The 72,089-nt window shown below is 33.5% G+C and overlaps 1 protein-coding gene and 2 long non-coding RNA genes across 3 annotated transcripts; 2 read left to right on the top strand and 1 right to left on the bottom strand.

Moving 5' to 3' along the window:
- The first annotated feature begins 20,019 nt into the window (after positions 1-20,019).
- Positions 20,020-21,407, top strand: LOC126888138 (uncharacterized). Its single transcript, XR_007699417.1, has 3 exons — positions 20,020-20,225; positions 20,325-20,578; positions 20,923-21,407. It is a non-coding gene; the product is annotated as an uncharacterized LOC126888138 (long non-coding RNA).
- Positions 21,408-23,528: 2,121 nt separating this feature from the next.
- Positions 23,529-24,829, top strand: LOC126888135 (uncharacterized). Its single transcript, XR_007699414.1, has 3 exons — positions 23,529-24,011; positions 24,287-24,478; positions 24,541-24,829. It is a non-coding gene; the product is annotated as an uncharacterized LOC126888135 (long non-coding RNA).
- Positions 24,830-65,757: 40,928 nt separating this feature from the next.
- On the bottom strand, positions 65,758-66,855 carry LOC126888600 (uncharacterized). The gene has a single exon (XM_050656955.1). It carries the CDS (start codon positions 66,853-66,855, stop codon positions 65,758-65,760), a length of 1,098 nt encoding a protein of 365 aa, XP_050512912.1.
- Between the last annotated feature and the right edge of the window lie 5,234 nt (positions 66,856-72,089).

The following is a 72,089-nucleotide window of genomic DNA, read 5'->3' on the forward strand; positions in this document are numbered from 1 at the left end:
ATTTTTGAGCCAATTTCGATGATGTTGTCGACTTTTTAATAAGTTTTTCAATCAAAACGGTTCATTCCTCTCGTCCCACTTTTAATTCGCTCATTAATGAGAAATCTCTGTTTTTAGACATTGACTTTTTTCGGTTAGGAGACTCCTTGTCAGAATAAAATTTCAGAAATTTCTTGGAAATTTCTCTTATGTGGAAGTTATTGACCATTATTTATATTTTATATTACCATTACATTGACAAAAATGGTTTCGAAGAAGAAGGACCTAGCAAGTGTATATTTCTGGCTCTTCAAGCCAGGAGTAATAAATCGTCTAATACAGTGGTTCCCAACCTTTTATGTCTGGCGACTCACCTTCTAATGCTTTTCATATTCGCGACCCATCCCACACCCATGATGATATATATGTGTACGTTATTCAGCTACTGTAAGAGCCACGCCGCGACCCACCTGAAATCCGCCAGCGACCCACCGGTTGGGAAACGTTGGTCTAATACAATAGTAATAGAAATTGTATGTTCGGTTCCGGTGAAGCATATGGTGCATTTTTTAAGGCACTACTGAAAGGTTTATAATTCCTTTTGGTAAAGGCAACCTGCTTTTTTCTTTGAATACCCAAAGTATCGACCTGAAAACAGGTCAATAGTCAATTTACAGAGAACTATGTACATATTATTTAAAAATACGAAAACAATTAAAATTGCAAAGTGCACGTTATCTAAAGATATTATAGAACAACGTTATAAAATGACAAATAGTGAAACTAGTTCTTTAAAACGACAACTGATCAAAAGTCACAAGAAATTTTATGAAGAAGAATTTCCTGAAATAACAACTTGGTTCATAAAAATAGACAAATTTTGTTGTTCCTTCATAAATTTTTGTTGAAGTAGATTAAATTACATTTGGAATTATAAACAAAAACCATCCACCGGATTTTTTGTTGTAAGCAACACTCAAATAAACATGATAATCGTTGACATCACCGATAAAGCGAAACTTACTAGAAAGCTATTTTAAATTAATCGCAAATTAATCATTTTCTTGAATTTACGACTCTTTTAACCTGAATCACTTCTTGTATCAAGTTATTTTTTGTATTCGACTCATTGTGTTTTTAATTTTGTTATCTTAATTTACATCTTAACTACATTTCTATATCGAACAAAAAGTATATCTACTAAATATAGTTATTTTCCTAACGTGCGGAAAGTCATACTTTTCCGCACGCGATTGCAGTTTGCCGAATGACGCGAAGCGGAGTTCAGCAAGCAGTCGAGTGCAGAAAAGGGACTTTCCGCAAGAGTAAGGAACAACATTTTTCTACGAGCGTTTAAAAAATGACCAAATCTTAATCAATTAATTGAATTAATATGAAAATACATACACAAAATTATTCTTTGACAACGTTGTCAAAACCAAACTTTCAATATAATTGGTTAGCGTGACGACGATCTTTGTTTCCATGACGACGATTCAAAACGACTGTTATTGTCTACTGATTTGACTTTCGAATATTATGTCAAAATAATTTTATTTCATCGAATTGTTGCGTTAATTTCATTAAAACAGGAACACAATAAAATACATGTGAAATAAAATAGTAAATAATATCTGAATATTAGTTTATTGCATGTATTATAATTGCCATATTAAAATATCTAAATTCAGTGCGGAAAAGTAGTGCGGAAAAGTAATGCGGAAAAGTAATGCGGAAAAGTAAAACTTTCTAAACTAAAACGCGTGCGGAAAAGTAGACATTTTTGCAAGCTCGTAGAAAATAGTTATTTTCCTAACTATTGCGGAAAGTGATAATTTCCCGCACGCGACTGCCGTTGATCCGAACGACGCGATAGCGGAGTTTGGACAAGCAGTCGAGTGCGGGAAAGACACTTTCCGCATGAGTTAGGAACAATATTTCTTCTGCGGCCGTATGTTTGGAAAAAAATCACAACAAATAGAGTTATATCAATTTTTATTTACTAGTAAATGCAACATTTACTAGTAAATTTTTATTTACAATAGTATAAATGTTCTTCTTTCATAAACTGTCCGAAGTATTACTGTAACCTCATAATTTTCTGACTCAGAGCGTTGCAAAAAAAATGAATTTGGGATAAACAAATTAAATAACTTTTAAACTATTTGACCAATTGCTTTGAAATTTCAAATATAATTTAAGCACAAGAAGTCTCAGCATTCCGTGAAATAAGAAGGTTCTAAGTTAATTTTTACATAAGTTATGAATATTTATAAAAACTCAAAATTTGTGATTTATTTTGCAATTTTCTAAGCAACCAATAAAGATAGACATATCCAGCGAACGCCATATTGAAGTTTTTTATACGGATTATGAGCTTCTTACTCTCAAATTTGTTTAGAACGCTTAACTTTTTGGTAATAGACAAAAAAGCGAGAATTTATCGTTTTTTGATCTTCATTTGTTTATATCATCAAAATCGGCTGCAGGAAACATATAGGTTATTAATATAAATGTCCATTCTACTCAAAAAATTTGGTTTCGGCCTGGAGGCAGATGTGTCATGAGAAAAATCTTTTTTCCCTGGACTACTTGAGTTATTATATTTTTTAAACTTTAATCATTATAAAAATTTGTACTTTTTTGTAATGTATTTTTAAAACAAGCAATCATTTAAATGATTTTGTAACAATTTATATTATTTAAGAATATAATAATTACATTTTTGTTTCGCAGTAAGTATTTTTTAAGAATATTAATGTATAGTTTTAAAATATTGTATTGCAAATTATCATTATTAAATGGTTATTATTTGTGAAGTATTTTTCTTTTTTCACACCCTTATGTAAGGGACTTTCTGAAAGGTAAATCTATATAGTTGAAGAGGGTAGTAGATATACCTAGTTTATATACAATAAATTCAAAATTTAAAGAAAACCACGGTAGACGTTGAAGACATGAAAGAAGCGATACTTAAAAGTTACATAAAGAACTCGAGATAACTCTGTTGCTGCGGTCATTGTCTCCGCCCACTATGTACATTATCTATCTTCTGTGTCTGTATATCGTGGGAAATATGCAATACAACACGAGCTCTGGTCGCTCGACTAATACTCTTTAGAGCTGGCATCAGTGTGTGATCTCGCGTTGATCGGTAAATATCTAAAATTCCGTATATAAGTCTTCCCCTTTCCTTTTCAGCTACGGATCTCGTTTCGCTGTAAATTTATCAGAAAAATTTAAGTTTAAAAATATTTTCCCCTCTAAGTGTGCCATGAATAATATATTAATTATAAAGATAGTTATGAACAATATACTCCAATAATTAATTTCCTATTGGTGGATCTCGGGTTGTCCTCGATTTAGTCGGATCTCGCCTTGATATGAAGACGTATACATATATATATATATATATATATATATATATATATATATATATATATATATATATATATATATATATATATATATATATATATATATATATATATATATAGAAAACTTGGTTTAATAATAGCTGACTCAATTTAAATTGTTTAAGGAGGAGAAAATAATTGGGTAACCAGCTGAATATGGACAAAGTGTACTCTTTTTACTTATTCCAATATATTTCGCCCATTTTCATGGGCATCATCAGGGAAAGCTACAATGTTGGTTATTAGGTAGGTACATAAGATGAATTAGCAGTATACTTACTAAGTGAGAATTGTTGTCACGATGTTTTAAAAGAAGCAAATATAAATAAAATGATAAAAAAATAAAATACAGAAATAACATATCACAAAAGTCCATAATTTAAAATATACATGATGATAGATAAAATTTATATATTGACACAATGAATTGAAAACAAGGTCTGACATTATTTATTTACTTTTATGTTAATTGTCAGTCAAATTTTTTTGGTCATTATCCTATTAAGTTAAACAGTTAAAATAGGTTATCAGCAATCAATATTATTAATTATTTAAGTGAGAGATATTAGCTAAACCTGTTAAATTTTGATTATTTTTATTTTTGTCTAAGAATAGTAAATAAGAGTATATTTCACTCAGGTGATTAATGTCTGATTTTTTGTTGATGCAATTATCACATTGTGCTATAAAAGCCATCTCCAAAAAGATTCTTTTAGTATAATTTTTTTCTATATCTAAAATTTTAAATGAATTATAGTCCATGGTATGGTTATTGTCATTTACATGTGTAGCAAGAGTGCATCTTTCTGGATATAGTCTACTGTCACTTTTGTGGGAAGTAATTCGATCTTTTATCGATCTTGAACTTTGTCCGATATATTCTCTGTCACAATCTGCACATGGGATACTGTAGATTACGTTTGTTGTCAATTCTTTTGGATGTTTATCCTTCAATTTTGAGAACACTTTTCTGATGGTTAGAACTGTTTTATTTGAAATTTTGATATCGGTCACATTCTTAAGTATTCTGGTTAAAGCTGGAGTAATTTCTTTGATGTAAGGTAATGTAGCAAATTTAGGGTGTCCTTGGGATGTAGTGTGATGATTTAAGTTATTGTCTTCTTGGATTATTACTGTATTAATAGATGTGGTGTTAAAGAGGATTTTCTTGATTAATGCTTGTGGATAAGAGTTTTCAATAAATAAATTTTCAATAAATTTTCAAAAAAATTATATTTTAAATTATGGACTTTTGTGATATGTTATTTCTGTATTTTATTTTTTTATCATTTTATTTATATTTGCTTCTTTTAAAACATCGTGACAACAATTCTCACTTAGTAAGTATACTGCTAATTCATCTTATGTACCTACCTAATAACCAACATTGTAGCTTTCCCTGATGATGCCCATGAAAATGGGCGAAATATATTGGAATAAGTAAAAAGAGTACACTTTGTCCATATTCAGCTGGTTACCCAATTATTTTCTCCTCCTTAAACAATATATATATATATATATGTTATAAATGAAAAGATTTCTCTGGTGTACAGAAGAAACCTTCTTCGTCGCGGCCGTGACCATGTGAATTCAAAGTCTTGATAAAGACGATGAAACGACAAAAGATAATTCTTTGTATCACAGATTTGTCTACAAAGCCACGTTATTCGCTACGCATTCGTCAATACGGAGAAACCGTGGTAATATGAAAGAAACGGCGATTGCATTCTATTACACTTCGACCACCACCGACATTCTACACGACGTGTTTCAAAGTAATATCAACCTCTCGTCAGGAATGTCTAGGTGGACAGTCGAAGCGGAATAAAATGCAAGGGGCCTTCCTGGTGATAATAAAACAACCAGACTTCAGTACACTAGGTACGACATCTATATGAAATAAATGAAAAGATTTCTCTGGTGTACAGAAGAAACCCTCTTCGTAGCGGCCGTGACCATGTGAATTCAAAGTCTTGATAAAGACGTGCCTACAAAGCCACGTTATTCGCTACGCATTCGTCAATACGGAGAAACCGTGGTAATATGAAAGAAACGGCGATTGCATTCTATTACACTTCGACCACCACCGACATTCTACACGACGTGTTTCAAGGTAATATCAACCTCTCGTCAGGAATGTCTAGGTGGACAGTCGAAGCGGAATAAAATGCAAGGGGCCTTCCTGGTGATAATAAAACAACCAGACTTCAGTACACTAGGTACGACATCTATATGAAATAAATGAAAAGATTTCTCTGGTGTACAGAAGAAACCCTCTTCGTAGCGGCCGTGACCATGTGAATTCAAAGTCTTGATAAAGACGTGCCTACAAAGCCACGTTATTCGCTACGCATTCGTCAATACGGAGAAACCGTGGTAATATGAAAGAAACGGCGATTGCATTCTATTACACTTCGACCACCACCGACATTCTACACGACGTGTTTCAAGGTAATATCAACCTCTCGTCAGGAATGTCTAGGTGGACAGTCGAAGCGGAATAAAATGCCTGGGGCCTTCCTGGTGATAATAAAACAACCAGACTTCAGTACACTAGGTACGACATCTATATGAAATAAATGAAAAGATTTCTCTGGTGTACAGAAGAAACCTTCTTCGTAGCGGCCATGTGAATTCAAAGTCTTGATAAAGACGATGAAACGACAAAAGATACCTCTTTGTATCACAGATTTGTCTTTATCTAGACTTTGAATTCACATGGTCACGGCCGCTACGAAGAAGGTTTCTTCTGTACACCAGAGAAATCTTTTCATTTATTTCATATAGATGTCGTACCTAGTGTACTGAAGTCTGGTTGTTTTATTATCACCAGGAAGGCCCCATGCATTTTATTCCGCTTCGACTGTCCACCTAGACATTCCTGACGAGAGGTTGATATTACCTCGTCGTGTAGAATGTCGGTGGTGGTCGAAGTGTAATAGAATGCAATCGCCGTTTCTTTCATATTACCACGATTTCTCCGTATTGACGAATGCGTAGCGAATAACGTGGCTTTGTAGACAAATCTGTGATACAAAGAGGTATCTTTTGTCGTTTCATCGTCTTTATCAAGACTTTGAATTCACATGGTCACGGCCGCTACGAAGAAGATTTCTTCTGTACACCAGAGAAATCTTTTCATTTATTTCATATAGATGTCGTACCTAGTGTACTGAAGTCTGGTTGTTTTATTATCACCAGGAAGGCCCCATCCATTTTATTCCGCTTCGACTGTCCACCTAGACATTCCTGACGAGAGGTTGATATTTCCTTGAAACACGTCGTGTAGAATGTCGGTGGTGGTCGAAGTGTAATAGAATGCAATCGCCGTTTCTTTCATATATATATATATATATATATATATATATATATATATATATATATATATATATATATATATATATAAGTTAACGACCCACATTCCGCAACATCAGCTAGAACACGGTAATGACCGTGAGAAGAGTAAGTCCCTGAACCAGAGAAACGCTGACGAAGACATCATACGTTCATAGTTATCAAAATATTACATTTTCATTTCTTAGTTTAGAATTATAATTGTTTAGTTCAGATTTTGCTTTCAAACTGTAAAGACTACTTTCTTGTGTTAAATAAATATTTTTTAAAAAAGGACTTTCGGAAAGATTTTATATTTCTGGCGCAGTCAGTAGGATAGTCAAACGGGCGTTAGCGAATATAACTCTCGGTTCGTTTTTACGATTTTTTGACTATTCGAACAGTTTTCGTGAAGTGAATTCCAGTTGGGCGAATTGAGTAACCTGACGAGAAGATTCGTACTTTCGGAGAGACTTTCAAGCGAATATTGTGAGTGTCTCAACCCAGTTCCGAAGCAGTTCCATGGACAAGATCGCTACATTACTGTAAGTGTTTAATGTCATATAGAGAGCCTAATTTAACACTAGATTCTGATTATTCAGACAGTAGTAACTCAGATACAGATTCTGACTCAAATTTAACTAATTTAGATAATTTACCTTTTAATAAAAATAATATAAGTTTTTCGAAAATATTAGAATTAAATAATAAATTTAAAATGGCTGTTCCACAAGTTCCTCAACTAAAGAAAGAATACTTAGATATGATTCCAGATTTTGAAGGAAATCATACGTTACTTCCTAGATTTTTAGAAATTTCCGAAAAACTTGTAACCAAATTTTATAATGCTACAGATGTGAATGATTTTCAAAATGAATATTTGATGTCAAGCATAATTGCAAAAATAAAAGGCGAAGCCGCAGTTAATATTTCTTCTTGTAATCTTAGAACTTGGCAGGATTTAAAAAATGCTTTAATTAATTCTTATTCAGACAAAAGAGATATTTATACTTTAAACATAGAAATTTCAGATTTGAAACAAGGCAATAATGAATCCCCATTTGATTTTTATAACCGAATACAAAAATTATTAAATCTTCAAATATCTGTCTTGACCTCAAAAACTGAACATGCTGCTGAAATTAATATTCTTGGTAGCTTCTTCCGAAATTTAGCATTAAGAGTTTTGTTACGTGGGTTAAAAGAACCTCTTGGTACCTTAATGCGTACAAAGAATCCTCCAGATTTAAATTCTGCGTTAGGCATCCTCACAAATGATTTTCAGATATACCTCGACCAAAATAATTCTTCTCAAAGCAAAAATCACAAATCTTATCAAAATAACAATTATTCGTCTAGACCAAAATCCAATTTCCGACAAAACCAACAAAATAATTATCAACCCCAAATTCAATATCAACCCCAAACTCAATATCAACCAAGGAATCAATTTCCAATACAGAGAAATACTATGGATCCTCCGAATCCCCAACCGAATCCTCAAAATATGAGACAAAATAATCAAAATAATTATTTCCAAAATAATCCTAGTACAAGTAGGAATTTTAATCGAAACTCCAATGTATTCCAGCCAAATCCAAACAGAAAATTCTCAAACCCTACTCCAATGACTATCACAACCAATAATACTTTCAGACCGTCACAAAACTTCCAAAATAGGACTCGTTTCCGTAACCCCAATAATTTCGCAAGCCAAAATATTATTCCGGAAGAACTGCATAACATAGATAATACAGACTGTCCTGAAAGTTCATCCCAAGAACCTTTTTTAGAAGAGATAGCCTCGGAAGAAAACCAGAGCATGTAGAATTATTAAACTTAACTAACAAAGAATGTGAATTGCCGTACATAATTTTCCCTGAGCATAATTTAAAGGTCCTTATAGATACTGGGAGCACTAAATCTTTTATTACACCAAAAATAGGTGAAAAATATTTTAAAAATTCAATATTTAAAAAACCATTTCAAATTTCCACTGCTCTTGGAACTACTAAGGAAAATTTCTGTACCGTAATTCCTTCTTCCTCTATATTTAGGCATAAAAAGCCAATAAAATTAACTTATCATATTTTTAAGTTTCATGATCATTTTGATTGCTTATTAGGATTAGATAATTTAAAACTATTACAAGCAAATATCGATTTAGTAAATAATTTATTAAGAACACCTTGTTCTTCAATTAAAATTAACTATTATAGTCCGAGCGCTGGGAGCACGAATTGTATAGTAGTGTCTCCACGTTCCGAACAAGTAATTAAATTAAATATAAAAAATATAGAAAATGGTGACGTTATCGTACCTTATACAAAAATAGGGAAATTAGAAATTCCCCAATGTCTTACTAAAGTTGTTAATAAAGAAGCTTTATGCACTATTACTAACTCATCAGAGTCACATTTTAAAGTTGATTTAACTTCACCAATAGAAGTTGAAAAGTTCGATGAATACGAACAAATAAATCATCCTAATCTTAATTCTATTTATGCCGAAAAATTCAAATTTGATATTTCTAAAATCCGCACGGAACATATGAATACCGAAGAGCGAAATTCAATTTTAAAGCTGATAAGAGAATTTTCGGACATTTTTCATATTGAGGGCAACCAATTGTCTTTCACCAATAAAATTAAGCATAGTATAAAAACTTCTAATGAGATTCCAGTATATTCTAAATCATATAGATATCCGGAAATATATCGTAAAGAAGTCCAAAATCAAATTCAGGGCATGTTAGATCAAAATATTATCCGACATAGCAATTCTGCCTGGTCCTCGCCTATCTGGGTTGTCCCCAAAAAACTTGATGCCTCCAATAAACGTAAATTTCGTGTTGTAGTCGATTATCGACGTTTAAATGCTATTACTTTAGGAGATAGATACCCCCTTCCAAATATCACTGACCTCTTAGACAAATTAGGGCGTTGTCAGTACTTTACCACGCTAGACTTGGCTTCTGGGTTCCATCAAATAGAAATGGCAGAAGAAGATATCCCAAAAACCGCTTTTAACACCGAAAATGGTCACTATGAGTTTCTTAGAATGCCATTTGGACTTAGAAATGCCCCAGCTACATTCCAGAGAGTAATGGATAACATACTAAGAGGCATACAAAACGAAAAATGCCTTGTCTACCTAGATGATATTATTATATTTAGCACTAGCCTGCAAGAACATATTACAAATTTAAGAGAAGTATTTCAGAGACTACGTGAATCTAACTTTAAAATACAGTTGGACAAATCCGAATTTTTAAAGAAAGAAGTGGCTTACTTAGGTCATATTGTCACTCCAGAAGGAGTAAAGCCCAATCCGGATAAAATAAAGGCTATTAAAAATTTCCCAATACCTGCTACTACCAAACAGTTAAAAGGCTTCCTCGGATTATTAGGATATTATCGAAAATTTATTAAAGATTTTTCAAAAATTACAAAACCCTTAACATTGCGACTAAAAAAAGATAATGAAATAAATGTTAAAGACGAAGACTATGTACAGTGTTTTAATATCTGTAAAGATCTTCTTACAAATGAACCAATTCTGCAATATCCTGATTTTACTAAACCATTTAATCTGACAACAGATGCAAGTAACTATGCAATAGGTGCAGTTTTAAGTCAAGGAAAAATTGGTTCTGATCTCCCAATTGCCTATGCGAGTAGGACACTGAATGATTCCGAAATAAATTATTCTACCATTGAAAAAGAACTCCTAGCTATAGTCTGGGCAGTTAAGTATTTCCGACCCTATATTTTTGGACGTCGCGTGACTCTCGTGACAGATCACAAGCCTCTTCAATGGCTATTTTCATTAAAAGATCCCAGCTCAAAATTAGTTCGCTGGAGATTAAAACTCGAAGAATATGATTATGAGATTGTATATAAAAAAGGTGCTCTAAACACAAATAGCGATTGTCTATCAAGAATACGATTAAACGCAAACGAAACTCATGACATAGAACCTGAAACAAATCAAGACTTCTTAGATTATGTAGAAAATTTTGATGAAACTTTATTAGGTACCCCACATAACGTCGACTCAGAGTCTTTGATTGTTGAACCTGACGAAACAATAAATGGCCAAAATGAAGAAGGTATCAATGAAAATGACGGTGCTACAATCCACACAAATGAAGAAAATCCCATCACAGGTATACCCATATCAGAAAGATCAGTAAACACTGGAATGAATCAAATTATCATTTCTCAAGTTAATTACGAACCAGCAGAACCATCTATTATAAAACTTTACGATAAAAAACAAAGAACTCTCGTACAATTTTCAAAAAATGACACTGAACGTGACATAGTTAAATTTGTAAAAGACTATATAATACCTAAAGTTAAATATCATCTGTACTTCGAAGATCCTATATACGAAACTTTTAGTAACGTTGTACAAAAATATTTCAAAAATTCGCAAATAAACCTTATTAAATGCACCAAGAAGTTAATCGATATCCCACCAAACGAAATTGAAGAAATAATAAAAAATTATCACGAAGGAAAACAGAACCACAGAGGAGTAGATGAAACAGAAAATAGAATAAAAGCCTTATATTATTGGCCGAATCAAAGAGCATCTATCCAAACTTATATAAACGATTGTGAAATTTGCCAATTAACAAAATACGATAGGAGACCTATCAAACCCTTATTTAATATAACACCTACTGCAACTAGACCCTTCCAAATTGTTCACCTAGATTCAGTCACATTAGAAAAAACAAAATTTTTAACTATAATAGATTGTTTTTCTAAATATGGTCAATTATATAAAATAAATTCAGCTCAAGGTATCGAAGTAGCAAATGCATTAATTCGATATTTTACTCATCACTGCATACCAGAGCAAATAATATCTGATAATGGGACCGAATTAAAAAATTCAGTTGTCAAAGAACTTTTAGAGCTACATAAAGTAAAAGTACATTTTATAAGCTCTCAACATCCAGAATCTAATGGAATTGCTGAGAGATTCCATTCAACCATAATCGAACATATTAGACTACTAAATAATCAAAAAGAGTACAAAAATGACCATATTGAACAAAAAATAAATTACGCTTTACTAGCTTATAATAACAGCATCCATTCAGTAACAAAAATGAAACCACATGAGTTGATTACGGGACATATAGATAGTAATTCTCCTTTTGATATCAATATCGAGCAACAAATTTTAAATAATTATATTTCAAACCATAAAGAAAAAATGAAAATACTTTATTCTAATATCAATAAATCCTTGCAAAACGTAAAAGAAAAAGTAATCTCTAAAGCTAACGAAAATCGAGAAGAATTGCCCGAAACAATCCCTACTAAAGTATTTGTTCGTAATAAGCAATATCAAAGTAAAACAAAAAATAAATACCAAGCTGAAGAAATAAGTAAAATTAATAAAGAAAGAAAAACCGCGAAAATAAAAACTAGACATAAAAATACTGCCGAAAATATTCATTTTTCTAATGTTAAACGACCTAAAAGAAAACCTTACAAATTTTCAGGTACCTCGCAATCGGATGCGCAGCAATCCAAATAAAAGATGTTACCCATAATCTAGGCATATTACCAATCAAATTGGGACCTGCCAAACTTCAAAAATCTAGCCACACTTTTGTCCATTACTATAACTTAAATCCACTTTTAGAAGAGTATGATAACTTAAATATGCAATATGATCACCTAAAAAATAATCTTTCTAATTGTAAATTTTTCAATAATGAAACAAAAAATTATGTTAATTTAGTAGAGTACGTCAAAGATAATATTGAGGAAAAATTTGAAAACCTAAACATACATACCAAGTTACAAAAAAATAAAAGAGGTATTATCAACGGTTTCGGTTCAATTATTAAAGCTATAACAGGAAATTTAGATGCTGAAGACGGCGAAAAAATTAACTCAATACTAGAACACTTAAAGACAAACGAAGCAAACTTGCAAAGCCAAATCAATAATCAATATTCGCTAAGCCATGAAATTATCAGTAACTTTAATGAAACAATTCAAAATATTCAAGAAAATGAAATTAATTTAAAATCCAAAATTTTAGCAATAAAAGATATAGTAGATTTCCAAACAAATCTTGAAAATGTCAATTATTTGAAAGACATGTTTAATGAAATTATAATAACATACAACTTAATACTCGATACAATGGAAAATGTCCAGAATTCGATTACATTTTGCAAATTGAAAACATTACATCCTAGCATAATAAAATCAAACGAATTATTTAACGAACTCCAAAAAATTTCGTCACATTACAAAGCACAGCTACCATTTGAAGTAAAATATGAAAACATTTTAGATTTCGAAGCTATTTTACAAATACTTGCAAAATAGAAAAGAATCAAATACAATATTTTCTTTCAATCCCTATTGACTATGAATCCAATTTTGATCTTTATCATTTATTGCCAATTCCCACAAAAAGTAAGTCAGAATTTGTCATCATGTTACCAAACTCAAGATATTTATTAAAAAATGAAAAAATTATATTTCCTCTAAATGACATCTGCACACATAGTAAGATCTTCCAATGTCCTGGTTATCTGCAAATTAATCACGAGCACTCATGTGAAGACCAAATTTTATTTTTTGGCAACTCTACAGACTGCCAATACCTAAAAGCGAAAATTCCAGGAAACCATATCGAAATTATTCCAGAAATCAACCAATATTTAGCTGTCTTTCCTAAAGAAGAAAAACTAATCATTAAATGTGCAGAAGAAACGCAAATAAAAATTCTGAACGGCATTTATCTGATAGAGAATGCACCTTGTAAAATTATTTTCCAAAATCAAGAATTAACCTTTCAAGACGTCACATCAGGGCAACCAATGATGATAAACTCACCACAATTAAATTTCGATATAATTAAAATAGCACCAATGGAAATAAAACTAAATTCGCTAAAACTTAAAGATATTCCAAATCACGAAATAAAACCAATATTTCAAAATACGGCTCTGTACCACATTCCAAGTATTTGGACAATTCTGTTGTACATTGGAATAATTACAACACTTATTATTTTACTCAAAAGGAAAATAGCAAAAACAAAGAGAAACGATTCCATAGAGGAAAAAGAAGAAAGTCCTAACCCCGGCATAGAACTCCCTCGCATGGCTTCACTCTTGGGGAAGAGGAGTTAACGACCCACATTCCGCAACATCAGCTAGAACACGGTAATGACCGTGAGAAGAGTAAGTCCCTGAACCAGAGAAACGCTGACGAAGACATCATACGTTCATAGTTATCAAAATATTACATTTTCATTTCTTAGTTTAGAATTATAATTGTTTAGTTCAGATTTTGCTTTCAAACTGTAAAGACTACTTTCTTGTGTTAAATAAATATTTTTTAAAAAAGGACTTTCGGAAAGATTTTATATTTCTTATATATACATAGAAAAGAAAAATCATTGGCAAATAACTCGCAATGTGAATGTGAATACAAAATTAACAATATAAAAAGATGGAATGCAACTGCAGACACATGTTTCTGACTCATTAGTCGTCATCAGTACAGTATAGCCAAGTTAGAAGAATAATAGTTTAACTTGGAAAAAGATCACTACAGGAGCAATATTACCATTTGTGACAACAATGTCAGAAGACCCTGCCTTTCAGGGCGACGACCAACACAGTCACGGAGGTAAAGCTACCTGAGGAAAGAAAAGCCAAAACCTTATAAAATAAAGGATGTTAAGTAAGCGAGTACAACTATAAACATAGAAAAGAAAAATCATTGGCAAATAACTCGCAATGTGAATGTGAATACAAAATTAACAATATAAAAAGATGGAATGCAACTGCAGACACGTGTTTCTGACTCATTAGTCGTCATCAGTACAGTATAGCCAAGTTAGAAGAATAATAGTTTAACTTGGAAAAAGATCACTACAGGAGCAATATTTCCATTTGTGACAACAATGTCAGAAGACCCTGCCTTTCAGGGCGATAGTTGTACTCGCTTACTTAACATCCTTTATTTTATAAGGTTTTGGCTTTTCTTTCCTCAGGTAGCTTTACCTCCGTGACTGTGTTGGTCGTCGCCCTGAAAGGCAGGGTCTTCTGACATTGTTGTCACAAATGGTAATATTGCTCCTGTAGTGATCTTTTTCCAAGTTAAACTATTATTATTCTAACTTGGCTATACTGTACTGATGACGACTAATGAGTCAGAAACACGTTTCTGCAGTTGCATTCCATCTTTTTATATTGTTAATTTTGTATTCACATTCACATTGCGAGTTATTTGCCAATGATTTTTCTTTTCTATGTTTATAGTTGTACTCGATTACTTAACATCCTTTATTTTATAAGGTTTTGGCTTTTCTTTCCTCAGGTAGCTTTACCTCCGTGACTGTGTCGGTCGTCGCCCTGAAAGGCAGGGTCTTCTAACATTGTTGTCACAAATGGTAATATTGCTCCTGTAGTGATCTTTTTCCAAGTTAAACTATTATTCTTCTAACTTGGCTATACTGTACTGATGACAACTAATGAGTCAGAAACACGTGTCTGCAGTTGCATTGCATCTTTTTATATTGTTAATTTTGTATTCACATTCACATTGCGAGTTATTTGCCAATGATTTTTCTTTTCTATGTTTATAGTTGTACTCGCTTACTTAACATCCTTTATATATATATATATATATATATATATATATATATATATATATACATATATATATATATATACATATATATATATATATATATATATATATATATATATATATATATATATATATATATATATATATATATATATATATTTATTTTTAGCATCTTATGACGTCCCCCCATGTTAAACCGTAGTCTCTCGTGGCTTCCAGGTCTTCGTGAACTCCGATATACGGTTGCCACGAGGACTTTCCCTAAAATGTATCGCAAATGAAAGGTACCACTTCCTACAATGCTTACACAAAATATTGGCCGGACGTCCTCAGTCACGTTATCTGTATAATAATATACACATTACTTGGAGCAATTGCCGTCAGGCGCGCCATGTTCGCTTGCTGTATATCTAAAATCACTTTAACGGTTTTGATGGCATCCAAATATATATTTATTCAGTTTGCGGTTGTAGTGGTCTCCGTATATTTGAGTTTATGTCCTCATGGCTTCCACTGCGCTGTTGTCACCTCAAATGTTGGAATTTAGACTTCGGATATTTTTATAATTGATTATTGTAGTATGTTGAAAAAAATATTGTTGTGATATATTAATGATATTTTTTTGTATAATTAACAATGTATTCTTTTTCACTGCAAAAATAAAAAATTAAAAAGTATGTTCATTAAAATTGATGAATTTATCATAACCAGTTGCCGAATCTGCTGGTCTAATTGCTCAATTGTAACATATTATAGAAGTGTTAAAATTGAATTCTTAATTTTTTATTACAAAACTTTTACTTCGACAGCGTAGGGTACAAGAGGACGGCTTAAGTAAAGTAAGTACAAAATTTTTAATAATATAATTTGTTCAACTAATAGGTGCAAAGGTGTCTGGAAAATAATAAAAATGTTTAAAACATTGCTTACTTATTTCATACACTCAATGTATTTTTTTATGTAAGGATATAGAAAATAATATTTTGAAAAATATTTAAAATATAGTAGTAAGTCTTAAATTTCACATTACATAAAGTAGTTAAGTCTGCTAGTCTACAAAATTAAAAACAAATAGAATACATACTTAAAAAAAATTAAAGCACTCATGCCATACCAAACGAACTACATTCTTACATATTTAAAAAAAAATTTTTTAATTTTGCCCAACCCTACTAAACTATCGGCAGGTAAAAAGTCTGCACTATGCGGGGGCCCTACTGTTGAAATAGATTAGAAAATTAAAATAAACTTATCTACCATTATGAAATTCTAATTTGACACAAAAAACTGTATTCTGGATTAAGAACAAGTGTGTAGAATACTCTCGTGAATTAAGAAGTGTTTCTACTGTAGGGTGACCATATCATAAATTTGAAAAAAACGGGACACATCCAAGCAGCAGTAGCGCACCTATAATTTTTCTCTGGGGGGAAGGGGGTTGACTTGGGCGTCGAAATTTTTTTCTATATTTTGTGAAAGACAAGTTACATTTTCCTGCTATTATTTATATATTTTTCATATGCCCTGGGGGAAAGGGGGTTTAACTCCCAAACCCCCCCCCTGGGTGCGCTACTGCCAAGAAGGGTTTGGAGCGATAATACACAAACAGGGATTGAAACACCGTCTTTTAGCTAATTTGGAACCTATAAATCCTTTTCAATTTTAAATGTGTAATTTACGTACGATCAAGACTGCGAAACGCAGAAAACTAAAAAACTACGCTAGAATGACGTGGATAAACAACCAATCCGTCAAAACAAAACAGGGAAGAATAAAAAATAGCGAGAAACACAGCAAACTCAACAAATAAAAAGAAGAAAAATGACGGGTTTCGCTGGAGGACATTTAAAAAGAGAGAAAACCATCAAATATAACAATTTTACAAAAAAGTCAGATAAAAAAATACGTCCAGCATTAAAACAAGAGTACTAAAAAACAAAAAAAAAGAGAAACCCTGTTTGAAGACAAACAGATCAGCAGAATATGAGAAGAATATTACGAAAAAATGCTATTCGGTATGAAGGAAACAGATGAAGAAGAACAAGATAACAACGAAGTAGAAATTTTCACAGAAGAAAACGAACAAAAACAAATATTAAAAATATAGAAAACGGAAAAGCAGCAGAAGAAAATGAAATAACAGTGGAAAAAATACAGAGGAAGAGAATTACATAAGGAAATAAACCAGCTAATACAACAAAAAATATGAACAAAACAGACTACCAGCCGATTGGAACGCAGATATTATAGTAGGTACCTATATACAGTAAAACCCCGCAAATCCTAACTAATTGGAGGGACAGCCTGTTCGGATTCCGAAAAGGTCGGATTATCCGAAAGTTAGCCTAACTAATAATTGAAAGTTTACTTTGTCGTTGATTTCGAGTCGCTGTGCCTGTCTCTCTCCCTCTTCCACCCATCTCAGATTGATGTCACTGATGCAGAGCCAGTGTCATCATTTGTGCTTAGTCGTTAACTCCATGGCTTGATTTCTAATTTGAATAAGCTCCATTTTTCCCCGTTCCCCTATACAAGATGGATCAGAAAACTAAGAAGAAAGTGTAATTACAGGATGGATTGAAGCTGACGACAAAGGGAGCGAAGAATTTACGGATGAATTATATTAATTAGACTTGGTTCAACCTCAAGGCAACCCTAATGACTAATGAAGATGAAGAAAGCGAGGAAGAAGTTTCCCTGTCATATTGAGTGTCACACGCAGATGCCACTAAAGCTCTGGGTGTGGCTCTACGTTACGTGGAGCATAACTCTGCTGCATTACCAGTAGATGTAATGTTTATGTGTAAATAGAATTATAATTAAACAATGGTTTCGAATTCACCTGTATAAGTTGCAAGTTGGGAGGGTCAGGTAGTAAAAAAGTTACGAATTGGCCGGTGTACATTTTGATTTGAAAAAGTTTGTCATTAAGAGTTACGAGTTGGCGCGTGTCCATTGGAAGAAGGAGAATGTCACGGTTAAAGAATTTAAGAGACTGGTTTAGATGCAGTTCTATAGAACTCTTTAGAGCAGAGGTGGATAGATTAAAGATAGTGATGATGATATCCAACCTCCGATTAGGAGACGGCACTTGAAGAAGAAGAAGATATTAGATTTTACTGATTATGCCGCCCCCTTGTGATGCCGCCTGATGCGGCTGCCTCACCGCATCATAGAACGGCACGGCCCTGAAAATTACAGTCTTTTCGTTTAAGTCGCTACAGGTAAAAATAAGTAATTAAATATCTTATATCAGATAGAGTATTCAATTTTAGTAGATGAACAAAGGTTTAAAATGGCAGTTTTTGAATTTTGGTACGATTATTTGTTGCTTCGGAAGTTGCAAAAATAAACTTTTGCAAAAATAAACTTAAGACTGATATTACATGAAAAATTGGGTCAAACAGTCCATGTTCAATCCAGATATAACAAAAAATTTCAAGGTGATTCGTCAATTAGTTTACAGTTTATTCAATTTGTTTAATAAAAAATCCTTTTCTTTGCAATGATAAAGCATGCTTTTCTTCATAAAATAATAATGATACAGCAATTTTGTGGAAACTACATGAAAGAAGAATACTTATGTTTTCAAAGTTTTTAAAAAAATAATAAAAACTCATTTTTATCATTCCGAAAATATTTTAGTAAAGTAGAGTCATTTTTGGCTTATAAACAATTTGAATAACTTTGTTAGTATTGACTGCAAACTAAATTAATCGACTAAGGGATGGAAAAAACCTACCGGTTATAACCTAAACCCAGTTTTTTAATTCGAAACAACCGGTTTTACCGGTTGTTTTTTTGTCCCGGTTATAACCGGTTTTTTTCTTTTTAAAGTAATAACCATTGAAAAACCGAATAAGTTGCCTGTGGAAAAAAATTAATTTAGAGAAAAATGAAGAAATTTCTATATATTTTCGATCTTAATTATATATTATAAATAATAAATGCGAAGTAATTAACCCAAACAACCATAATTCAACTTTTATTTGCTAATAGAGAACTGGACGAAAGTGTCACATCAGCTTTTATGAAACAATTTTGAGAATAGTTATTTAGATTAATAAATGTTTCAAAGACTGGTGAAATGGTGCATGTGATGATAATATTTACATAAAAGTATGTGATCTGCTTGAAATCGATATTCCAACCATCATCAGCTAAAAAATTGTTTATACTTGAGTACTTGAGACTTAAGACTCTTGTATAATGTGAATACCGAAATACGATTAGGAATCTCCATTATGTAATTTTTAAACAATAAATAATTCTTACGAAATAAATGGTAGGTATTATACAAACGTATTAAAATATTACCTACTGAAATTTTTTGATGGCAATAGGGTCGGTTTCACCAAGAAAAAATAAATCAGTGAATAGTTATTCGTCGAATAAGATTTATTAGTGGATTAAATTTTATTTCGTTTCAATAACTATTTGTAATCCACAGTTAGTTATTCGTCAAATAAGTTCAAAGTATACCCACTCTTCTATGAAGTATAATGATTTTCCACAGACTGTACTCGTTGACATAAGCGAATGACAGTTCTTCTTCCTCATATTAGCTTGTTGGCCTCCACCTCTTCGGTGTTTTGCCAAGCACATTGCATTATTTTCCACTGTAATCCCACGTGACCTCTGGTTGGCACATAAACTAACAAAGAGGTTATGTTTGTAGGTATCTTTTATCTATTTTTCAATGATTTTTCATTGTTTATAATCATCGTATTTTGTCTATTTTGGATTCATTTGGATTTCGTTTCCTGTTTTTGTGAACTTTATAAACTTAACCACAATGCAAAATGATTATTTAAGGAAATTATTATTGGAAACTTCAGATGTTGCGAGAAAGGTAGGCGAAATAATTTTTATTTCCTTTTCATTTTGCCCCGTTATTTATCAATAATGATGAATTTTGCAAGCAATAACATTATTTCTTTTTTTGTTTTAGATATTTATTGAAGCTGAAAATAATTGGGGATTTAGATCCATACGCAATTCAGTCAGAATTGGATTTTACAGTTAAGTGCAGTCCATCAAGTTACTATTATAGATATTTATACATATTTGGTGGAGTCTCACAGTTGCTACTCTAAGCAGCAGATGAAAGCATACAAAAGCCTTCAGGCACATAAATATTTTACAGCTGGATTTGTTTTGAATGGAGTAAAAATTGTTAATGATTTCCATATTATTGTAGGAAAGGTATGCCTTTATTTTATTTATTCACCATTAAGAAATATATGGATAACAGTATTAGTGTCTTTTGGATAAATTGGTTCTAAATATTAGATTTATTACGTTTATATATCTGTATGAAACCAGACATATTGTCGTCCTAATCTGTAAACTGCGAACTCCATAATTCTCTGAAAATGATTTATTACTGCCATCTATTTGAATTACTGTCATGATTGTTCTAAAATTATATTGTATGAATGTCTGATTTTAAATAAAATATTCTCAATCATTGTAAAGAATGCAAATACTCTAATAAAAATAAATTTTTGTAGTTGAAAAATTTCCAAAATATAAAATATTTTTTTTAGGTGAAGCATTTCCAAAAAGTTAATGCTAAACGACTAAATGCTTGGGTGGGGTGATAGCCAGTTCTGATGACATAGCAAATGCACATTGTATGCATATGGCCGGTAATAGTAAAGTATGCCCAGGGCAAGACAGACGAAGAAGAACCCAATGCATGTACATATGTTACAGCTACATGGTTTGGAGATAGCAACATATGCATTCTCTGATGAAAAACTAATGAGTTTTGAAACTGTTCGGTCAGAGTGCTTGTTGCGCTCACTGAACGAACTGAAATATGAGATGGCTTTGGCATTGTGTTGCAGCGATATGAAAATGGTTATTCATTTTTAATTATAATGTACTTCTTCATCATGAGTAATTATGTATTGGTCTTTTAAATGTGTATTTATTTTTGTAATTAGTATCAACTTGTAATGATAATATACATTTATCGTTTAAGGTATGACTATGTTTAGACTCTAAAATAAATGTTTTAAAAATCGAATCCTGCCTCTTTCTGTTAGTAACTACCCATGGATATCACAAATTGTGCTTACTGATAGGTTTGTTCGTAGAACGATCAGCAACTCTTGCCAACCATCAGACACATGTGCATTCGTAGTCTATGAATGCTAACTATTAACTGCACAACGCTAACTGTTAACTTCTCATGCATCTGATGGTTGGCAGCAGTTGCTAATCGTTTGTGTCGTACTACGAACAAACCTATTAAGCCGGACTCAAACGACTCGTGTACTTGGCGAATAATCGTCACTTGCGTATACTGGCAATGCTGTGTGAGTGGGTTACTAGTACAATTATTGTACTATTTGTCAAACAGTAATAATAATAATGTTAATACTACTTTTAATTGTCAAAGAATTGTTCTAGTAACCCTCCCAAAAGACATAGTAAGTAATGCAAGTAACGATTATTCGCCAAGTACACGAGTCGTTTGAGCCCGGCTTTAGGTCTAGATCCCGTGTACCAAAAAAATTGATTAATAGCAAGCTGAAAATTTGTTAATAGCTTAACGGTGTCCAGTTGGACAAACTTTGATGTATTGTGACACTGGAACAGGGGTAGTTTTAATTGTGAAACAGTTTGGAAACTCAGATTTGGAACATCAGATTACGAAAACATCCCATATATTTTGTCAGACAGAACATCCAATTGATCTGTTACCCTGTCATTAAATTCTCGTGCAAAAATTAGACTGCTGTTACTCACCAACATGATTCCTGTAGTTTGACATGGTCTTCGTGTTCTACTCATTAAAATGCCCAGTTGGTGATTTTTTCACCAGTCTAGTTTTTGCATGAGAATTTAATGAATTGGTAGCAAATCAATTGGAAGTTTTATCTGACAAATTACATAAACATTTTCGTAGTTTGACCTTTCAAATTTTTAACCTGTTCCACAGTTAAAACTTCCAGTGTTCCCATGCATCAAAGTTTGTGGGACTAGACACCGTTAAGCTATTAATAAATTTTCAGCTTGCTATTAATCAACTTTTTTTGGTAGGAGGGATCCAGGCCTATATGGAATAAATAAATAACAAAACAAATTCCCTGTCAAAACTGCATTTATTTTAAATAGAATGAAAAACAAAATAATATTATTTTAACAAAATAGGGGATACATGTTAAAATTTAGTATTAATAAAGTTTGTCACATTGGCCTAAAATTAATGTCACTAGTTACGTTAGTGTCACATATAAATAATTATTCTTATAATATTAATAAAAATCATAATTCCTAGCATGAGTGCGTCCTGTTTTTTGATAATTTAGTTAGGCGAGGAAACATAAATGAGTTTCTAATAGGGCTTTTCATCGATTGTCATTTGTTTCGAGCTCCTGTTAGATGTTGTATAATCCGTGTATAATATTACCACAGAATAACTAACCATGGTTAGTTATTCTGTGATATTACTATACAAGGATTATACGACATATGACAGAAGCTCAAAACAAATGACTGTGAATGAAAAGCCCTATAGAGGGAACACGGAAAAAATTAACATTATCGGATCAGCTCGACCTCCACAGTTCACTACTATACAAGTTACAGGCATGTTTTCAGCACTTAAAATCACCAAAAACGAAAAGTTTATAAAATAATTAATCTAATGAATGTCTTTAAATACTATATTAAGCTCAAAATCACGACAAAAAACAAATTAAAATTAACATTATTCTAATCAGTTGGACTTTCACAGTTCACTACTATACAAGTCACAGGCATGTGTCAGCACTCAAAATCACCAAAAACGTAAAGTTTATAAAATAATTAATCTATGAATGTCTTTAAATACTATGTTAAGCTCAAAATCACGACAAAAAACAAATTAAAATTAACGTTATTCTGATCAGTTGGATTTGCACTATTAGTTCCTATACAAGTGACAGGCATGTTGTCAGCAGCACTCAAAATCATTTGATATAATTACGTTTACCTGTTATAAAACATTGTAGATAAATTCAAATTAAACTAATGAATTTTCTTTATTATTGATATTTAAAGTGAGGTTAGCTGTCAACTTATTCTAAGAATAAATATTTATCTGCCCGATATTGGACTAATAACTTATTTGGAGTTTATTCATAGAATAAGGCCCGTATTTATAGTCGAGTCTCAAGACAGCGTCGATGCTCAAGACCGACCTTGAACCAACTTTGTGTTTTATAAACCGATCTCGAGACACGACGTTGTCTTGGGAAGTGTAAAATGACAGGCGAATCTCAAGTCATCGATCGACCTTCCTCAAGACCGCGATTCTAACCTAACTTTGTTTGTTATTGTTTGAATTTTGAATATTTTAAATTCAGTTCCAACATATATTTTTTGTTTTTCTAATTACAACAAAAATGTATGAAGAAGTAAAAGCATTTTTAGAGTTTATTGATAATATTGGTGAAGAAAATCGCCCGGGAAGTATACAAAAGCGATATATTCAAGATAAAAATATAATCTAAAATACAATGGAGTATTACAATATTGAAGTTCATCAGCGAATCAGCGCATTAACTTAAACAATAAAGGTTTTATGCTACTTATAGGAATATAACCAGTTTTTATGAGGACCCCGCTTTCCAAAAATGTACAGGTACTGTAAAGATACAATACAGTAGGAAAAATTAAAGAATACCCATGAACGAACATATAAAACACGCTGTATTTTCCTGTCACCGTGTCACACAAAAAATTGACCAGCGCAAATACATGTAATAATTATTATTACATGAACTTGCGATGGTCAATTTTCTTTGTGACACGGGGACAGGAAAATACAGCGTGTTTTATATGTTCGTTCATGGGTATTCTTTCATTTTTCCGACTGTATATTATGTTATTCAGGCTCTTATGTAAATGAATTTGTAGGTACTAGAAGAGAAATTATGTGTATTATTGTTCAACAACAAGGTTATCAAGTCATTCAATATTTGATCTAAGAGCATTAAGAGTGAAATTGTGAAATGGAAAGAAGTGAAATTCCAGGATTATTAATAGGAATAGATGACAGTAGTGGGTATGCATGCAGACACTATCTACTTACCCCAGTATTACACCCAGGTATTTATTGATAATTGCTAAATAAATAGTAGGTTATTTAATAGACATAAATATCTTTTTAGGTAATGATCAAGAAAATAAGATATTTTTACCATAGTACTCATGTGAGAACAAGAAATGTAGAAAAGCTATTTGGAACCTGGAAAAGAGAGTTTCCTTGTCTTCAACAAGGTCTACAAACCAAATTATATACATGTCTTGCAATAATATGTGCTACAGCAGTACCTTACAATCTAGGTAAATAATGATCTGGTGGTAAATAGACATGTTAATGATGTGGAACAATCTCTAAATTTTTGGTGACATTTTTTTCAACAATATTTTGCATGAGAATACATTATTGAATACCTACTCTTATTGTGTTTGATTTTTTTGTCTATTATTTCTCAAAATATCATGATCATTGTTCGACAGCCCTTTTTGTTTGAGTTTTGCTCTCTTGAGGAATACAGCTCCATTCCAATCTATTTCAGGATTTGTTCTTGCAATTTTTTATTTTTAAAATATCAATGTCTTATTCTGTTTGTTCCTTATATCTAATCTATAGTCTTTCTCTCGTTATATGTCCAGCTGACATTTGTGTGTTTATTTTGGAAAGTATTTCATATGCTTCCATCCTTCCTCTTAGAACGTGGTCCTATTTTGATGAATGCATATGGATCGTGGTATGCCCTGTATAGTTTAAAATTATATTTCATATGCTTCTATCCTTCCTCTTAGAACGTGGTCCTATTTTGATGAATGTATATGGATCGTGGTATGCCCTGTATAGTTCAAAATTATATTTCATATGCTTCCATCTTTCCTCTTAAAACGTGGTCCTATTTTGATGAATGTATATGGATCGTGGTATGCCCTGTATAGTTCAAAATTATATCTTCTCTGGTCTTCATATTTTAGATGCTATTTAGCCTGATTCTAGTGCTTTATCGTTGTTTCCAGTGCTTTATCAATTTATCATCATTTATTTTACCTACCTGTTTACTGCGACTCTACTATTGTACTTTCACCATATATTTTTGGAATATAAATATACCTTCTGTCTTTCTCTTGTTGAACTGGAATTTGTTTATTTATTCTGAGAATACATTATTGAATCTGTATTATGTTAGATATATTATTTTTTATTTTATTTCTTAATATGTATTTTTTATATTTTATTTTAAAATAAATGAGTATGAGTTTCCCTCTTCTTAAATAAGTATTTATTTGACAAACCTTTCCTTACCAAATATAAAATTAATTACACATCTGGACCTCAGAGGTAAACTACACTATGTCATTTCGAGCAACTGTGTTTAGCGTTTGTTTGCAACAAAGTTTAGAGCACTTAGGATGTTAATAAAAATCTGATATATCCCATAATTAGTTAAAAGACAATATGACTATATTTTAATGATAATATATAACCAATGTGTATAATCCAACTAATAAAAAAACACCATGTCGACATAGTGTAGATTACCTCCGAGGTCCAGGCGTGTAAACAGCACTCTAATAACCAGCAAAATAGCGCAAAAAATGGAAAACATATGTTGTGAAATAAAAAGAGATGTAAAATTATCTATAGAAACCTATAAATTTACATGACATAGTTTGTCACCTTTAGATGTGTGGGAGGAGTATGACAACTGTCGCAGAGGTCTAAAGGTGGGAAATTATGTAATGTAATGTAAATTTGTAGGTTGATAATTGTACACCTCTACTAGTTTCATCTCCTTTTATTTCACAACGTACTATATGTTTCCATCTTTTGTGTCATTTTGCCAGTTAATAGCACGCTTATCACTGTATACCATTATTTATGCAGATGACATAGTCCTCTTAACAAGAAAAAAAGCTGAAGTTGCTTAGAAACTTGAGAGGTGAAGCAAGAAAATTGCATGTCTATAAATGAAACAAAAATAAAATATTAAGTGTATTGAAATGTGTGGAGAGATGAAGTAGAATAAATTTTTCACACTAAAAACAGGAACAAAGGCATACAAAATTGAAAATATCAACCAATTCAAGTATTTAGGAGTGGCAATAATTGATAAATGGGAAGAAGAAAAAGAAATAGAAAAGATACTACTAAGAGTAAGCTAGTAAGCAGATCGATGGTATATGATTGAAGTCAAAAACGTATGTAGGACAACTATAATGCAAAAATGTATTATGAAGCAGTTATTTAAGTGGCATTGTATTCTTGTGGCACTTGAAACAAATTAATAAGAAAGATGAAATGAAAATAGACATAGTACTGGTAGGGGCTGGCAGTTCTGAGTTAGGACTGGCAAAAAATAATAGATATGGAAAGTCAGGTGGCTAGGTCAACATTACTTGAATGTAAGAGCGACATGTAAGAGATTATTTTTGGAGGAAAAAAAAGAGAAAGACCATGAAAAGAGTTGTTAGAAGCAGTAAGGAGATTTGGATGATATAGAAGTGTAGAATTGGAGGAGGAGCGTTAATGTCCAGTAGAAATGGATAGGCTATATTTACTTTTGTGCTGTTATTTGGGTAAGATTGTTAATATTTTATATCAATATTGTTGTTGCTTGATAAAAATTCTTCTAATAATTTAATTTTATCTGACTCATTCATATTGACAATTCAGACATATATTTATACATTTTAGAGTAGATGACTTTAAAGCAATATAGCCAATATTTATGAGTTGCGTTCCTGGGACGATTTTATTAAAATATAGTTAATTCGATTACATAAAATCAACTTTAACTCAATAATATCCGTCACAAAATTTATAGCATGTGATCTGTCTTTAAGAATTTAAACATTAAATAAATTTAATTTCAAACTTAAATTGCAGCTTATTCCCATGAAAATAGTAATTGCATTTTATATAAGTTCCACCTGTCATGGTTTCTTCTTTGTTTTAAGTCAGATGAAGAATATAAACATACAAGAAAGCTTACACCATTAATAAAAAGGCAGGTAATACTAGGAAGTACCATAGTTTTATTTGCTTTCTCTCAGAAGAAATAAAGGATATCTCCAACGAAGAATAAAGTAATATCACAGTATTCTGTTATATACTGGGGTAATATCAAAGAATATATTTATAAAAAATGAATAACCATTTTCAATTTCGTTGCAAAACGAAAATACAGCCGAACCATATTCCAGTCCAATCAGAGAGTGCTGCAAGCACCTCTACCGGTTTCGAAACTTATTAGTCTCTCATCAGGAGGCACATATGCTGCTCTCCCTGATCCAACCAAAACAAACCCCAGCGTGCAGTCCCGAATTGCAACGAACGAAATGGCATAGATGCCCTAGCGGCAACTGCTAGCAAAAGACTAAGTTTTCACTCTAATGGCATATAGCATATCCCACCAGAATGAAAACAATGGGAACCTTCTCTGGTTACACCTCCGAGGCTTCTACAATTTGCAAGCCATACGGATGCTGAGACTAAGGAAGATGAGGGAATTCTACAATTTACAATTCACGTCCCATCTGCTCAGCGCGGTAAAGTTCCAACGAGACTGGTTCCCTTCATACTCCACACAGAGTAAATGTAAATAAAAAAAAATGAATAACCATTTTCAATTTCGTTGCAAAACGAAAATACAGCCGAACCATATTCCAGTCCAATCAGAGAGTGCTGCAAGCACCTCTACCGGTTTCGAAACTTATTAGTCTCTCATCAGGAGGCACATATGCTGCTCTCCCTGATCCAACCAAAACAAACCCCAGCGTGCAGTCCCGAATTGCAACGAACGAAATGGCATAGATGCCCTAGCGGCAACTGCTAGCAAAAGACTAAGTTTTCACTCTAATGGCATATAGCATATCCCACCAGAATGAAAACAATGGGAACCTTCTCTGGTTACACCTCCGAGGCTTCTACAATTTGCAAGCCATACGGATGCTGAGACTAAGGAAGATGAGGGAATTCTACAATTTACAATTCACGTCCCATCTGCTCAGCGCGGTAAAGTTCCAACGAGACTGGTTCCCTTCATACTCCACACAGAGTAAATGTAAATAAAAAATGAATAACCATTTTCAATTTCGTTGCAAAACGAAAATACAGCCGAACCATATTCCAGTCCAATCAGAGAGTGCTGCAAGCACCTCTACCGGTTTCGAAACTTATTAGTCTCTCATCAGGAGGCACATATGCTGCTCTCCCTGATCCAACCAAAACAAACCCCAGCGTGCAGTCCCGAATTGCAACGAACGAAATGGCATAGATGCCCTAGCGGCAACTGCTAGCAAAAGACTAAGTTTTCACTCTAATGGCATATAGCATATCCCACCAGAATGAAAACAATGGGAACCTTCTCTGGTTACACCTCCGAGGCTTCTACAATTTGCAAGCCATACGGATGCTGAGACTAAGGAAGATGAGGGAATTCTACAATTTACAATTCACGTCCCATCTGCTCAGCGCGGTAAAGTTCCAACGAGACTGGTTCCCTTCATACTCCACACAGAGTAAATGTAAATAAAAAATGAATAACCATTTTCAATTTCGTTGCAAAACGAAAATACAGCCGAACCATATTCCAGTCCAATCAGAGAGTGCTGCAAGCACCTCTACCGGTTTCGAAACTTATTAGTCTCTCATCAGGAGGCACATATGCTGCTCTCCCTGATCCAACCAAAACAAACCCCAGCGTGCAGTCCCGAATTGCAACGAACGAAATGGCATAGATGCCCTAGCGGCAACTGCTAGCAAAAGACTAAGTTTTCACTCTAATGGCATATAGCATATCCCACCAGAATGAAAACAATGGGAACCTTCTCTGGTTACACCTCCGAGGCTTCTACAATTTGCAAGCCATACGGATGCTGAGACTAAGGAAGATGAGGGAATTCTACAATTTACAATTCACGTCCCATCTGCTCAGCGCGGTAAAGTTCCAACGAGACTGGTTCCCTTCATACTCCACACAGAGTAAATGTAAATAAAAAATGAATAACCATTTTCAATTTCGTTGCAAAACGAAAATACAGCCGAACCATATTCCAGTCCAATCAGAGAGTGCTGCAAGCACCTCTACCGGTTTCGAAACTTATTAGTCTCTCATCAGGAGGCACATATGCTGCTCTCCCTGATCCAACCAAAACAAACCCCAGCGTGCAGTCCCGAATTGCAACGAACGAAATGGCATAGATGCCCTAGCGGCAACTGCTAGCAAAAGACTAAGTTTTCACTCTAATGGCATATAGCATATCCCACCAGAATGAAAACAATGGGAACCTTCTCTGGTTACACCTCCGAGGCTTCTACAATTTGCAAGCCATACGGATGCTGAGACTAAGGAAGATGAGGGAATTCTACAATTTACAATTCACGTCCCATCTGCTCAGCGCGGTAAAGTTCCAACGAGACTGGTTCCCTTCATACTCCACACAGAGTAAATGTAAATAAAAAATGAATAACCATTTTCAATTTCGTTGCAAAACGAAAATACAGCCGAACCATATTCCAGTCCAATCAGAGAGTGCTGCAAGCACCTCTACCGGTTTCGAAACTTATTAGTCTCTCATCAGGAGGCACATATGCTGCTCTCCCTGATCCAACCAAAACAAACCCCAGCGTGCAGTCCCGAATTGCAACGAACGAAATGGCATAGATGCCCTAGCGGCAACTGCTAGCAAAAGACTAAGTTTTCACTCTAATGGCATATAGCATATCCCACCAGAATGAAAACAATGGGAACCTTCTCTGGTTACACCTCCGAGGCTTCTACAATTTGCAAGCCATACGGATGCTGAGACTAAGGAAGATGAGGGAATTCTACAATTTACAATTCACGTCCCATCTGCTCAGCGCGGTAAAGTTCCAACGAGACTGGTTCCCTTCATACTCCACACAGAGTAAATGTAAATAAAAAATGAATAACCATTTTCAATTTCGTTGCAAAACGAAAATACAGCCGAACCATATTCCAGTCCAATCAGAGAGTGCTGCAAGCACCTCTACCGGTTTCGAAACTTATTAGTCTCTCATCAGGAGGCACATATGCTGCTCTCCCTGATCCAACCAAAACAAACCCCAGCGTGCAGTCCCGAATTGCAACGAACGAAATGGCATAGATGCCCTAGCGGCAACTGCTAGCAAAAGACTAAGTTTTCACTCTAATGGCATATAGCATATCCCACCAGAATGAAAACAATGGGAACCTTCTCTGGTTACACCTCCGAGGCTTCTACAATTTGCAAGCCATACGGATGCTGAGACTAAGGAAGATGAGGGAATTCTACAATTTACAATTCACGTCCCATCTGCTCAGCGCGGTAAAGTTCCAACGAGACTGGTTCCCTTCATACTCCACACAGAGTAAATGTAAATAAAAAATGAATAACCATTTTCAATTTCGTTGCAAAACGAAAATACAGCCGAACCATATTCCAGTCCAATCAGAGAGTGCTGCAAGCACCTCTACCGGTTTCGAAACTTATTAGTCTCTCATCAGGAGGCACATATGCTGCTCTCCCTGATCCAACCAAAACAAACCCCAGCGTGCAGTCCCGAATTGCAACGAACGAAATGGCATAGATGCCCTAGCGGCAACTGCTAGCAAAAGACTAAGTTTTCACTCTAATGGCATATAGCATATCCCACCAGAATGAAAACAATGGGAACCTTCTCTGGTTACACCTCCGAGGCTTCTACAATTTGCAAGCCATACGGATGCTGAGACTAAGGAAGATGAGGGAATTCTACAATTTACAATTCACGTCCCATCTGCTCAGCGCGGTAAAGTTCCAACGAGACTGGTTCCCTTCATACTCCACACAGAGTAAATGTAAATAAAAAATGAATAACCATTTTCAATTTCGTTGCAAAACGAAAATACAGCCGAACCATATTCCAGTCCAATCAGAGAGTGCTGCAAGCACCTCTACCGGTTTCGAAACTTATTAGTCTCTCATCAGGAGGCACATATGCTGCTCTCCCTGATCCAACCAAAACAAACCCCAGCGTGCAGTCCCGAATTGCAACGAACGAAATGGCATAGATGCCCTAGCGGCAACTGCTAGCAAAAGACTAAGTTTTCACTCTAATGGCATATAGCATATCCCACCAGAATGAAAACAATGGGAACCTTCTCTGGTTACACCTCCGAGGCTTCTACAATTTGCAAGCCATACGGATGCTGAGACTAAGGAAGATGAGGGAATTCTACAATTTACAATTCACGTCCCATCTGCTCAGCGCGGTAAAGTTCCAACGAGACTGGTTCCCTTCATACTCCACACAGAGTAAATGTAAATAAAAAATGAATAACCATTTTCAATTTCGTTGCAAAACGAAAATACAGCCGAACCATATTCCAGTCCAATCAGAGAGTGCTGCAAGCACCTCTACCGGTTTCGAAACTTATTAGTCTCTCATCAGGAGGCACATATGCTGCTCTCCCTGATCCAACCAAAACAAACCCCAGCGTGCAGTCCCGAATTGCAACGAACGAAATGGCATAGATGCCCTAGCGGCAACTGCTAGCAAAAGACTAAGTTTTCACTCTAATGGCATATAGCATATCCCACCAGAATGAAAACAATGGGAACCTTCTCTGGTTACACCTCCGAGGCTTCTACAATTTGCAAGCCATACGGATGCTGAGACTAAGGAAGATGAGGGAATTCTACAATTTACAATTCACGTCCCATCTGCTCAGCGCGGTAAAGTTCCAACGAGACTGGTTCCCTTCATACTCCACACAGAGTAAATGTAAATAAAAAATGAATAACCATTTTCAATTTCGTTGCAAAACGAAAATACAGCCGAACCATATTCCAGTCCAATCAGAGAGTGCTGCAAGCACCTCTACCGGTTTCGAAACTTATTAGTCTCTCATCAGGAGGCACATATGCTGCTCTCCCTGATCCAACCAAAACAAACCCCAGCGTGCAGTCCCGAATTGCAACGAACGAAATGGCATAGATGCCCTAGCGGCAACTGCTAGCAAAAGACTAAGTTTTCACTCTAATGGCATATAGCATATCCCACCAGAATGAAAACAATGGGAACCTTCTCTGGTTACACCTCCGAGGCTTCTACAATTTGCAAGCCATACGGATGCTGAGACTAAGGAAGATGAGGGAATTCTACAATTTACAATTCACGTCCCATCTGCTCAGCGCGGTAAAGTTCCAACGAGACTGGTTCCCTTCATACTCCACACAGAGTAAATGTAAATAAAAAATGAATAACCATTTTCAATTTCGTTGCAAAACGAAAATACAGCCGAACCATATTCCAGTCCAATCAGAGAGTGCTGCAAGCACCTCTACCGGTTTCGAAACTTATTAGTCTCTCATCAGGAGGCACATATGCTGCTCTCCCTGATCCAACCAAAACAAACCCCAGCGTGCAGTCCCGAATTGCAACGAACGAAATGGCATAGATGCCCTAGCGGCAACTGCTAGCAAAAGACTAAGTTTTCACTCTAATGGCATATAGCATATCCCACCAGAATGAAAACAATGGGAACCTTCTCTGGTTACACCTCCGAGGCTTCTACAATTTGCAAGCCATACGGATGCTGAGACTAAGGAAGATGAGGGAATTCTACAATTTACAATTCACGTCCCATCTGCTCAGCGCGGTAAAGTTCCAACGAGACTGGTTCCCTTCATACTCCACACAGAGTAAATGTAAATAAAAAATGAATAACCATTTTCAATTTCGTTGCAAAACGAAAATACAGCCGAACCATATTCCAGTCCAATCAGAGAGTGCTGCAAGCACCTCTACCGGTTTCGAAACTTATTAGTCTCTCATCAGGAGGCACATATGCTGCTCTCCCTGATCCAACCAAAACAAACCCCAGCGTGCAGTCCCGAATTGCAACGAACGAAATGGCATAGATGCCCTAGCGGCAACTGCTAGCAAAAGACTAAGTTTTCACTCTAATGGCATATAGCATATCCCACCAGAATGAAAACAATGGGAACCTTCTCTGGTTACACCTCCGAGGCTTCTACAATTTGCAAGCCATACGGATGCTGATTGCATCTGGTGGGATATGCTATATGCCATTAGAGTGAAAACTTAGTCTTTTGCTAGCAGTTGCCGCTAGGGCATCTATGCCATTTCGTTCGTTGCAATTCGGGACTGCACGCTGGGGTTTGTTTTGGTTGGATCAGGGAGAGCAGCATATGTGCCTCCTGATGAGAGACTAATAAGTTTCGAAACCGGTAGAGGTGCTTGCAGCACTCTCTGATTGGACTGGAATATGGTTCGGCTGTATTTTCGTTTTGCAACGAAATTGAAAATGGTTATTCATTTTTTATTTACATTTACTCTGTGTGGAGTATGAAGGGAACCAGTCTCGTTGGAACTTTACCGCGCTGAGCAGATGGGACGTGAATTGTAAATTGTAGAATTCCCTCATCTTCCTTAGTCTCAGCATCCGTATGGCTTGCAAATTGTAGAAGCCTCGGAGGTGTAACCAGAGAAGGTTCCCATTGTTTTCATTCTGGTGGGATATGCTATATGCCATTAGAGTGAAAACTTAGTCTTTTGCTAGCAGTTGCCGCTAGGGCATCTATGCCATTTCGTTCGTTGCAATTCGGGACTGCACGCTGGGGTTTGTTTTGGTTGGATCAGGGAGAGCAGCATATGTGCCTCCTGATGAGAGACTAATAAGTTTCGAAACCGGTAGAGGTGCTTGCAGCACTCTCTGATTGGACTGGAATATGGTTCGGCTGTATTTTCGTTTTGCAACGAAATTGAAAATGGTTATTCATTTTTTATTTACATTTACTCTGTGTGGAGTATGAAGGGAACCAGTCTCGTTGGAACTTTACCGCGCTGAGCAGATGGGACGTGAATTGTAAATTGTAGAATTCCCTCATCTTCCTTAGTCTCAGCATCCGTATGGCTTGCAAATTGTAGAAGCCTCGGAGGTGTAACCAGAGAAGGTTCCCATTGTTTTCATTCTGGTGGGATATGCTATATGCCATTAGAGTGAAAACTTAGTCTTTTGCTAGCAGTTGCCGCTAGGGCATCTATGCCATTTCGTTCGTTGCAATTCGGGACTGCACGCTGGGGTTTGTTTTGGTTGGATCAGGGAGAGCAGCATATGTGCCTCCTGATGAGAGACTAATAAGTTTCGAAACCGGTAGAGGTGCTTGCAGCACTCTCTGATTGGACTGGAATATGGTTCGGCTGTATTTTCGTTTTGCAACGAAATTGAAAATGGTTATTCATTTTTTATTTACATTTACTCTGTGTGGAGTATGAAGGGAACCAGTCTCGTTGGAACTTTACCGCGCTGAGCAGATGGGACGTGAATTGTAAATTGTAGAATTCCCTCATCTTCCTTAGTCTCAGCATCCGTATGGCTTGCAAATTGTAGAAGCCTCGGAGGTGTAACCAGAGAAGGTTCCCATTGTTTTCATTCTGGTGGGATATGCTATATGCCATTAGAGTGAAAACTTAGTCTTTTGCTAGCAGTTGCCGCTAGGGCATCTATGCCATTTCGTTCGTTGCAATTCGGGACTGCACGCTGGGGTTTGTTTTGGTTGGATCAGGGAGAGCAGCATATGTGCCTCCTGATGAGAGACTAATAAGTTTCGAAACCGGTAGAGGTGCTTGCAGCACTCTCTGATTGGACTGGAATATGGTTCGGCTGTATTTTCGTTTTGCAACGAAATTGAAAATGGTTATTCATTTTTTATTTACATTTACTCTGTGTGGAGTATGAAGGGAACCAGTCTCGTTGGAACTTTACCGCGCTGAGCAGATGGGACGTGAATTGTAAATTGTAGAATTCCCTCATCTTCCTTAGTCTCAGCATCCGTATGGCTTGCAAATTGTAGAAGCCTCGGAGGTGTAACCAGAGAAGGTTCCCATTGTTTTCATTCTGGTGGGATATGCTATATGCCATTAGAGTGAAAACTTAGTCTTTTGCTAGCAGTTGCCGCTAGGGCATCTATGCCATTTCGTTCGTTGCAATTCGGGACTGCACGCTGGGGTTTGTTTTGGTTGGATCAGGGAGAGCAGCATATGTGCCTCCTGATGAGAGACTAATAAGTTTCGAAACCGGTAGAGGTGCTTGCAGCACTCTCTGATTGGACTGGAATATGGTTCGGCTGTATTTTCGTTTTGCAACGAAATTGAAAATGGTTATTCATTTTTTATTTACATTTACTCTGTGTGGAGTATGAAGGGAACCAGTCTCGTTGGAACTTTACCGCGCTGAGCAGATGGGACGTGAATTGTAAATTGTAGAATTCCCTCATCTTCCTTAGTCTCAGCATCCGTATGGCTTGCAAATTGTAGAAGCCTCGGAGGTGTAACCAGAGAAGGTTCCCATTGTTTTCATTCTGGTGGGATATGCTATATGCCATTAGAGTGAAAACTTAGTCTTTTGCTAGCAGTTGCCGCTAGGGCATCTATGCCATTTCGTTCGTTGCAATTCGGGACTGCACGCTGGGGTTTGTTTTGGTTGGATCAGGGAGAGCAGCATATGTGCCTCCTGATGAGAGACTAATAAGTTTCGAAACCGGTAGAGGTGCTTGCAGCACTCTCTGATTGGACTGGAATATGGTTCGGCTGTATTTTCGTTTTGCAACGAAATTGAAAATGGTTATTCATTTTTTATTTACATTTACTCTGTGTGGAGTATGAAGGGAACCAGTCTCGTTGGAACTTTACCGCGCTGAGCAGATGGGACGTGAATTGTAAATTGTAGAATTCCCTCATCTTCCTTAGTCTCAGCATCCGTATGGCTTGCAAATTGTAGAAGCCTCGGAGGTGTAACCAGAGAAGGTTCCCATTGTTTTCATTCTGGTGGGATATGCTATATGCCATTAGAGTGAAAACTTAGTCTTTTGCTAGCAGTTGCCGCTAGGGCATCTATGCCATTTCGTTCGTTGCAATTCGGGACTGCACGCTGGGGTTTGTTTTGGTTGGATCAGGGAGAGCAGCATATGTGCCTCCTGATGAGAGACTAATAAGTTTCGAAACCGGTAGAGGTGCTTGCAGCACTCTCTGATTGGACTGGAATATGGTTCGGCTGTATTTTCGTTTTGCAACGAAATTGAAAATGGTTATTCATTTTTTATTTACATTTACTCTGTGTGGAGTATGAAGGGAACCAGTCTCGTTGGAACTTTACCGCGCTGAGCAGATGGGACGTGAATTGTAAATTGTAGAATTCCCTCATCTTCCTTAGTCTCAGCATCCGTATGGCTTGCAAATTGTAGAAGCCTCGGAGGTGTAACCAGAGAAGGTTCCCATTGTTTTCATTCTGGTGGGATATGCTATATGCCATTAGAGTGAAAACTTAGTCTTTTGCTAGCAGTTGCCGCTAGGGCATCTATGCCATTTCGTTCGTTGCAATTCGGGACTGCACGCTGGGGTTTGTTTTGGTTGGATCAGGGAGAGCAGCATATGTGCCTCCTGATGAGAGACTAATAAGTTTCGAAACCGGTAGAGGTGCTTGCAGCACTCTCTGATTGGACTGGAATATGGTTCGGCTGTATTTTCGTTTTGCAACGAAATTGAAAATGGTTATTCATTTTTTATTTACATTTACTCTGTGTGGAGTATGAAGGGAACCAGTCTCGTTGGAACTTTACCGCGCTGAGCAGATGGGACGTGAATTGTAAATTGTAGAATTCCCTCATCTTCCTTAGTCTCAGCATCCGTATGGCTTGCAAATTGTAGAAGCCTCGGAGGTGTAACCAGAGAAGGTTCCCATTGTTTTCATTCTGGTGGGATATGCTATATGCCATTAGAGTGAAAACTTAGTCTTTTGCTAGCAGTTGCCGCTAGGGCATCTATGCCATTTCGTTCGTTGCAATTCGGGACTGCACGCTGGGGTTTGTTTTGGTTGGATCAGGGAGAGCAGCATATGTGCCTCCTGATGAGAGACTAATAAGTTTCGAAACCGGTAGAGGTGCTTGCAGCACTCTCTGATTGGACTGGAATATGGTTCGGCTGTATTTTCGTTTTGCAACGAAATTGAAAATGGTTATTCATTTTTTATTTACATTTACTCTGTGTGGAGTATGAAGGGAACCAGTCTCGTTGGAACTTTACCGCGCTGAGCAGATGGGACGTGAATTGTAAATTGTAGAATTCCCTCATCTTCCTTAGTCTCAGCATCCGTATGGCTTGCAAATTGTAGAAGCCTCGGAGGTGTAACCAGAGAAGGTTCCCATTGTTTTCATTCTGGTGGGATATGCTATATGCCATTAGAGTGAAAACTTAGTCTTTTGCTAGCAGTTGCCGCTAGGGCATCTATGCCATTTCGTTCGTTGCAATTCGGGACTGCACGCTGGGGTTTGTTTTGGTTGGATCAGGGAGAGCAGCATATGTGCCTCCTGATGAGAGACTAATAAGTTTCGAAACCGGTAGAGGTGCTTGCAGCACTCTCTGATTGGACTGGAATATGGTTCGGCTGTATTTTCGTTTTGCAACGAAATTGAAAATGGTTATTCATTTTTTATTTACATTTACTCTGTGTGGAGTATGAAGGGAACCAGTCTCGTTGGAACTTTACCGCGCTGAGCAGATGGGACGTGAATTGTAAATTGTAGAATTCCCTCATCTTCCTTAGTCTCAGCATCCGTATGGCTTGCAAATTGTAGAAGCCTCGGAGGTGTAACCAGAGAAGGTTCCCATTGTTTTCATTCTGGTGGGATATGCTATATGCCATTAGAGTGAAAACTTAGTCTTTTGCTAGCAGTTGCCGCTAGGGCATCTATGCCATTTCGTTCGTTGCAATTCGGGACTGCACGCTGGGGTTTGTTTTGGTTGGATCAGGGAGAGCAGCATATGTGCCTCCTGATGAGAGACTAATAAGTTTCGAAACCGGTAGAGGTGCTTGCAGCACTCTCTGATTGGACTGGAATATGGTTCGGCTGTATTTTCGTTTTGCAACGAAATTGAAAATGGTTATTCATTTTTTATTTACATTTACTCTGTGTGGAGTATGAAGGGAACCAGTCTCGTTGGAACTTTACCGCGCTGAGCAGATGGGACGTGAATTGTAAATTGTAGAATTCCCTCATCTTCCTTAGTCTCAGCATCCGTATGGCTTGCAAATTGTAGAAGCCTCGGAGGTGTAACCAGAGAAGGTTCCCATTGTTTTCATTCTGGTGGGATATGCTATATGCCATTAGAGTGAAAACTTAGTCTTTTGCTAGCAGTTGCCGCTAGGGCATCTATGCCATTTCGTTCGTTGCAATTCGGGACTGCACGCTGGGGTTTGTTTTGGTTGGATCAGGGAGAGCAGCATATGTGCCTCCTGATGAGAGACTAATAAGTTTCGAAACCGGTAGAGGTGCTTGCAGCACTCTCTGATTGGACTGGAATATGGTTCGGCTGTATTTTCGTTTTGCAACGAAATTGAAAATGGTTATTCATTTTTTATTTACATTTACTCTGTGTGGAGTATGAAGGGAACCAGTCTCGTTGGAACTTTACCGCGCTGAGCAGATGGGACGTGAATTGTAAATTGTAGAATTCCCTCATCTTCCTTAGTCTCAGCATCCGTATGGCTTGCAAATTGTAGAAGCCTCGGAGGTGTAACCAGAGAAGGTTCCCATTGTTTTCATTCTGGTGGGATATGCTATATGCCATTAGAGTGAAAACTTAGTCTTTTGCTAGCAGTTGCCGCTAGGGCATCTATGCCATTTCGTTCGTTGCAATTCGGGACTGCACGCTGGGGTTTGTTTTGGTTGGATCAGGGAGAGCAGCATATGTGCCTCCTGATGAGAGACTAATAAGTTTCGAAACCGGTAGAGGTGCTTGCAGCACTCTCTGATTGGACTGGAATATGGTTCGGCTGTATTTTCGTTTTGCAACGAAATTGAAAATGGTTATTCATTTTTTTTTTTTTTTTTTTTTTTTTTTTTTTTTTTTTTTTTTATTTACATTTACTCTGTGTGGAGTATGAAGGGAACCAGTCTCGTTGGAACTTTACCGCGCTGAGCAGATGGGACGTGAATTGTAAATTGTAGAATTCCCTCATCTTCCTTAGTCTCAGCATCCGTATGGCTTGCAAATTGTAGAAGCCTCGGAGGTGTAACCAGAGAAGGTTCCCATTGTTTTCATTCTGGTGGGATATGCTATATGCCATTAGAGTGAAAACTTAGTCTTTTTTTTTTTTTTAATATATTTATACTTTCCTTTAATATGCAATCCTTTACCACAAAGAAAAGAAATCCTTTACCTCATAATGGAAAGAAATGAGAGGTCATTAACCTTTGAACAAATAGCATGTAAGATTTAGAAAAAATAAAAATGTAAACTATCCACTAATAAAATAAACTTTATTTAACTGAAAACATTTTAATAATCCATTTTCAAAAAACAAAATAAATATAAAAAGATTTCAAAGATATTTAACTTGACGATTGACAGTTTTTAGTTGGTGTTCTATGTCAAAATTGCTTAAAATCCATAATTTTCCAGCCTCGAGATCAATCTTGGCCGAGATCAGCCGAAGACTCGTTTATAAAACAGAACGTGGTCTTGAGCTCGACGTTGCCGTAAGATCGTCTTGGCTGAGACCGGTCTCGAGATCAGTCTTGAGTACTGACTATAAATACGGGGCTAAGTCTTATTTGACGTTGGTGAAACGGAAATATGTCAGTTTTATTGGTCGAATAACTTTATTCATTGAATAGACCGCTATTTGTCGATGGTGAAACCGGCCCATAGAGAAGTAAATACTGAATTGGTTTATCGAATTTATTTTGTAAAATACCTATAAGTCATTTGGACATTTTTTAAAACTTGATAGATCCAAGGGACATTTTGATAGATCGATAGGATCATCCCTTTTGGGAATATCCCAATTATTGACAACGCAATATACGCCGACGCCGTCTACAACGAGCGACGAATCAGAGATTGGGGTACTCTGGCCCATTTTTAGGGTAACTTGAAAGCGCCTGGGAAAATTTTTATAGGTTGAATTGGTTGGGGAATTTTTCGGGAGGAAAATTGAGCAAACTAAAGTGCAATACAAATGTAACATTATAACTTATTGAGTATTTGCTTTTGATTAAAAAAAACCGAAAACCTGTTTTTGGAACAACCGATTTTTTGACCGGTTATAACTGCCAGGTTAAACCGTAAGTTAAAAAAACCGGTATAACCAAAAACCGGTTTTTTGTTCAACAAGCGCCATCCCTAGACTTTAGGATTTAAAAAGCTGGTACTTTTACATTATTATTATATTATCGGTTTATAACGTTCTTCGTCTTCCGATACCCGTTCGCCATTCCTCTCTGTCCGAACATTGATCTACTTGCAGACCTCTTTCATCCATGGCTTTGTTTATTCCTGCCTGCCAACTTTTCCTCGGTCTACCTCATCTTCTTCTATCTTGCAGTTTCCATTTTTGCCCTTGTTTTGGGATTCTGTCTTCATGCATTCTTTATACGTGACCAAACCATCGTAGTTGTATTTCGTTGCTTTCGTCATTTATTGTATGTGTGACCTTCATTATTTCTCGTATCCGTTCATTGGTGACATGTTCTCTTCTTGATCTTCCTGCAGCCCTTCTCCAGAAATCCATTTCGGTGACCTCTAACATTCGTTTTGATTTTTCCTTCATATGCCATACTTCGCAGCTGTATGTTATAATGCTTTTCACTACGGCGTTATAGATCTTTTTCTTGTTTTGGTTGTTTACCTGCTTGTCCCAGAGTACTGAGTTTAGGAGCCTAATTGCTTTCCTGCCCTGAGTGTTTCGTTCTTTAACGGCTCCGTCTAGTGTTCCATCATTCGTGATTTTCATATTCATACCCAGGTATTTATATTCGTTACATTTACTGATTGTTTCTCCTCCTTCTATAGTCGAGGAAATGAAGCATTTTGACTCGCAATTTTTTCGTCCAGCATGGATTTACTTGAAATTTTCACAGAAGGTAGGGCGTAGGGAATAGGCCAAGGATCATTTTCTATATCATGCCGCTGTACGCTAAAAGCTTGGGGTGGTTGCCACCCCATCTCGGGGACGGGAAATTTTTATTGCATTTTAACCATGTAAATCGATGTAAAAAGTAATTCTAAGAAAGAAATGTTTTTTACATTTTCTTCGTAAAACTAATATTTTTCGAGTTATTCGCGCTTGAAAGTAACAGTTTTTCGACGAAAAAATCGACTTTTTTAGAGGGTTTTTTGAGAATACCTCGAAAAATATGCATTTTATCAAAAAATACTGTAGATATGAAAAATTTATCTTTTAGTAACACAAATTACCCCTGTAGTTATCACATTGTTTTCGATGTGTACTTTTACATAAATGTTAAAAAAAACTTTTACCTTGATTAATTACGGTCAAAGTTAGGCACTTTTTTTTATTTAATTCACAGCTAGTTTCTTTATAACAATTAAGAAACCTAACTAGCGCTATTTTAAAGTTCAAGGTATGTATATAGTTTATGTGTAAAAGTTTGAGTAAACTTGAACAGAGTTGTTAATATATCTTTAAAAATGACGTCCTAACGAAATCGACTCGTGGTCTGTGGAGCGGAATTATTAAAATCCGTGCACTCAAAAAATGAAATTAACTTTTCAAAGATATGTTGCGCTTAATATCTCCGGAGTTTGTTGATGGACTTTTATCATTATTTTTTTAATTTATATATACCTGTAGTTTTGTAGAGTATGTTATGTACACATATACCCACCTAACAATACAAAATGTTATGTATACATATACAAGTATATGTATACATATATAATTTCATAAAAATCGTTCAAGCGGTATCGGAGGATTATGGCAACTAACATTACGACAGGAGAATTTTATAGATGTAAATAAATAGATAACTATTAAAAAATAGGGGTTGGTGGTAGAAAGGTGAAAATTAAGGGTTGTATATATTTTTAATGGTACATAATATAAAATGAAGGTAGACAATTTTCTCCAAAACAATAAAAAAGTGGCAGGGGGCAACCCCCCTTATAACGTATGGGCGTAAATAATAGATTACCACCTATTTTCAGTCCTACAGAATATACGTGTAAAATTTCATAAAAATCGGTCAAGCCGTTTTGGGAGGAATATGATAACTAACACTGTTACAGGAGAATTTTATGTACATAGAAGTAACTGTGAATTAAATAAGTAATAAAAGTGGCTAACTTTGCTCGTAATTAACCTAGGCGAAAAGTTTTTTTTTGAAAATTCGTGTAAAAATATCAGCTTTTCAAATCCCAACGCAGATTTAGTCAATATGTTAATATGGTTATTAAAATTGTTTAGAAGCCAAAAATGATTCTACTTTCGTAAAATGTTTTCAGAATGCTAAAAATGACTTCTTATTGATTTTTTAAATAAGTTAAAAATATAAGTATTCTTCTTTCCTGTGGTTTCCACAGAATTGCTGTATTATTATAATTTTCTGAACAATAACATTGCAAAAAAAGCTCTTTGTGATAAACAAATCGAATAAAATTTAAACTAATTGACAAATCGTCTTGAAATTTATTGTGCATTATGGACTGTTTGACTCAACATTTCATGCAATATCAATGTCTTAATTTCATTTTTATAACAATTTTTTTATAAGTTATAACAATTTTTTAATTTTCGAAATTTAGTTTTATTTTGCAATTTCCGAAGTAACAAATAATCGGATCAAAATTTAAAAAATTTTAAACCTTTACTTATCTACTAAAAGGTGAATAATCTAAATAAGATATTTAATTACCTTATTTTTACCTGTAGCGATTTAAACGAAAAACTGTCATATTTGACCCTTATTTGTTAATTACTAAAATTCTCGTCCGAACTGTGACGGGCATTGTTGTATTTATAATGTAATAGGTATAACTCCAAAAAACCCATTTGCAACCTGGCTGGTCAAGTGTCCCGACAAAAACCTTATTTTTCTGGACTATTGCAATTAAGAGAAGAAAGAAAGAAACTTAAAAAAAAAGTTACAAAAAGAAGCAACCGAAGAAGGAAAAAGCAGTAGAAAGGAAATACAAAGAAAAAATATAGCGGTTAAAAAGCAAGCCAGGAAAGACAAAAGATACTATGTATATGATATGGTAAAAATGTCAGAAAAAGCTGCGCAAGAAAACGACCTGAAGATACAGTACAATATCATCCGAAATTTGACAGGGAAAACACTAAACAGTAATAAACAAGTCAAAGATAAACAAGGAAATATAATTAAATCAGAACATAAAATAATACAAAGATGAAAACAACACTGCGAGGAAATATACTCCAAACACCAGATATAGACGAAGATAACGTAATACAGGAAATAAACATTAGAACAATTGAAATTACGAAAGAAGAAATACAAAACACACTGAATCAACTAAAAAAATGGCAAAGCCGCTGAAAGCGACAACCTACCGATAAATTTAATAAAGGCGGGCGCAAACAAATTAGTAGAAATGTTACACAAACTCAAGATCGATATGGGCCGACCAGGAGCTCCCACAGAAATGGAACGAGGGTGTAACCATTAAGATACCAAAAAAGGGCGATTTAAATAAATGCGAGAATTGGCGAGCAATAACACTGCTAAGTGCCACATTCAAAATAATGTCAAATATCATATTGAATAGACTGAAGCCAGAAATAGACAAGAAACTAAGACTAAGAAGCAACCAAGAAGGCTTTCGCGCAAAACTCTCCACTATCGACCACATTTGTACTCTATCAGCACCTCTGTATCTTGTACCTGTACCGCTGTATCTCCTGTACTCTATAATTATCTTGGAACAAGCTAGTGAATGGCAAAAAAATATAAACATAATGTTTACTTTGACTTTGACTTTGAAAAGGCATTCGATAGTATAAACAGAGAACAAATGTGGAAGATTCTAAAACTATATGGACTACCGGTAAAATACATCAACTTAATCAGACTATTTGACAAGAAATATACAGCCAGACTAGAACATGCGGGAAAAATGGTGGTAGATGTAGTTATACAAAGCGGAGTTAAGCAAGGATATGTGCTATCCCCGACATTATTTCTAATAATAACGGACTGGATCATGCAGAAAGTAAGCAATAATAAAACAGGTATTAGATTGAAATTGCATGACTAGTTGGAGGATTTGTAGTTCCCAGATGACATTTTTCCCCTAACCGAACATAGCAGCCATAAGCAAAAGAAGCTTGCAAAATACTCCAGGGTAATGGGCCTGAAGATAAAGACAAAAAAAAAACAAAACTTAAAAAACAGCAACCAAGAAACTAAAATTAAAATACAAGGAAGACAAATACAGGAGGTAGATAACTTTACATATTATCTGGGATCAACCATGGAAAAAAAGGCGCTAGTAGATCAGATGTAGAAAAAAGGATAGTAAAGGCACAATATGCGCTCATTATATATTCATAATGCATTAAGGAAAATCTGGAACACACGCGATATATCAGAATTAACCAAAATCAAAATATTTACAGGAAGAGACAGGAAGAAACAACTAGCAAAAAATTAAAAACCTTTATAAATAAATCGTTGAGGAAAATCCTAAAAATATATTGGCCAGATAAAATAAAAAACATAGATCTACGGAGAAGAACAAAACAAGAGAAAATAACAGTCACGATTAAAAATAGGAAATGGAAATGAATTACACGGACTCTGAATAAGGATCGAAATAACATAACCAAACAAGCACTCGAATACCAACCAGACGAAAGAAGAAGAAGAGGAAGACCTGATAATAGCTGGAGAAGAACTGTAATAAGAGATCATGAAAGAATTGGCCTGAGATGGAGAGAAGTCAAACAGAGAGCGAGAAACAGAGAGCAATGGAAAATACTTGTATAGCAAATTTCGAAAGAATAAAACAGATAAGGATGCGCTGGGAAGGGATTACAGGAAGAGAGAGAGAGAGAGAGAGAGAGAGAAACAGTACCGATTATTATCAAAATAAAATTTAATAATATACCTAACCTAACTTATCGAAAGGCTCATCAAACAATTATTAAATTTAAAAAAAAAATTTGTCAAGGGTATATAGTGGTATTGTTAAGTATATTACAATATAACTTATTCCATCGAAATCTTCCGAAATCCATAATCATCTTCCATCGAAATAAAATAGAAAATCTAAAAGTTTAGAAAATACATCATTCATAACTACACCCAAGAAATAAGTTTTTCTAACCTGATTTAAGAGTATAAAAAAACGAAAACAAACAATTTACAGCAAATCCTTATCGTATATCCGAGCAAAACCACCTAATTGGCAAAAGTTATAAATAGAATTTGTCTGGGTTCTACAACTAAATTTGCACTTGAACACGACCAAGGTTAAATATTTTACTTGATATTATAAGTACGTTGTTGCCAGTATAACGGATGCCAAAGCGAGCGCTAACTGTATGAAATTATTCTTGTTAATATACACGCTGTATATTGATCGGAAGTCACGAAGAGTCAAAACTATACAGAAGCCACGAGGGACGCAAATACAATATATATATATATATATATATATATATATATATATATATATATATATATATATATATATATATTATAGTTTTGTTTTGGGGTTGCAGTCATTTATTTTTTAGGGGCAGGATAAGTAAAACTCTGTGTTATTACCTAGCTTTCGCAAAATATATTTGCTTCTTCAGGGTAAGCTGAAATGAGTATATTATAAATACAATGAAATTAAGTTAAAATACATTGTATAAAAAATAACAAAAAAGACTTACAACTTGAGGTTATTCCTAAACATTTTCACAAAACATAGTATATATATAATTCTTATTCTAATGTTATCCAAATAGCAATGTTTTAATTTTTAAAAATTCGATTTAATAATTTAGTTTTTAATTTTGATTAATGCCAGAAAGACACTCGAATAATGTCAAAAAGACACAAAAATCTGTTTATTTTATTTTAAGTTGAAAAGTTAGTATTAGATTATTTAATTAGTAATCAAAATATCAAAAACTACTACATATTTTAAATTATAGAGGATATAACTAGATATTTATATGCATTAGTAGTTTATTTTATTTTAAGTTGAAAAGTTAGTATTAGATTATTTAGTGAGTAATTAAAAACTATTATATATTTTAAATTTTAGAGGATATAACATATATTTAGTTTGCCAATTATGGTTTTGTTAATAAATTAAAGTGTTGCCAAATTTGAAGATTAAATTTATAAAATTTAGTCGAGGAATTTAATGTTCTTGATTTAAAACATCATTTATCATAAGATAAAATATAATTATAGATGTTGCTTAGTTTATTTATATCAGTTCTTTTATTCACACATTGATATTTATTTATACATACCATTTCTAGGAATTCCCTTTTATTTAGTTGGTTTTCATGTTTTAATACCGTTGTTTCATTGAAATTGAAAGAATGATTTTTACTTATGGCATGATCCACTAATGCACATGTATTTTTGTTGTTTCTGAGATCGCTTTTATGTGATGTTAGTCTACCTATTAAATTCCTGGATGTGTGTCCGATGTATGATTTATCACAATTTTGGCATGGTATCTTGTATACTACATTTGAGTTTTCCATGATACCAATACATGTGCATTGTGGATCATGCCATAAGTAAAAATCATTCTTTCAATTTCAATGAAACAACGGTATTAAAACATGAAAACCAACTAAATAAAAGGGAATTCCTAGAAATGGTATGCATAAATAAATATCAATGTGTGAATAAAAGAACTGATATAAATAAACTAAGCAACATCTATAATTATATTTTATCTTATGATAAATGATGTTTTAAATCAAGAACATTAAATTCCTCGACTAAATTTTATAAATTTAATCTTCAAATTTGGCAACACTTTAATTTATTAACAAAACCATAATTGGCAAACTAAATATATGTTATATCCTCTATAATTTAAAATATATAATAGTTTTTAATTACTCACTAAATAATCTAATACTAACTTTTCAACTTAAAATAAAATAAACTACTAATGCATATAAATATCTAGTTATATCCTCTATAATTTAAAATATGTAGTAGTTTTTGATATTTTGATTACTAATTAAATAATCTAATACTAACTTTTCAACTTAAAATAAAATAAACAGATTTTTGTGTCTTTTTGACATTATTCGAGTGTCTTTCTGGCATTAATCAAAATTAAAAACTAAATTATTAAATCGAATTTTTAAAAATTAAAACATTGCTATTTGGATAACATTAGAATAAGAATTATATATATACTATGTTTTGTGAAAATGTTTAGGAATAACCTCAAGTTGTAAGTCTTTTTTGTTATTTTTTATACAATGTATTTTAACTTAATTTCATTGTATTTATAATATACTCATTTCAGCTTACCCTGAAGAAGCAAATATATTTTGCGAAAGCTAGGTAATAACACAGAGTTTTACTTATCCTGCCCCTAAAAAATAAATGACTGCAACCCCAAAACAAAACTATAATCTACATAGTATCAGTCAATATTACCTAATTACTTTATATATATATATATATATATATATATATATATATATATATATATATATATATACAAGAAATACTGGATATTAGTGACTGTCGATATAAACAAACAACTAGTTTATTAGGGTTGCAGTCAGAAGGTTGGCCAGGATGTTAAAGAAACACTCTTTTGACTTTTTGTCTAGCTTTCGGAATTGTTTTATTCCTTTTTCAAGACTCTGTAATATAGATAAAAAGAAATATGTAAATTTTTATAAAATATCACAATTTGTCAGTACAACTTACTAGTCGTTGAGATTATTTAAAAGCTTTATGACCCTCAACAATACTAACACAAACATAGAATACAGAAAATAATGGACAAAATATATTCTAAAATTTGGTAAGGATGGTAAATTTTTATATTTATTCTATGACATCTTTTGATGGTGTGTTTTATCTCTGATACATAGAAAACAGAAAGAAAAAACAATCAGATTAAAATGTAATTAGGTGTTCTTAAGATTGTATTTATTTTCAAAAAACCAAGAGGCCCATACTGGGTAATTATTATTTTTAAATATGTTTTAATGGTATGCAACCTGTTATGCACACTGATGTATTGTGTAGTGCATATGTGTAAGAAATATATATTTTATTTTTGATGTTTTTCCAGTAAGTAACAATAAATATTGCTCAGTTTATCTATGTCAGACTTTTTATTTATGCAAGACGTACTGGATTTTATCAAACACATTTCCAAGAAAACACGTTTTGAATGGTTTGTTTCTTTGGCCAAAATACATGAATCTTCGAAATTAAACTCATGTTTCAAAGTTACTGCATGTTCTGTAAGTGCACATGCATTTATTTTATTGGTTTTTATATCACTACGATGTGAGATCACCCTACTGTGGAAATTTCGAGATGTTTCCCCGATGTATACGTTGTTACAATTGGAACACGGTATAGAATAAACAACATTCGAAGACTCCTGTTTTTGAACAATATATACAATGAGTGCAAACAATTTTTAAAATCACATCCGGAAATTTACATGGTTAGGAATGACAAGGGAAATGTAACAGTGGCAATGTATAAGAATGATTACATTGAAAAAAGTAATAGTTTATTGAATGACACAAAAAGTTACATCGAACTAAAGAATAGTCCGGTGTGCACCCTCCAACAAAAGGCGAACAAGCTGGTTTCGGATTTAGCTTCTTCCAAATCCATAACAACAGAAGCTGCAAAATCCTTGAAAATCTATAATGCAGTTGCACCCAGGTTTTATACACTTCCTAAAGTTCACAAACCCACTATTTCAATGAGGCCTATTGTCTCTTCAATTGATGCTCCCAATAGTAAACTTGCTAAACACCTCACAGATATTCTCACAATTTCCTACAACGAATCCAATGAATTCTATATTAGAGATTCTTTCACGTTCAGTAACTTCATCAACAATGTTAAAGTTCCGAATAATTATATATTGATTAGTTTAGATGTTGTGTCACTGTTTACAAACTTACCACTAGATGCTATCCTTAACAGCATCAAAAACAACTGGAACAGCATTTCTCCGCATACCAAGATCAGTTTAGAGGATTTCATAAGAATCTTAACGTTCATATTTGACTCCAACATCTTTTTGTTCAATGGTAATTTTTATAAACAAATCTTTGGCACTCCAATGGGCAGCAAAATATCCCCCATCCTATGTAACTTTGTTTTGGATGAACTTGTAACAACTTGTAAAGAAAAGATACCTTTTCACATACCTTTTATTAAGCGATATGTAGATGATTTGATTTTGTCGGTCCCTGAAAACAAAGTATCTGATGTTTTAAACACCTTCAACGCCCAATGTGAACACCTAAAGTTTACAGTTGAGAGGGAGGCTGGTAATATGATTCCTTTTTTGGACATGCTTATTCATCGTGGCAGTGATGGCATTCTGAGGACGGAGTGGTATCGTAAGCCTTGTTTTAGTAACCGTTTCATAAATTTTCATTCTCAACATCCATCTAGGATGAAAACAAACTTGGTTTTGGCCTTGAAAAGTAGGGTTACAAACTTGTCGCACATTGAGTTCAGGGACAAGGGACTAAAAAAGTTGAGATCTATACTACTAGAGAACTCATATCCCATAGGGCTTTTAAATAAACTCATTTTCGGTTCTCCTTTTCCTTCTCAATTTTCTGGCAAACAAAATGTTAATAATAATGAGGTCCGACAATTGACATTGACAGACAGCGACAACACATCAGTAATACCACCTAAAATAACTTTTGGTTCTTTGCCCTACATTCCAGTTCTGACACCTAAGCTAATTAACATTTTCAAAAATGTTAATGGCTTAAAAATTTCAACTAGGAACGTGAAAACGGTATCTAAGTTATATTCAAAAACAAAGGATCCCTTCACAAGACAGGAGTCTTCGAATGTTGTTTATTCTATACCGTGTTCCAATTGTAACAACGTATACATCGGAGAAACATCTCGAAATTTCCACAGTAGGGTGATCTCACATCGTAGTGATATAAAAACCAATAAAATAAATGCATGTGCACTTACAGAACATGCATTAACTTTGAAACATGAGTTTAATTTCGAAGATTCATGTATTTTGGCCAAAGAAACAAACCATTCAAAACGTGTTTTCTTGGAAATGTGTTTGATAAAATCCAGTACGTCTTGCATAAATAAAAAGTCTGACATAGATAAACTGAGCAATATTTATTGTTACTTACTGGAAAAACATCAAAAATAAAATATATATTTCTTACACATATGCACTACACAATACATCAGTGTGCATAACAGGTTGCATACCATTAAAACATATTTAAAAATAATAATTACCCAGTATGGGCCTCTTGGTTTTTTGAAAATAAATACAATATTAAGAACACCTAATTACATTTTAATCTGATTGTTTTTTCTTTCTGTTTTCTATGTATCAGAGTTAAAACACACCATCAAAAGATGTCATAGAATAAATATAAAAATTTACCATCCTTACCAAATTTTAGAATGTATTTTGTCCATTATTTTCTGTATTCTATGTTTGTGTTAGTATTGTTGAGGGTCATAAAGCTTTTAAATAATCTCAACGACTAGTAAGTTGTACTGACAAATTGTGATATTTTATAAAAATTTACATATTTCTTTTTATCTATATTACAGAGTCTTGAAAAAGGAATAAAACAATTCCGAAAGCTAGACAAAAAGTCAAAAGAGTGTTTCTTTAACATCCTGTCCAACCTTCTGACTGCAACCCTAATAAACTAGTTGTTTGTATATATATATATATATATATATATATATATATATATATATATATATATATATATATATATATATATATATATATATATGTCTTCATATCAAGGCGAGATCCGTTTGTATCATAAGCTATACAAGATGAGATCCGTTTTGCAAGGCGAGATCCGATTTTGGATCTCACCTTGTATTCACGTGTATATAGTGACATCTCGATGTAACAATGGTTGGGGTACAAGGAAATCGATTTTTGTCTGGACCTCATTTTGCACCCCTTTTGGTGAATTTTATATTACAGTGGTTCCACTAAATCCGCTGTAGAGGGCAGCGCGTGCGATCCGTTGTGTATATGGTAAATATATATTTTGCAGACAACCCGAGATCCGGTAAATTTGGAAACATCGCAAATGAATTTCACGGTCAGCTCTCTCACTTGGCTTATGTCTAGCTTGAATAAGAAATGAATGTTTACATTATTTAAGGGCTCTGTCCAGAAAGGCGATTGTCAAATATCTCGAGAACTAGACGGCATATCGAAAAAACTTTGGAATGCTTTTTTAATGGTTTTTCAAAATCTATATACTTATGCAATAGCAGGGTTCTTATTCTGCCTGCGAAAGCGGTGGGTGTAGCAACTTTGAATTTTCAATGAAACCCTTTATTTTTAATTAAATAGTTGAAATTTAGAATTAAAAATACACAACTTTTGTTTGAATCGATATTAGCTTCTTTCATCCAGTCGGAAGAACTTCAAAACTTTATAGTAAAAGAATTTTACTATATCTTCTCCTTTATTTATATTTATTATTTCATGGTTCATCAGCTTTCTATATTCCCCTGTTTCTGTCTTTACTGGGCCATGTATTTTTATAATTTTTCTCTCAATTATTTTTAACTTTTCTTCTTCTTTTTCGTAAGGCACTTTTTAAGGTAAGGTAAGGTCTTTTTTTCTACTCCATAGGCTATCACTGATCTGATTGCTGCTGTGTATATTTTTGATTTTGTTTTTTTGCTCAGGTTTTTGTCCTTGAGTAGTTGGTGATATTTCTAATATACTCTATTACCTGCTTTAATTATGTCGTTTATCTCTATACTCCTTCCGTTTTGCCGCCCACCATCACCCCCAGGTATTTGAAGCAATCTACTCTCTGGAATGTATTTTCACCTATCTTTATTTCTGCTATTCCGTTTACATTGTCTCGTGTGCTTATAAGATATTTTGTTTTATTCTGATTGATTATTAGTCCTCTCGTCTTTGCTTCTCTTACCAGGGTTAAAAGTGCCCCTTCTAGTCTTTTTTTATCTCGTGCTACCAGTCCCAGGTCATCTGCATATCCTATGATCTGTGTTGAGCTTTGAATAATTGTCTTTTTCAGCCCTGTGTCCCTAATTAGTGCCTCTAGAGCGATATTAAATAGTGTCGTTTGTCGTTGACAGACTGTCTCCTTGTCTTACTTTAAGTTCTATTTTGATGTCATTTGTATCGCCCTCATTTGTTTTAACTTTTGCTGTTGAGTCTTTTATTGTCATTCTAGTTAGTCTTATTAATTTTGCCGGTATCTCCATTTTTTTCATTTCTTTTAATAATTGTTGTCTGTATATGCTGTCGAAGGCCTGTTGGAAGTCGATGAATAGTATGTGTAATTCTATGTCATGTTCATAGCTTTTTTCAATTGATTGTGTCAGTACGTGTATTGCATCTATTGTTGATCTTCCTTTTCTAAAACCCTGTGGGTATGGTCCTATAATTTTTTCTGTGTATTGATTTAGTCGGTTTCTTATAATTGTGGTCAATATCTTATACGTTGTATTTAGTAGCATAATTGGTCTGTAGTTGCAACACTTAGTTGGATCTCCTTTCTTAAAGATTGGTGCGATGTGTCAGTTTTTCCATTCTATGGGCATGCTTTCGTCCTTCCCAATTGTAACCATTAACTTGTGCATTCGCTTCGTGAGCTCCTCTCCTCCGTTGATGATCAGTTCGTTGTTGATTTCATCTGGCCCTGGCGTTTTGTTTACTTTTAGTTGTTTTAATACCTCCATGAATTCGTGATAAGTAGGTGCGCCTTCCTCTTCATCTCTGTTATCTCTTATCTCCTCCTCCTCTGAATATGCCTTATTGTCGTTTTTGTATAGGTCCGTGAAATGTTTTTCCCACTCTTTTTTGTTTATTTTTGTGACAGATTTTTTGGTACTGTATTGTTGTTTTATCTATTCGAACAATTTCTTGTTGTCTTTATTATTCGTTTCTAATTCTTGCATTTGTTCAGAGATCCATGTGTTCTTCTTTCTTCTATAGAGTTTCAATGCTTCTTGTTTTTCTTTTCTATATTGGTCCAGTTGGTGACATTCCTCATCAAACCATTCTTTCGATTCTTTGTTTTTTTGGAATCCTATTATTTGTTCTGCTGTCTCTACTATGCTGTTCTTTATGTTTTTCCATTCTCCTTCTATTTCTATGTGCTCGTACTGACCCAATTTCTGTTCCAGTTGTTCTGTATATTGTTGCTTTGTTTCTTGCGTTTTCAGATTGGCTATATTTCATTTCCTCCCTTTTTCCTTCCTTATGATTATTTGCTTTGATTATTTTCATCTTTAGTTTTGCTATCAACAATATGTGGTCAGTGCCTCCATGTGCCCCTCTATATGACCTTACGTCTTGTACTATTTGGGTCCACTTTTTCGAAATTAGAGTATGATTTATTTGGTTTCCATCCATTCTTCCTGGTATCATCCATGTTATTTTGTGTTCTTTTTTATGTTTATGCCCAGTACTAACTATATATGTATTTGTTGCTGCTGCTAGGTTGCAGATTTCTCCTCCATTATCATTCGTAGATTCATGAATGGTTTTTTTGCCAGCTACATTACGATTATAGTCCTCCTTTCCGATCTTTGCATTGAAATCACCCAATATTATTAGTATGTCATTCCTCGGAATATTTTCACAGGTTTCTTCCAGGATGTCGTAGAATTCTGCTTTATCTTCTTGGTTTGCTTCTTCGGTGGGTGCATAGCAATTGACTATCGAGATGTTGGCTTGTTTATTTTCTTATGTAAGATATCCTTTCATTAACTGCTTTGAATTGTATCAGTTTTTCCCTCATTTTTTTGTTCACCATAAATGCCGTACCATTCGTTCCCTGTTTGTTTTCTCCCGAATAATACATGCTAAACTTTTTCTTCTCAATTTTTCCTTCTTTCTTCCATCGTATTTCCTGTAGGGCTAGGATTTCTAGTTGGTATTTTTTCATTTCAAGAGCTATTTTTTGCATCTTACCTACTGCCAGCACGGTTCTAATATTCCAAGATCCCATTCTAATGGGTTTTGTTCTTTTCTTCTTATTGAGAGTCTTTCTTTATTTTGTGTGCGTTATTTTGTTTTCGTTAACCGTTTGCATTTCCGAGTTTTTTTTTGCCATGTCAATATCATATTTCAGCCGCTGTTCTTCGTTTATTAGTTTTTTGAATTTTCTATCAGCTGTTCTCTCTCTTCGTCCCATATCTAGATTTTGCCATTCCCTATTAATTTCTTGTAGCCGATTTTCGTTTGCTTACCTTTGCTTCTTTCGTCCTTTGCTATTTTAGTTATTTCCTTTTGTATTTCTTTTTCTTTCGATGTCCAATCGTTGTTTATATAGATACGATCTTTATGCTGTTTTAGTTTACGTTTCTTGTTTAGGATTTCCATTTTATCTGTGAGGGCTTCTGTTTCTATTGCGCATACTGTTTCTCCTATTTTTTTGCACTTCTTAGTTTTATTTGTATTTGCAACTCTTGGGCTCTGAAATTTTCCATTTCTTCTTTTAATTTCTTATAATCATTTGTTTCTACTTTCAACTCAGTTACGATCAAGCTTTTCTTTTTGCTAAATTTCTCCAGTTGCTCCATTCATTCATGTAGCTGTTTTACTTATTTTTTTAGTTTTTGTTTCTCTGCTTTTACACCCATTAACTCTTTATTGGTTTGTTGTTATTCTTTCCTTATTTGTTTTATTTCCTGAAGCATTTCATCGTTTTTATTCATTAGCTCTTTCATTATTGTAATCATAACATTTTCCATGTCTTCCTCGTTTTCGTTGCCTGCTTTGCTTGGTGACCGTTTTTTAATTTTACTTCTATTAAAACAATCATCCAAGTTTTCTCTTTTGCGTTTCGTTTCATCATCGGTTTCACTTCCTGTGCCATTTTTTCCATTTTCTAGGAGTGCAGCGCTAAATACCTGGAATACCGATATTAGATTATCAACAATACTTAAAAAATGAAAGTTACCAATTCACCGGTAGTTAATGGGTTATCTAAAAATTAGCTGCGCACCAGAGTTGCCAGTTGGCCTGTAATTAGGATGGGGGATTAAAATAGATACGAATTCACCGGGACCCGGAAATATGCACACCCTGATATTCTAGTTACGTAAGCTCGTCCGATTGGCGCATGACGTCAACAACAGAGTAAAGCATAGTCCCGTCTATGCGTTCGTAATACGAACGCGAATGAAATTTGAGAATAGTACAAATGAATGAATTATGACTAAAAGAAACTAAGTGATTTTTATAGTTTAGAGGAAAATTATTAAACTATTTACTTTTATTTAAATTGATTTTCAGTTATTTGTAAAGTTCCCAGTTTCTTGATTATATTTCTTTCCGGAAAATAAAAATATTCATATAATCGATATCTAATAAAATTATTATATTTCGTTAGTTGGCAAAAATTGATTAGTGGCCTATACATTAGTAAATATAATTTTTACCAAGGGGAAGAAAAGCCCCAAAATAAAACCATAAATTTAATGGATTGATAAAAAACAAAATTTTTTACTTTTTAAATAATGTATTTCATCAGATTTAAGAGGCTTGGAAAAGACAAAAATAAGTTTTACAGTTTTCATGCCATGCACTTTATTTAAATTTTGTGCATGTGAAATAGACGTACATACAGCAACTATGTATCAGTTTTCATAATTTTTCTTTTACGCAATGTCAGGTTGTTAAGAGACTTGTTTAATTCTTTAATTCGGAAGTACATCCGAGACCTAAAAAATAACTTGTTCGCTTTGTTAGAACAGTCTACAGTTACACTTTTGGACATAAGGTTTTCTAAATAATTTTTAGTTACCAAAATGGAATCACCATTCATGTGGAAGGAAAAATTGTCTCCAGTTACTTAATATATGACAAGAGAGTGTCTGATGGTTTACATAAACCCACTTACTCAAATGATCAACCCACGTGTACGTTGAAACATCTTCGGATTTAATACTGGAGTCCTTCAATTTATGGCAGATATAACCAGCCAAATTCTCCAAACCATCATACTCGAGGTCACTAATGTTTTTTCATTCTGACTCTCATTGAAAACTTGAAAATCCACAACTGTTTCGTTGTTAGAATCCAGCCTTTGGATCAATTGTCCAGAAATTGGTAAATCTGGGATGTCGTCTGTTTAAACGTTCGAAAATTCGTTCCGTTGTCTTTCCTACCCGTATATAACTTTTATAAAATATAATAAAGCTTTTTGTAAACACTTTAAAAAAAATTTAATGGGTTTTCCCCGAAAAGAACTTCATTTTTTGGTACTAAGTGTCACGTTAAAATATTTGATTTGGAATTTGAAGGATAAGATCGTCTTTTTTATGAGTTACAAATTTACTTTTACTGGTTCTATAGACTAAGAATATACCATTTTTTCGTTTTTTTTATATGCTACATTTTTTCCAAGAATATTTTTTCGATAAAATACTTACTTTTTGAGTATTTGCGAAAAACCGCCGAAAAACGTGTTTTTTTTTGTTGAAAAGTAAATATTTTTAGTCGCAAGTGACTCTAGTACCTACTACTGAATTAACCTAGTACCTAAGTTAAAAAAACTCTATAGAACAAAAGTTGCTTAAACTTAGTCAGATGTGTTTCCGGACTTATTTTAAACGTATATTTTTTCTCCCTCCAAGTAAAAGCAATCAACGGCACAAATTCAACATTGAAGTGGGGGATGGGTAGAATCTAAATCCAAATTTTTATGCAATTAGGAGTTGACCCTCAAAATTATGTGTGTTTCTTTTTATCGTTTAAATCATTTTACTTAAAATCATTTTTACTTTATCGTACTACATACGTAGTATGAGTATAATAGATAAAGTTATAGGATCGTGCAAAAAAAATTTTTTCAGATTTCATTTTTTTTCGACGTTTTGAGTCTCCCTGAGTCTATAAAGCAAATAAAAAAAAACATGTCGGAAGTATTTACGTACGTACGTATTTACGTACGTACGTACGTACGTATGTCGCCACCGCCCAGCAGAAACTACTGGACCGATTTCGATGAAATTCGGTATGAGTAAGTTTAAGAGAATTTTGTCGAGAAACTAAGCTTTTGAAAAAAACCTCTCAAAGGGGGGCTGAAATAGGGGGGTTATTTGGGGCCCATTTTTGCAAATTTTAACCGAAACGAATGAAATTTAACTTAAAGTTAGCTCATCGATAGGTAAATAGAAATACGGAATTTGACATTTCCAAATCCAAAATGGCGGCCAGCATGGCCGACCGCCCACTCGAGACATTTCCCTACCAATCTAAAAACTTGTTTAAGACAAATTTAATTTGAAAAAACATTTATATAGCCTAAAGATGGGGCTATAGCAAGAATATTATGGTTTTTCAGAAAAAGTTATGAGTTGCCTATATTTAAGGGGTCAAAATTTGATATAAATTTGAACTAGATTTTCTCAAAAATGGCTCCAAGGAATTTGTTTATTTTTTTATATGTTTTTAATATCCTATTGATAAATTGAATAACGTTAGTCAGATTTCTTAACTCCTCATAAGAGGGGAGTTATGAATTTTTTATAAAAAAATATTCGAGTGCCCGTAACTTCCTCTGTAATGTAAACTAAAATTTGAAATTTGTCAGACATATATCGTACTTTATTATCTATTAGCACAACAAATTTTAGCCACAATATGGCTTCCGGTTGAACCGGAAATGAAAAAAATCTTAATTTTTTAGATACACCCTATATATTTTTACATATTTTGAAATAATGTAAACTTACCTTTCCAAAGACATAAAACTCGTTGCTGTAGCTTAAAAACTCGAAAAGTTACAGAAAATAGAAATTTTGCTAGAATCTTGTGTGTGTCCTCTCTCACGCGATCATAGCAGAGCGTTATTATAAGGCAGTCAATGAGGGTATTTGGCTTCGAATTCCATCCTACTACATCGATGTACTTGATATTTTCACAGTAAGTAGGGAATAGCTCAAGGAACAATATCTACCCTATATACTATGGCGCATTTATCTTGGGGCAATTCCCACCCCTTCAAAGGGGTGGAAAATTTGTTGGTCAAAATAAGCATGAAAGTGGCTAGAGAACCTGTTTTTAAGCAAAAACTTATCTATACTTTTTTTTGAGAACTCAATACTTTTTTAGTTATGCGTAGTTGAAAATTGGCCATTTTCATTTAAAAATGACACGTTTTCGGACGGTTTTTTGTGAATACTTTAAAAACTATGCATCAAACTAAAAACACTATATAAAAATTTTTTTAGATTATAAATAACAAAGAGATTCGTTCCTTCGTAAATTTTCTATTTATAATACAAAAAGAGATATGGTAGGTAAAAAGAGTTTGTTTTTTGGTGTATGTTCAAAGTGCTCATGCTTTTGTAGTGTTTGAAAAGGCCTTTAAAACGAGCACCGTTAAATGTCGGTTACATTCAAACTAAGCGAGATATGGTGCAAAAAAATATATGACTAATGTATTTTAAGGAAAAATAAGAAGTACATACATTTAACCCCTCATCCACCAGAATTTAAATGCATTGTTTTTCTTTTGCAATACCTCTTAATATAGTGTTATTTCTACTTTCAAAAAGTTGGGCGGGTGAAAAAATAAGATCAAATTATAAAGCGCATTTTAAAATTTTTTTAAAATTCTTCCTTTTGCTCCATGCAATTCGAAAATAAAAATGTTCTATCCCCGAGAAGTGGTGGGAACCACCCCCATGATAAAAGCGCCATAGTATATAGTATATAGGATAGACTTTGAATTAGGAGATTGGGCTACTCCCAAAATTTCATTAAAATCCATGTAGTAAAATGCAAATATTGTAAACTATTAATTTCTCAGAAAAATGAACTAATTTGAAATGAAAGTATGACTAATATTCTATTGATTTACACAATAATCTATAGTGTGTCCCCGAACATTTTCTCAAATGCAGGAATTAATAATGCGTAGAACCATAAAATATTTTCCAGTATACAAGGTGTTTCTAAAATATCAAAATAACGAGTAATTTTGTTATTTTTATAGAATGCCAGTATCTAGTACGATAACGATAATAGACCGGTACGATAAAGTTCTCGGGCGGCCCTTCCGTCCAGCGTTTTTAACTATCAAGTAATAATTACATATTGAGTTATTTTATTTTTTAAACTTTAATAATATTTATAAAAATTTTTACTTTCTTGTAATGTATTTTTAAAACAAGCAATAATTTAAATAATTATTTTGTAACAATTTGTATTATTTAAGAATATAATAATTACATTTTGGTTTCGTAGTAAGTGTTTTTTAAGAATATTAATGTATAGTTTTAAATATTGTATTGCAAATAATTATCATTATTAAATGGTTATTATTTGTGAAGTATTCTTTTTCTTTTTTCACACCCTTATGTATGTAACAAAACTAAGGGACTTTCTGAAAGGTCAATTGTAGACGTTAAAGACACAAAAGAAGCGATACTTATAAGTTACATAAAGAATTCGAGACAACGCTGTTCCGCCCACTATATATCTTTATATCGCGGGAAATATACAATACAACACGAGCTCCAATCGCTCGACTAATCCTCTTTAGAGCTGGCATCAGTGTGTGATCTCGCGTTGATCGGTAAATATCTAAAATTTCGTATATAAGTCCTCCCCTTTACTTTTCAGCTACGGATCTCGTTTCGCTGTAAATTTATCAGAAAAATTTAAGTACAAAAATCTTTTCCCCTCTAAGTGTGCTATGATTAATATGTTAATTATAAAGATACTTATGAACAATATACTCCAATAATTAATTTCCTATTGGTGGAACTCGGGTTGTCCTCGATTTAGTCGGATCTCGCCTTGATATGAAGATATATATATATTATATATATATATATATATATATATATATATATATAATATATATATATATATATATATATATATATATATATATATATATATATATATATATATATATAAAGGATGTTAAGTAAGCGAGAACAACTATAAACATAGAAAAGAAAAATCATTGGCAAATAACTCGCAATGTGAATGTGAATACAAAATTAACAATATAAAAAGATGGAATGCAACTGCAGACACGTGTTTCTGACTCATTAGTCGTCATCAGTACAGTATAGCCAAGTTAGAAGAATAATAGTTTAACTTGGAAAAAGATCACTACAGGAGCAATATTACCATTTGTGACAACAATGTCAGAAGACCCTGCCTTGCAGGGCGACGACCAACACAGTCACGGAGGTAAAGCTACCTGAGGAAAGAAAAGCCAAAACCTTATAAAATAAAGGATGTTAAGTAAGCGAGTACAACTATAAACATAGAAAAGAAAAATCATTGGCAAATAACTCGCAATGTGAATGTGAATACAAAATTAACAATATAAAAAGATGGAATGCAACTGCAGACACGTGTTTCTGACTCATTAGTCGTCATCAATACAATATAACCAAATTAGAAAAATAATAGTTTAACTTGGAAAAAGATCACTACAGGAGCAATATTACCATTTGTGACAACAATGTCAGAAGACCCTGCCTTTCAGGGCGACGACCAACACAGTCACGGAGGTAAAGCTACCTGAGGAAAGAAAAGCCAAAACCTTATAAAATAAAGGATGTTAAGTAAGCGAGTACAACTATAAACATAGAAAAGAAAAATCATTGGCAAATAACTCGCAATGTGAATGTGAATACAAAATTAACAATATAAAAAGATGGAATGCAACTGCAGACACGTGTTTCTGACTCATTAGTCGTCATCAGTACAGTATAGCCAAGTTAGAAGAATAATAGTTTAACTTGGAAAAAGATCACTACAGGAGCAATATTACCATTTGTGACAACAATGTCAGAAGACCCTGCCTTTCAGGGCGACGACCAACACAGTCACGGAGGTAAAGCTACCTGAGGAAAGAAAAGCCAAAACCTTATAAAATAAAGGATGTTAAGTAAGCGAGTACAACTATAAACATAGAAAAGAAAAATCATTGGCAAATAACAATTTGGCAATAATTTTGTATTCACATTCACATTGCGAGTTATTTGCCAATGATTTTTCTTTTCTATGTTTATAGTTGTACTCGCTTACTTAACATCCTTTATTTTATAAGGTTTTGGCTTTTCTTTCCTCAGGTAGCTTTACCTCCGTGACTGTGTTGGTCGTCGCCCTGAAAGGCAGGGTCTTCTGACATTGTTGTCACAAATGGTAATATTGCTCCTGTAGTGATCTTTTTCCAAGTTAAACTATTATTCTTCTAACTTGGCTATACTGTACTGATGACGACTAATGAGTCAGAAACACGTGTCTGCAGTTGCATTCCATCTTTTTATATTGTTAATTTTGTATTCACATTCACATTGCGAGTTATTTGCCAATGATTTTTCTTTTCTATATATATATATATATATATATATATATATATATATATACATATATATATATATATATATATATATATATATATATATATATATATATATATATAAATTAGTTTGGTAATATTGACTGATACTATATATAATAGTTTTGTTTTGGGGTTGCAGTCACTTATTTTTTAGGGGCAGGATAAGTAAAACTCTTTGTTATTATCGAGCTTTCGCAAAATTTATTTGCTTTTTCAAGATAAGAACTTGAGGTTATTCCATAAAGTAAACATTTTTACAAAACATAATGTATATAAATTTCTATTTTATATAATCCAAATAACAATGTTTCAATTTGTAAAAAAAAATATAAGGAAAGATCTGATTTAATTTAGTTTTAAATTTGACTCAGTCAAATTTAAAACTAAATTAAATCAGATCTTTCCTTATATTTTTTTTTTACAAATTGAAACATTGTTATTTGGATTATATAAAATAGAAATTTATATACATTATGTTTTGTAAGAATGTTTACTTTATGGAATAACCTCAAGTTCTTATCTTGAAAAAGCAAATAAATTTTGCGAAAGCTCGATAATAACAAAGAGTTTTACTTATCCTGCCCCTAAAAAATAAGTGACTGCAACCCCAAAACAAAACTATTAAATATATATATATATATATATATATATATATATATATATATATATATATATATATATATATATATATATATATAGATTATAGTTTTGTTTTGGGGTTGCAGTCATTTATTTTTTAGTTCCTGCCCCTAAAAAATAAGTGACTGCAACCCCAAAACAAAACTATTATATATATAGATTATAGTTTTGTTTTGGGGTTGCAGTCATTTATTTTTTAGGGGCAGGATAAGTAAAACTCTGTGTTATTACCTAGCTTTCGCAAAATATATTTGCTTCTTCAGGGTAAGCTGAAATGAGTATGTTATAAATACAATGAAATTAAGTTAAAATACATTGTATAAAAAATAACAAAAAAGACTTACAACTTGAGGTTATTCCTAAACATTTTCACAAAACATAGTATATATAATTCTTATTCTAATGTTATCCAAATAGCAATGTTTTAATTTTCAAAAATTCGATTTAATAATTTAGTTTTTAATTTTGATTAATGCCAGAAAGACACTCGAATAATGTCAAAAAGACACAAAAATCTGTTTATTTTATTTTAAGTTGAAAAGTTAGTATTAGATTATTTAATTAGTAATCAAAATATCAAAAACTACTACATATTTTAAATTATAGAGGATATAACTAGATATTTATATGCAGTAGTAGTTTATTTTATTTTAAGTTGAAAAGTTAGTATTAGATTATTTAGTGAGTAATTAAAAACTATTACATATTTTAAATTATAGAGGATATAACATATATTTAGTTTGCCAATTATGGTTTTGTTAATAAATTAAAGTGTTGCCAAATTTGAAGATTAAATTTATAAAATTTAGTCGAGGACTTTAATGTTCTTGATTTAAAACATCATTTATCATAAAATAAAATATAATTATAGATGTTGCTTAGTTTATTTATATCAGTTCTTTTATTCACACATTGATATTTATTTATGCATACCATTTCTAGGAATTCCCTTTTATTTAGTTGGTTTTCATGTTTTAATACCGTTGTTTCATTGAAATTGAAAGAATGATTTTTACTTATGGCATGATCCACTAATGCACATGTATTTTTGTTGTTTCTGAGATCGCTTTTATGTGATGTTAGTCTACCTATTAAATTCCTGGATGTGTGTCCGATGTATGATTTATCACAATTTTGGCATGTTATCTTGTATACTACATTTGAGTTTTCCATGATACCAATAGGTGTTTTAGTTTTTGTATATAATGTTGCTAATGATTTTATATTTTTAGTTGCAACTTTAATTTGTGGGTAGTTAGCAAATACTTTAGTTAATTTGGGTGTTAATATTGGTATGTATGGTAGTGATGTGTAAGTAAATTGGGATTGTGAAATTTGGTGATTAGGTTCTGTTGTTTTATTCATATCAATTATTCTATTATTAGGGTTGTTAAATAAAAATTTGTTTATTAGTTTAATTGGGTAAGAATTCTCCAATAAAATTTCTTTGAGTTCCATTAATCCTTTATTGATGTTGCTAGTGTGAGATAATCTGTTGATTCTGTTTTTTAGACCCAATATTAAATTTATTTTCATATGAGGTGGATGTTGTGAATGGTAGTTGATAAATTTGTTACTATCTATAGGTTTTCTATACCATTCGGTACTTAATATATAATATATTATTATTTAATATATTAAGTAATATATTAATACACTTAATATATAATATAACATACATACCAATATTAACACCCAAATTAACTAAAGTATTTGCTAACTACCCACAAATTAAAGTTGCAACTAAAAATATAAAATCATTAGCAACATTATATACAAAAACTAAAACACCTATTGGTATCATGGAAAACTCAAATGTAGTATACAAGATACCATGCCAAAATTGTGATAAATCATACATCGGACACACATCCAGGAATTTAATAGGTAGACTAACATCACATAAAAGCGATCTCAGAAACAACAAAAATACATGTGCATTAGTGGATCATGCCATAAGTAAAAATCATTCTTTCAATTTCAATGAAACAACGGTATTAAAACATGAAAACCAACTAAATAAAAGGGAATTCCTAGAAATGGTATGCATAAATATAATAAATAAATATCAATATGTGAATAAAAGAACTGATATAAATAAACTAAGCAACATCTATAATTATATTTTATCTTATAATAAATGATGTTTTAAATCAAGAACATTAAATTCCTCGACTAAATTTTATAAATTTAATCTTCAAATTTGGCAACACTTTAATTTATTAACAAAACCATAATTGGCAAACTAAATATATGTTATATCCTCTATAATTTAAAATATGTAATAGTTTTTAATTACTCACTAAATAATCTAATACTAACTTTTCAACTTAAAATAAAATAAACTACTACTGCATATAAATATCTAGTTATATCCTCTATAATTTAAAATATGTAGTAGTTTTTAATATTTTGATTACTAATTAAATAATCTAATACTAACTTTTCAACTTAAAATAAAATAAACAGATTTTTGTGTCTTTTTGACATTATTCGAGTGTCTTTCTGGCATTAATCAAAATTAAAAACTAAATTATTAAATCGAATTTTTGAAAATTAAAACATTGCTATTTGGATAACATTAGAATAAGAATTATATATATACTATGTTTTGTGAAAATGTTTAGGAATAACCTCAAGTTGTAAGTCTTTTTTGTTATTTTTTATACAATGTATTTTAACTTAATTTCATTGTATTTATAATATACTCATTTCAGCTGACCCTGAAGAAGCAAATATATTTTGCGAAAGCTAGGTAATAACACAGAGTTTTACTTATCCTGCCCCTAAAAAATAAATGACTGCAACCCCAAAACAAAACTATAATCTACATAGTATCAGTCAATATTACCTAATTACTTATATATATATATATATATATATATATATATATATATATATATATATATATATATATATATATATATATATATGTTAGATCACTAATCACGTATTTGACTTTTTAAAAAAAGAACTTTATTTGTTACACATTAAATATTCAAACAATAGTACAAAGTAAATTAATTTAAAATGACTACAATAACTGGACTGGTCGAAGTTGCAGCTAAGAGTGGTCCCGGCATCTGAAAATGGTAATTTATAGGTTTGGTATAAAGTGCTGAATCGCTGTTCCCATGAATGTTGGCCAACGGTTCGTACAAAGTTCCTCTGCTGCTTGCTCAGCGGTTGCTGTGGGAATGGTATGATGAAATATGAAGTCGGCGAACTTAGGCTAGTTCAAGGTTAATATTTTCTCATATAACAACTCCCCTTATTAGTGAAAAGTCAATGCCATTGCTTTGACTTTTACAGAGAAATTGGTGTTTCTGCTTCTTCTTCGCTTTCTTGTTGGACATTGGGTCTTCTTCTGAAGGAGGTTAAGCTTTGAAGTTTTTGTCTAATGGAATTCCTGCGTGCTGCTGAAGTTGGAGGCTGATCCTGGGACAAGGAGATTGCAATTTTTGGGAATATTTTGGTTCGATATTTACAACAAAGGTATAAGATAACTAGGTTGATAATCAAGGATAAGGTAGATATGGTGAATAAGGGTAAATGTTCCTCGATGAATGATTGGCTCATGATATGGTCCACTTCTTCTGAATATTGGTCCAATTTGTGTTGTGCAATATTTAAGTCATCTACGTTGATCTTACTGAGTTTTAGCGGTTTCAATTTTGATAGGTGACTCTTTGTCTCAAAATGGTCACAGCATCTGTAGGGTACGTTAACTGGGTGACTTCTATACGTAATATTTGTATATTTCTCGATTTGGTCTTTGGCATGAATTCTGGTACTGCCAATGAATGCAATACATTCGGGAATTAATCTTAAGATTGAATTTGTTTTGATTATTCGTGTAGTGACATCTTTTCTTGCACATTTGATTGTTACTGGTAATGGATCGGAAATGGTTAGCAACCATAAATTTCGGTCAATTTCTTGAACGTTGTAACCTTGTGCCAAGAGCATGGACATCTGGCAAGATTTTGGCAAGTTGCTGAGAGGTTTCAAAAGCTGGGCTTCGCATATAGCATCGGTGTCTATGGGGTACGGAAGAATGTCTGTACACATTCTTTGGTTTTGACTGATTTGATTGCATTTTTCGGTGTCCATGGGTAAGACATATGAAATTGAATCATCATCTCGCGCTATGTATTTATGAACAGTTGAAAGTATATGATGAAAACCAGTTTGATTATCTAATATTGGTATTGAATATAGTTGATACAAAGTGAAGATTTCGGGATCAACTAACGGAATTTCGAGAACGAAAACAATTTTTGAATCGAGCTGATAAGCTTGTAGTTTTATTATGTCAATATACTGAGCTATATTTGACATATAAGTGGGTAGAGGCAAAACGTTATTTTGTAATGACTGTGAGATTTCTTTTAATGCTTCCATTAAGTCTATGGGCGAAATAATAGAACTATGTAAAATTTGCAGGCGAGAGAATGTGATAGAATTTAGTATATCATTTAAATAATTTTCTAAAAATACGTAGCTTTCCATTAAGGACTCACATAAATCTAGTATTTGTAATTGTGCTTGGTAAAAGGAGATGTCATTATTAATGTCCAGAAGTGTAGTCTCTATAGTTTTTAAATCGTTGTTAAAGGTTTCTTCGTCTATTTGCAATTTTTGAATAGAAGTGTTGAAAGTTTTTATAATTGAAGTGGTAAGAGATATTTGATTTTTTAAGAGATTTTCAATTTGAGTTTCATCGGAGTTTATCTTATTTATACATTTATTAAAGTATTCGCCGTCAGAGGCGTCCAAATTTCCAGTAATGGATTTCCATATTGTTCCAATACCATTTACTAAACCGCGTTTTACGCGTTTATTATAAGGTACTCTGTCAGAGGTTATTTCTTTATATTTTAAGTTAACGGAGTTTGAGATTTGTTTTAGCAGACTAACATGTGTCTGTACTTCGGCTTGAAAGGCAAGTTTTCTCGGTGTATCCACGTTAATAAATTTTTCTAATAGGTTTTCCAAAATTTTGTCATTGTTGGATATTGTAGTTTTGATAGGCAATAATTCTTTGTAAACAAGTAAAGTCCATTTGTCGTTAGATATTCGTATAGTTCCTTTTTCATGGAAAAATATTCCAATTGTATTATTAATGGGAGTGAGGAGAATTTGGGATTGGACGATAGAAAGGAGTCCATAGAATCTGTAAAGGAAAATTATTCAAAATAAGGTTTTAGTCTGTCAAAATTTACTTTAGAAGTTTGGTTAGTTTTGGGATTTAGGATAATTGCGGAATTTGTAAAAATTTCTTGAATTTCGAAAGGTCCATTAAAAAGATTTTCCGATTTTGATTTAATTTGGGATTCTTTTACGTAGACTTTATCACCAATTTTAAAATCAGGTCTTTGTGCTGAAATATTTTCGTCAAATCTTACTTTCGCCTTTTCTTTCTGTCTCTCTGTTTTTGCTCTGGCTACTTTGTAAAAATATTCCATGCGATTATTCAGGTCTCGAATATATTTACTCATTAGTGTTTTTTGATTGTATAGAGTTTCTGGTGGTCGGCCTGCAGTGTGCCCAAATATAAGTTCATATGGTGTAAAACCGTGAGTTTTATTTTTTGTGTTGTTATAGCATATTATTGCATAAGGAAGTATAGTGAAGGGATGATCGTTTGGGTTTTCGGCTTGATTTGCTCTAATCATTTCTGAGAGTGTGGCATGAAATCTCTCTACGGATCCATTAGATTGTGGATGGTTAACACTAGAAAATGTTAGTTTGATGTCGTATAATTCGCATAGGTCTTTGATTATAGCATTCTCGAATTCTCGACCGCAGTCGCAATGAATTCTTAATGGTGTTCCATAGTGTTGAAAGAAGAGTAAAAGTGTCTTGGCTACTGTTACTGCTCTTTTGTCTTCTAAAGGATAGGCTTGTGTGAATTTTGTCAGTTCGTCACGAATAGTTAATGCATAATTTCTAGTTGGGTATTCGAATATGTCCATATTGATTCTTTCGAATGGTGTTTTTGGAGTTTCTGTTATGACTAGTGGTCCACTTAAGTTTTTTCTACAAATTTTAACTTTTTGGCAAATTTCACATGCTTTTACAAATTTCTCTACATCTTTTGTTAAATTTTTCCAATTATATTTTTGTTTTATTCTTCTGACAGTTTCGTTTATTCCACGGTGTAAATTATTTTTACCACAATGGTAATGATCTAAAATTTGAGGGATTTCGTCTTCGCTGGCTGTTTTAATTATATTTTGACAGATGCTTAATTTTAATTCTTTGTCAGCAAAAATATAAGAAAATATCTCTAGAATAGGTAGTTCGAGATTATTTTCGACACAATATATTTTTGATTCATCGAATTGATCTTTATTTGCAAAAAGTACAAGAAACAGGTGTGATATTACTCGTTCGGGATCAAAAGGTAATGGTATAATAAAATATTTTCGATCTTTTACTGTTTTGCTGTGTACAATATTAATTCTTCTGTTACTATATTCCATGTTTTCTTCGAATATGTCATTCATTATTTTCTCGTGAAGTTCTTCAAGTTTATTTTGCCAGAAAAAGGTAACAATATTTTTGTTAGATTTGTCTAATAAGTCCGTATTCGATATTTCAACTTTAGAATAATCGATTATCGACTTAGTTCTATAAAGTTCGATAAACTTGTCAAGTTCTTCGGACATTTTTTCTATATCTTCTTCATCGTTGTCTTCCTCGTTTTCTTGTGTGTCAGTGTCGTCTTCATTCGATGCATGTAATGTGATTTTCGATTGAAAGTTTGCACAATCCTTAAAATGGTTAATCTTAATCCTTGAGAGTGCATCAGCGTTTCTGTTTATTTTTCCTGCACGATGTTCTATTTTATAATTGTATTCTTCGAGTTTTAGGCGCCAACGCGCTAATCGGCTTCCGGGATCTTTTATCGAGAAAAGCCATGTAAGGGGTCGATGATCGGTAATAAGTGTGAATTTTCGGCCAAAAAGGTATGGTCTAAAATGTTTGACTGCCCACACAATAGCTAGTAATTCTCTCTCTATGGTTGAATATTTTGTTTCTGCACCGCATAACGTTCTGGAGGCATAAGCTATGGGTAAATCTTTTCCTATTGGGCCTTGTGATAGAACGGCTCCAATCGCGAATGCACTAGCGTCAGTTGTTAGTAAAAATGGTTCCTCAAAATTCGGATATATGAGTATTGGATCTGATGTTAGAATATTTTTGAGTTCGTTAAAGGCTTCTTTGCATTCAGAATTAAAGATAAAAGGTACGTCTTTCTGGAATAGTTTCGTAAGTGGTTTAGAAATTTTTGCAAAATTTGGAATAAATCTTCTGTAGTAACCGGCTAAGCCTAAAAATGATTTTATTTCTTTAGTGTTCTTTGGTTCCGGGAAGTTTTTGATGCAAGAAATTTTAGCTGGATTTGTTTTTACACCATTTTCTGTTACAAGGTGGCCCAAATATGCCACTTCTTTTCTTAAAAATTCGCATTTGTCTGGCTGTATTTTTAAATTTGCTTTTCGTAACCTTTTAAAAACTTCTGTTAGTCGTGACATGTGATCATGGATAGTGGGTGAGTAGATAATTATGTCATCCATGTATACTAGGCATCTTTCGTTTTGTATTCCCAAGAGGATGTTGTCCATTACTCTTTGGAAAGTAGATGGAGCATTCATTAGTCCGAATGGCATGCGGACAAATTCATAATGCCCATTTTCGACGGAAAAGGCCGTTTTCTGGATGTCTTGTGGCTCTATTTCAATCTGGTGAAATCCAGACGCTAAATCTAGTGTTGTGAAGTATTGGCATCTTCCTAATTGGTCTAATAGTTCTGATATTTGTGGTAGAGGATAACGGTCTTGTACTGTCAGTTCGTTAAGCTTGCGATAATCAATAACAACTCGCCATTTTTGTTTCCCTGAGGCATCCAATTTCTTCGGTACAACCCAGACTGGACTCGAATATGGCGACACGCTTTTCTGGATTATTCCTTCTTCTAACATTTTATTAATTTGCGTCTTTACCTCTTCCTTATGTATTTGAGGATATCTATTGGATTTAGTGAAGATAGGTTTAGCGTTGTTTGTATCGATTTTGTGCTTGATTTCGTTTGTGAAAGTCAATTTGTCGCCTTCGACATAAAATATATCTGCATATTCAGTACAGATATCTAAAATCAGTTCTTGTTCTTCGCAATTTAGGTGATCAATTCTTAGTTGTTCTTTAATTATTCTTGTTCTATCTACTACGGGTTCTCCAAAATCATTTCCGTTGTAGGCTAGGATTGTCTCCGAATTTTTGAAAGGTTCAATTGAAATGTCTGAAAATTCGATTGTCTTCGGCATAGCATTAGCATTTAGGACGGAAGTTAAGAATTCTCCATTTTCGTCTACATGGACTAATGCATGAGGTAATCTAACTTTTTCTATTTCTTGAGCTGATAATATGGCATCTGTATTTGATAAGTTGCATTTTAGTCTGCATATTTGTTCGGTCCGGCTGTCGATGGTAATTATGTTTTTTCCTTTTATTCGTTTTCTCTCCGGTCTTTCAAGATTTTTGTCTTGATCTCGGTTATTTACGATAGTGTATTTTTCATTCATAGGGTTTTGGTATTTTAAATTTGATTCCTGTTTAGAATCTGGTTTAATTTTTATTTTAGGTTCGTTTTGTCTTGTTTCCGTAGGGTGTGTCGGTGATATGTCTTTAGGAGGTGTGTTTGTATCGTGTCCTACCTTGTGAAGGGTGAGAGTTTTAAAATTTGTATGCCACTGTCGGGATTTGAGATCTATTACGCATTCATAATGATCTAGAAAGTCTAGGCCTATTATGCCATCGAAGTCAATGTCTAAATTGAAAATAAAGACTTTGTGGGGATTATCGTCAGTGAAAGGAATAAGGACAGATTCTGTTATTAACAATTTTTGATCGGTTATACCTTGGATAGTAACGTTTTCAGGAAATCTATTATGATAATTGCGTGCTGTGTTTTCTTTGAAAACAGTGATTCCAGCACCTGTGTCGATTAAAAGTTTAAAAGTGTTGGTAGCATCGTTAATGTAATATAAATTTTTGGAACTCATGGTATGAAATGGGGTTACAGGAACCTTTGTTCGGGAAAATTGAGATCCGGATGAAAATTGTCTAAGTTGAGTGCCTGGATTTGTTCTTGGATATTCGTAATATCCGTTGAATGGTTCGTATGGTTGGGAGGATGATTTTGATTCTGAAGTGAAAGAAAATCCTGATAATTTTCTGTGTCGAGTGTGTTATTGGTTTCGTAAAAGTTATCTGTTTGTGGATTATTTTCTGTATAATAATCTGTTTCATAGTTTTCGTAGTTATCGGTATTATAATAATTATTATCTGTATAGTAATCGTCTGTATAATAGTTAGTCGTCATTTCATCAGGGTATTCATTTAGAACATGTGCCCTTTGAAAATTTGGGTTTCTTTGAATAACGGATGGACGATTTTGATTTTGATTTTGAGATGAAAAGGAAGGTCTCTGTTGGTTGAAATTTGGATTGTTGGAGGAATATTGATTCCTATTAGGGTTTTGATTGTTTTGATAGTTGTTAGGTCCATTATTATATTGGTTTTGATAACCGTTAGGCCTAGAAAAAGATTGATTTGGTTGTACGAAACGG

This window comes from Diabrotica virgifera, chromosome 7 (genome assembly GCF_917563875.1).
Source record: "Diabrotica virgifera virgifera chromosome 7, PGI_DIABVI_V3a".
Classification (NCBI taxonomy): Eukaryota; Metazoa; Arthropoda; class Insecta; order Coleoptera; family Chrysomelidae; genus Diabrotica; species Diabrotica virgifera.

Bases quoted from the DNA above. Each gene is read 5' to 3' on its own strand.
- LOC126888600 (XM_050656955.1), bottom strand. From the start codon at position 66,855: ATGGAAGCATTAAAAGAAATCTCACAGTCATTACAAAATAACGTTTTG.